Source organism: Papaver somniferum, chromosome 3 (assembly GCF_003573695.1).
Source record: "Papaver somniferum cultivar HN1 chromosome 3, ASM357369v1, whole genome shotgun sequence".
Taxonomy (NCBI): domain Eukaryota; kingdom Viridiplantae; phylum Streptophyta; class Magnoliopsida; order Ranunculales; family Papaveraceae; genus Papaver; species Papaver somniferum.
In genome coordinates, this window is record NC_039360.1 from 172390175 (window position 1) to 172462263 (window position 72089).

The following is a 72089-nucleotide window of genomic DNA, read 5'->3' on the forward strand; positions in this document are numbered from 1 at the left end:
ATTAATCCCTTAATAGAACATCTCCTCATGCTGGATGTTCTTACAAGAAATTGGCAAAGTAGGTGAGCTGCACATCATGGAGAAAGGATCAGGACGATGAAACAAATCCCAATTGAGTACCGCAGTTATTTGATGAAAATCATGTGTTAAAAAGATGTAAAAGATGTGATCAAAACTTACAAAGGATATGGTAATACTCATAGATCCTAAAGGATCTCCATAAGAGCTGAGAAACTTCCTTACTGCTTCAACCGTTTCGACATGATTTTATTAGCAACCAATTCAATAAGAACTGCGAAACAGGAGTTGTATATTAAGACGCATGAGATTGAAGAACAAACTACTGAAATGTGATACTGAAAGACATGCATAACTGAATTCAAGTTATAAAAGAAGCAAACCTATATTGTTGTTGGTAATCACCAAATCATAATCTTCAAATTAAACCCTAGATAGTTCTCTATCTAGACAACTCATTTTACCAAGTTAGTTTTCAAAAATGGGTAATTTTCTTTCTAAAGAAACAAATTTCTTCAGAATTAATTATAAAGGATAAACCCTGAAAAGTCTTAATGGCAACAAACAAACAAAAACCCAATAAACTAAAAGAAATTTGGAGATCCAAACCTGTTCCGGTTTTATGATTTCATCCGATGAATTTTGAGGGATCGAACAAATTTCTTAACCAATTTTTTCAAGAACCCCATAAGTAAAGTTGAATATACGAATGATATTACCTTCAACAGCATTAGTAGTAATCTGATTAGTGTGAACCCTATATTCCACGACACCAGGTCTCATCTTCTTCAGGATTGCATTACTATGAAAGAGAGGGAGAGAAAAACAAATGTGTTGAAAAACTGAATAGTTTTCTCAGAGAGCGGGGAATACATAACATCTCGACCGGACTTTGATGGACCCTAACATTTCAAGTGGGTGTAAGATTCTGTAAAATTGTGACCGTGGATTTATCTTTTCTCTAGACAAATCTGGACCGCCACTTACACAGGCTAACTTAGCCAAACTTTGCTTTATACTCTTGATAAGCAAGCGAGTAAGTCAACAACCTTGATTGTGAGAGTCAGTTCCTCCCTCACGTGTAGGACATATGAGTTCTTTCATACCTTCCTTGTGGGGGTTCGGACACCTACAAGTGAGCATAAAAGTGTTCAGTGATTTAGAAATTAAGGCGTAATAGTATGGATAAGCATAAATGCAAGCGCTAAGCCAAGCATGTTAGAGATTCTTTCGGGGCAAGCCGAAAGACGAGCGATCCTTTGCATTTCATTTGTGTATAACAAGCTAAGATTTGATCTAACGGTTGAAGATATTAGCTTGAATCTAATCAGGTTTTCATCTAACTGTGAATATTGAATGTTTTGTTACCAAGGTAGCGTTGATTGCAAACCCTGATTGGAAGACTATATAAAGAAGAACTCGAGCAACTGGGAAACCTAATCCCCACACCTCCTGTGTGATACTAGTTGTATAATCTAGAGTCGATTATCCTTTAACGTTAGGATTCTATCGAGACCATGTAGGTTAACGACTTGAAGACTTTATGGGGATTGTGAAGCCAGACCCAACTATTTTCTCTGTAGTTGCGTGATCTGATCTTGATGCTTCTATTATATTGAGCACAATTGTAAAATTGGCTCGAGATTAATTTCTCTGATAGGCAAGATAGAAAAGTAGTCACAAACATCTTCGTCTCATCGTTTGTGATTCCGTAATATCTTGTTTCGCTAGTCGATTAAGATTATTGTGAGGTGATTGATAATTCTAGGTTGTTCTTCGAGAATATAAGTCCGGGTTATCGATTGGTTCCTGTTCACCTTGATTTATCAAAAGACGGAACAAAACTCGTAGGTATTTCTGTGGGAGACAGATTTATCTATTCATGTAGACTTTTCTGTGTGATACATATTTGTTTATTAAAGTGTTCGACTTTGGGTCGTAGCAACTCTTAATTTTGGGTGAGATCAACTAAGGGAATCAAGTACGCAGTATCCTGCTGGGATCAGAGACGTAAGGAGCGCAACTGTACCTTGGATCATTGTAAGATTGATTGGGGTTTAACTACAGTCCAGACCGAAGTTAGTTTGTAGTAGGCTAGTGTCTGTAGCAGATTAATACAGTGTGTGTTCAATCTGGACTAGCTCCCGGGGTTTTTCTGCTTTTTCGGTTTCCTCGTTAACAAAACTTTTGGTGTCTGTGTTATTTCTTTTTCGCATTATATTTTGTTATATAATTGAAATATCACAGGTTGTGCGCTGAATCAATCAATTGGTAAATCCAACCATTAGTTGTTGATTGAAATTGATTGATACTTGAACATTGGTCTTTGGTACCGTTCAAGTTAATTTCTCATTTATTCAATTAGACTCGCAGATTTCTATTTGCTTGAGTAAGTATTGAATCGAGAAACTGAGATATAACTCCTTGATATACTTTTTATTAAGATTGAGTCTGACTGTCTTGTTGATTCTCTTAAAATTATATTGGAGTTATTCCATACAGATTGCTAAGCGAAATATTGGGTGAAGTTGTTAGACCTCCACTTTTTCAATTGGTATCAGAGCGGGAAAACACGTTTAAAGACCTTATAAGTCTGTGTTTGTAGAGATCTGAATCTATGTACAGTAATCTCTCTGATAAACCATCACCAGAAACAAAAGGTCTATTTCAACAATTTCTATTAAAGAGAATGATTCTTCAATCTCAAATATAGACGAACCTAATGTTCTAGCGAAACAGACTAACAATGACATGTGTTATCCCGATTACCCTTCAACAGAGTCTGACTCCGACAAAAGGGAAGCAGCTGAAGAGTGTAAACTGATTCTTAACCTAGTTAGAATCCAAGCTGATATATTTGATCGGTTGAAAAACAATGTCAATGTTCTTCTCGGTATAGTAAGAGACGATGATTCCAAAAATGCTGAAGTTCAGTCTTCACATATCTTACTTGAGGAAAGCCTCAAAAAGGATGCTTTGGAAATTGAACGTCGCTTAAGTAAACTCTCGATTCAAGGATGTTCCAAAAAGTCCTCTATACCATCTACTTCTGTTGCAACTGAGAGAGTTCCAGTTCCAGAAGTAAAATCGGAATCCTTTCCTATCGAAAAAGATGTGCCTATAACCTCCTCTAACCAAGGATGTTCCACATCACAAGGAAGGAAGAAATCTTCAAACGATGATGTTAAGTTTATACTATCTAATCACCCTCGTGATCAGAAAGTATGTCTCTTTTGTGATTCAAAAGGGCATGTTAAGTAAAAGAGAAACTCAAGGTTGAATAACAATTCTTGTGTTCGACTTCAACAAACTTTAGACTTAATCCTCAAAGGTGTAACTGACATTCATATGTATAAACCAATTGGTTTCAGTACTCTCCCTGTGTATTCTACCAGAAAAGTCAGTTCAATGAGTTCCGCAAATTCTCAGAAGCATAACAGACGACTCAACAAAAATCGTCTAAGAAGAGATCCGGAATTCACTTCTGTTAAGAAGGGAGATATGGCTACTTTTGATGTGAACAAGGTTTCAGAATAAGGGAGCAAAAATGATGGTATGAGAAATAACATAAAGGTGATAATTGAAGGTTATAAAGAAATCGTCAACAGGCTGTCAATTTCCTCTAGTCAAAATTCTTCTGGTAAGAACTCAAACTTTGTCTCTTATTATGATGACGGTAAGTTTTATGATAATTTCTCACATCAAAAAGAATTTTTTCCTAGATTCGAAAGGAAAAAGAGACCCAACCGTAAACACAGTTCATTTAATGAGCTTAGAGCTCATACTTGTGTCAATTAATCACAAGGATTGAAAACTTACTCATAAAAATCTTGTGGAGTAAGATGTGTTAATAATCAGGTATACTGTTGGAAAAATTGATTTCTGTTCAGTTGAGTTATTTTCTTAACGTCCATAGCTAAACTATTGTCTGCAGACAACTTTGCTTAAGTATTAGTTGTGCCTGATGTTGCTCTTCTTTTTTTTTCGTTGCAACTATGTTGCCTGCTACTTGTGTGCTCTAAATTGGTTCTCTATGGAGATATAAAATTTATTGAGCCAAAATCTTGTGAAAATTTTCACATAGCAGAAATTCTGTCATGTCGTAAAAATGCGACTGGCTGCGTACCTTTATTTTTAGGTCAAGTTGTGTTCGTACGGATGCTCGTGTTACTGTCACGAATCAATTTTGGAAACCCTAAAAGTTACCTTCCCTAAGAAACCATTTAAATACCAATTCCTTGTCTCACGTACGCATACTCTGGGTTGTTTTGTGATTTGTCAAGAATGTCTTCATCTTCTCACTCTGGTGATTTTGCAAGAGGATTTCTTGATAAAGGTATTGGTTTCGAGTCCAAAGGGAGGAAGAAAATAACCCTTGTAGAAGATGATAATCCTAATGCCTCATGTTACTATGCATATACACTTCAGGATATTGAGAATGAGGATATGGTCTCTGCTGAAGTGGTTCATGATTTTCTTAAATACTTTGAGGATGCGAAACTGCAACTCGTTGATATTTTGAAGAGTCTTGATATGTTAAGAACTGAGTTGAAAAAGGTTACTTCTGACATTGGTCTCATAAAGAAACATGTTAAAGATGTTTTCAATGAGGATATCTTCTCTGAAGAAGCAGTAGATGCTATCAATCACAAGCTCAAAGACCTCAAGCTCGTGAGGATTCCGAAACGTCTATTTGATTTCAGTTCGTGTTCGGTTTGATGGCTTAGGAGTCTGTCTTTTTTCTTTAGCTTGTTGACTTTACTTTGTCTAGGAAATCTTCTTATGAGAATTTATTCTTGTGTTTTTAGGAAGAATAACTAGAGTTTGGAATAGCCATTATTGTGATTACACATAGCTATGTCCAACGATTTTCATCTTCAATGTTTTTAGATTTATTTGTTTAAATTCTAAAGTTGGTTTGGAAGATGATTTTTGCAGTATTAATCTTTATGGTTTTATATATTGCGATTTTTTATGGGATATGTGTGTTTGCGTCCGTGAACTATGAGTGTCCCATACTTGGTCAAAATTTAAGCCTATCATATGTCAATATGCAAATATTGATAAAAGATTGAATGAACTTTTGACGAACAATAGTTAAGCCTTTTATGTCATTATGCAAATATTGATGGAAGAAATGATGAACTTTTGTTTACAAAGATTAAGTCTATTGTATATCATTATGCAAATAGTGATGAAAGATAGAATGAATCTTTGTTTATTCCACAGTATTGATCTTCCCTGATCCATATTTTTATGAATATACTGTGTGGTTCCGTAAGTTTTTTTTATGTTGAGCATTTCCGATAGAATTAATCATGGGTTCTCTTGTGGTTAATTTAATTGAGTATTTTGGATACAAATTCATATTCTTATGAGATTTGTTGTTGTCCAGAGAAATCCTTCTTTTCTTGTGAAAGTAAGGTCGCTCTTGTTGTTCTTTCGGGAATGACATTTTATGGGGGAGAGTTCTTAATTGAACTTGTGCTTAATTTCCAAATATTTGTGGGGAGTGCGGCTGTGGAGTATTGTAGGGGTTATCTTGTATCTTTATAAACTCCTTGATGAATGCATTTAGTTTCGGCTATATGATTGCATCTAAAAGTTGATATGTGCTTTCTTTTGGTCTTGAAATGTCTCTATGGAAATTTCATTAGGATCCCACTAGTTTTCGTACCTTTGCCAATTTTATTGACAAAAGGGGGAGAATTAATGTGTAGTTCACACTACAAATATATATGTTTTCTGGATCATTATGTAAGGGGGAGTGGTTTCCATGTGAGATGGAGTATTGACTAAGGGGGAGTGATACATATCACCATCGTATTGTTGTCAAAGTTGTGATACAATTGAATTTTGATGCTGTGTAATGATACTATGACACTGTGTAACAATGATTGAGAGATTTTGTTTTCTCATTGTTATGGTTACGGATCTTCAACAACGATGATGCTACATTTAATATCTTTGGAATCATTGGAGTACTTGGAAGTGACGAAGATTTCGAGTAATGTTGAAGAACCAAGGAGATCATGCATGTGGAAGAGAAGTTGCAAAGTTTATTTATTTTGTATTCCATATGTATTGACAGTTTTGTCACTAAAATTGACAAAGGGGGAGATTGTTAGAGCACTGCTCGGTCGAACTCGCAAGCGGTGCTATCTCAAGCTTGTTTGTCAAGTTTAGTTGCCAAAACTATAAGTCTTGATTTCTAGTCTACTTATATCTAAGCCTCGGACTAGGATAGAAAGTGTAGTTGAGATCTAGACTCAATGGCGTTCATCATACAAAGACGAAGAACTACTCAAGGAACTGGTGGAACTTTATCGACTAAAAGGTATGTGGAGACTTGAACTTATCTATCACTCAAAATCCTATCTACTCTATCTCCTACCTTGAGACAAAAGTCGTATTGCTATATAAACTTCGATTATACACATTTGCTATTTCGAGCCGAGTTTATCTCGCTTATCTATTTCTCGAAATATGTGTTGGTAAGATTTCGCTTTGGCCAAGTTCATCTTTACAAATGACGAAAGTCATGTTGATTGTTTCAATCTCTTGAAAATTTCTTTGATGAAAAATGGAGTGTGAATAACCTCTATATAACATCCTCTAAGAATGTTTCAATGATTGGAATATAGAGTTTAGAATATGTAACCATCTTTGGATATAAGCATATAGCGTGTTCACACATTAGTGTATAACTCCAAAACTGGGAACCAAATGTATGCATACTTATGCGTATACTAAATGGTTGATGGAGACTGGGTAAGTATACGTACCCGTACGCATACTGGCGGAAGCGACCGTGAATTTCTGCTGAGTTTGGAAATCAAAACCAACTCAATCTGGTTACCTAGGTATGCGTACCCGTATGCATACTGGCGGAAAGTTCACATCCGTGAATTTTGTTATGTACTGAGGTGTACAATAACAAGATTGGATCGAGACTTACTCTGATAAACAAATTGATACAAAACCTTAACAATAATTCAAAACCCGTCTCACCCTTGCTAGAACAGTCATTGTCTCACCCTGTGAGAACAACCTCTCTTTTCTTATCTATTTTCGTTCATAAGTTTCTCAATACAGAACATTCACCTTATAAAGCCATTCCTCCCTAACCTAGCATATAACGACTAATAAAGCTCCGGGTGGTTACATCACAACCCACCATAATAACTACTAATTAAACTAACTAATCTATAATTAATTACCGCTAACAGCTATTTCGCCCTAAAGGCTAACTATGACAATACCTTTACCTCTTAAACATCCTTGTCCTCAAGGATGAAGAATTGAGATGCAAGGCCTTGCCAAGAACTCCAGTAAGAACTGATGTCCAACTCAGCTTCACAATAGATACTTCAGTTAAGACACTAGTGGTAACCCCCTCGCCCTCCTTGTAGTAAAGTCCCACAACCAATGAACCCAACTCTCTTATGTTTACATTCTCAAGTAAAACAGGTTCAATAAAAATGTAATCCTTGACTCGGTTTATGTTCATATCCGTACGTATTGCCACATCAGTCTTGATCTTAAGTTGAATGGGATGATAAAGCTTCTCGACCATTACTTGAACTCTCACAAACTAGCAGGGAAGGAAACACTTGGCTATAAACCACACGTCAACCTTAAGCTGCTCAAACGCTTTTACATAACCACAATTGTGGATACTGTGACAAAAATAACATGGGTATACTATCGAGAGAAACAATGTTGCAGTAGACTCAAGATTTTTTCCTCTATCGAACAGAAAACGACGACTTCTCATGTAACCAGGTACTCCAGGTAGCTCAATGCCAAGCCATACAGTACCACTAATCTTTTCCCTGCCCCAGAAGCTTGCTGAGAACAGGATGCTGAACACCATAGAACCCTCTCTATTGGTTTTCTGAACTACTATAGCACCCGAAGAATTCATATCTCTCATATTAGGTATACCAGATAGTTGATTTCCCCTTGGCTGAACTACTTCAGTCTTTCCAATCAACATATTCTCTTTCAGATGCATAATGACTATCCTGGGTACCCTGAACTGAATATTAATGATCAAGTATAAGATTAAGATTATCGAAGTCCCTGCCAACATCCTTGTTACTCTCGTTCCAACTGTGAGTTTTCGGGGCACATATAAGCCATCTATTTTCTTTAGAATACTTTTATCCCCTTTCTTGGTAGCTGGCTTAATGTGAAATGCAGCTTTCTTATCCCTCTCTGGTGGCACTAGCCTCTCATTTCCTACACCCCTCCGACCTGTAGGAAATAAATTGAATTTCCACTTTAAATAATCCACCCACCTAATTGCAATTGGGAAGTGGGCTATAACAGTTTCGACATGAATTCTCATTATCCCTACAGGGAATTCTGACGAGCTAAAAATCTTCTCGAGTTCATATACGAACTCCCGCATCTGGTGGCAATAAGAAGGAGAATATCGAGTATGACTAAAGAAGTAAAACCCAATCCAATCAAAATTCAGAGTTTCCTTCGCAATCATCTCACCCGCATAAGCTGAATATCCATTAAAAAATCCAATCTGACTAGGAATTACCACCAATACATGGATGAGCTTAGCATAACAACTTGCTGTGACTTCCCACTCGAAGGAAACCGCCAACGGAGATGCAATTCGAAATTTATTCTCCTCAGTTTGATATGCCAACCCCCATATAAAATTATGACACATATGACAGTACCAAGTGGAAGTATACTTCTATATACCCATCAGTTGGTTGCAGAAAGATTGAAAATACCAGCTACAGTGCAAGGTGTGCAAACATTTGTAAAGCGTATCTGCCATTAGAACTATGTCAGAGTGCAAGATCCCAGATTCTAAGAGATAAGAATGAACCTTCATATATGTGGAAACAGAAAAAAGAAGTTTCGGAAGATACTTCAATTCTTGAAAGGATACTGGCAGCACATTCCCCTGTCTACGTTCTTTTGCATTAACTTCCAACAATTCACCCAATATGACCCTTGTAGCATTAAGTAAACCATGCTTAAGTTGCCATAGCGTATCATTTTCATCACCATTCAAACTCCACAGTTGAATACAATAAAAAGATTCACATTGAGCATAATACAAGGAGTTTGCAAAAATCTTGACAAGATTGAGGTACGCCTTCCTTTCTTCTTCTCGCATGGCCGGGATTTCATTATTCCCAGAAGTAGGTAATTTAAATTTCCACCTTGAGTAATCCACCAACATTAGAACATCCTTAATTTGAATCACCAGGCGCAAGACCTGAGTTTCCATTATCCTTACAAAGACATTCACACATTTTGAATTTAAAACTTTAGTCATTTGTAAAGATATCTCCCAAGCTGGTGTGTAATAGGCTCTAATAACTCGGCCAAACCAAAGACCATGATTCACATAGAATAACACACGATGAAAGAGAACATGCCGCTGTAATTCAAATACCCCTTGAAAAATTATTATAGCTAAAGAAGCAATTGAAATAGACTCATGGACAACTTCAAAACTTGCCGACTGAACCCTCGGAACTCTCAATGAGTTAATTCGAAGTATGACAATATTGAGCAACTCAAAATGCAGTTGTACCCTAAAAGAATCTTCTCCCAATGTACCAGGCCCTTGATCAAACACCTACACATATGAATTCAGAAAGAACAATTTGAGAACCTTAAGTTGATTCCTATTTATAAGAGCTAGCTGTTCAACAATCACTTGACTATACCCCCATCTCATACACCCACAAAAATCATACTCAAATTTCGAAACACATTTAGCAAAACAAGAATTCCAGATTATAAGGTCGACATCTTTTCCTCGATCAAAAGACCAACAAGCAGCAGTAACGATAAGGAACATATTTTCATTGGAAATTAAGTTGTAACTCGCCTTACCCAGCTGAAGTTGTAAGATAAACTCACCCTCAACATCATCAGGACAACCCTTAATAATTTCCATCCCTTTACTACTCCCATTGAGCCACAAAGGTCCTTCACAATCACTTATACCAAGTAAGAAAATCATAAAACCTTCATTAACACGAAAATTATGTATACCAGGATCAAATAACTTGCAAGTGTCACGACCCTTCCCCTCCCTTCCCGTCAGCTCAATATCTTTCCCACGATCAAATACTCCACCAGTTAAGTTGAAACAAGGGTAAGAAGACTTCTCACTAGCCAATTGGTGACTGCTAACACCTTTGTTCTTGAAATACATAATATCCCATAGAAGCATTTTAACAAACAGATTGCCTGTATCTGCAATATCCCCATTCTTAACTAATACAAATGTGATTGAATCCATAAAAAACCAATTGAATCGATACCCATCCTTTAAACTTAACTCATAAACAAAATCCCCTTTGTAATCGTTATTCAAAACAGACCCATCAAACCATTTTCCACGATCGAATATGGAACGGGTAAAATCAAGATGGAGATAAGGATTGTTCTTACAATTCAGTTTAAGGTGAGTAATCAGATCCTTCGAGTGCTCGTAATACCCTTCAAACGATGTATCAGGATTCAAGTTGTCGAAGCTCCTTACCCTCTTGCTGGCAACAATTTCAAATTGGGAACCCATATTATCCATCAAATGACTGAAATAAGGGATGGGTTTTCCTTCTTCTAAGTCTACATCTACTGAATCCTCATTTCCATCAAAGAAAACCGACTGAATGAACTCTAAGTTAAGAGAATCATCCTCTTCTTCTTCCAATGGTATTGACAAATTACGGCTGAAATCAGTGACCAACTCTGAGTTAGTTGAGTCTTCTTCCACCAATTCTTCGTTGTCCGTTTCCTCCTCCATCTCCGTTGTTTCTATAACCTCAGTAACTATGAAATTGGAGTAATAAGCAGACTCCAATTTCTTATCTGCTTCATTGATGAGCTCCAACAACTTCAGGAAATTTTGGTCCCAGTATGGAGAACTACCAAGTTCTTCAATATTGTACTTCAATCGAAGACTACTTAATTCCTCACGGGCATAAAATAGTTCCCAATCCACCGAACCGTCCATGGATCGTGGCTACTCTGATACCAATTGTTATGTACTGAGGTGTACAATAATAAGATTGGATTGAGACTTACGTTGATAAACAAATTGATACAAAACCTTAAAAATAATTCAAAACATGTCTCACCCCTGCGAGAACAGTCACTGTCTCACCCCTGTGAGAACAACCTCTCTTTTCTTATATATTTTCATTCATAAGTTTCTCAATATAACATTTACCTTATAAAGTCATTCCTCCCTAACCTAGTATCTAACGGCTAATAAAACTCCAGGTGGTTACATCACAACCCACCATAATAACTACTAATTAAACTAACTAATCTATAATTAATTACTACTAACAACTATTTCGCCCAGAAGGCTAACTACATCCCGAGCTCTGATATGGGGTACCTCTCATAAGGCTAGTGTTTGAGGGTAAAAACTGATTCTGCCATTTTTGGTAAATTTGGTTGTGTTGATGATAAAAACGAATGTAAACCCTAAACAAATGCACTGCACGGGAGTACTTTAGATTCGAGAGATCAATCTATACAATTCTGGCCTAAACCAAGAAATGGCCGTTCCAGACTTGCTTCGGTCACAAAGTGAATGAGAAGGGTTGATCTTAGGGAGGGAAGCGAAGAAGGTGTTGAGATAAAAAAATATTGAATTTTGAAGGTGTGGCTATCTATGACTTGTATCAGAATGTGGAACTGGCTTGCATAATGTAAGCTATCAGTTTTGCGTGTTTTCTGGATACTGTGTTAACAACACTTATGTTCCCCCTTTTTTGTCGAAATAGGTTGAAAACCTATTTATACAATTCATTTGAGCGCAACCCTGATCTCGTAGGAAGTGGAGGAGGTTAAGTAGTGGAGTAATGAAGTTGTGTAAGAGGTGGCGATCATTGCGTGGTCACACCTTCACTCACTACTCCATCATCGTTAACCATCCATCCTGTAATGACCCGTCCCTCCACCGATACTGTCCCCACTTAGCCACTGTGGTCATCCGGCAGTGTGGGGTTTTCAACGGGCATCTCTGCGGTAATCCAACAACAACTTCTCGTGAGGTCACCCATCCCTGGATTGCTTCCGCCCGAGCACGCTTAACTGCAGAGTTTTCTGCCAACTCTGGAACCAATTGTGCTGAAAAGGCCTCGATATAGTGTATACGTTCCTTGTCTCCTGTGAGAGCAGTATCTGGCATAATCCCCCGGCATACTCCCCCACCCGAGCACAAGCGAACGACCCCTAGTTGTATCCCAACTAACACCGATATTGTTCGAGGTCACCCATCCTGTGACTACTCCCCGCCGAGCACGCTTAACTGCGAAGTTTTTCCCACAACTCAGTTAAGTGAACCCATCAGGCCTCGGTGTTAGGAAAGGACAAACCATTACTTATATTCCATTCGGCCAACCACTGCCAAATATCGGGGTATTACAATACCACCACCTTAAATTGGAGCCGTCCTCGGCTTCGGAATATATACACAAGCCCAGATCTCCGACGTTCCCTGCCCCTCATGAGAAGCACCTGGACCAACCCCGTCGAGCGTACCTTCTCACCCTCGGCAGGTGACCGTCGTCGGCTCTGATACCATTTGTAATGACTCGTCCCTCCACGTCCCCACTTAGCCACTGCGGTTATCCGACATTGTGGGGTTTTCAACGGGCATCGCTGCGGTCATCCAACAGAAACTTCCCGAGAGGTCACCCATCCCAGGATTGCTCCCTCCCGAGCACGCTTAACTGCATAGTTTTTGCAAACTGTGGAGCCAATTGTGCTGAAAAGACCTCGGTGTTAGGAAAGGACAAATCATTACTTATATTCCATTAGGTCAACCACTGCAAAATATCGGGGTATTACAATACCACCACCTTAAATTGGAGTCGTCCTCGGCTCCGGAATACATACACAAGCCCAGATCTCCGACGTTCCCTACCCCTCATGAGAAGCACCTGGACCAACCCCGTCCAGCATACCTTCCCACCCTCGGCAGGTGAACCGTCGTCAACTCTCTTACCATTTGTAATGACCCGTCCTTCCATCGATACTGTCCCCACTTAGCCACTGCGGATATCCGGCAGTGTGGGGTTTTCAACGGGCATCGCTGCGGTTACCCAGCACAAACTTCCCGGATGGTCACCCATCCCTGGATTGTTCCCGCCCGAGCACGCTTAACTTCAGAGTTTTCTGCCAACTCTGGAGCCAATTATGCTGATAAGGCCTCGGTATAATGTAGACGTTCATTGTCTCCTTTGCGGGCAGTATCTGGCATAATCACCCAACATACTCCCCCACCCGAGCACAAGCGAACGACCCCTAGTTGTATCCCAACTAACACCGATATTGTTCCCACTTACCCACTGCGGTTATCCAGCAGTGTGGGATTTTTAACGACACTACTGCGGATATCCAGCAACAACTTCCCGAGAGGTCACCCATCCTGTGACTACTCCCGGCCGAGCACGCTTAACTGAGAAGTTTTTTTCCACAACTCAATCAAGTTACCCATCAGGCCCCGGTGTTAGGAAAGGACAAACCATTACTTATATTCCATTCGGCCAACCACTGCCAAATATCGGGGTATTACACGTCCTTTCGTGACACGTTCTCGTAATGGCGCGTTGCACGCCGCACACTGTAAACCGCCAGACCAATACCCCAGTAAGTATCCCCCATTTTGTGACATGTTTGATATCTCGAGTAGGTGGGTCAAGTCGTGGGACTTGCCGCAAAGAATAACGCATGGCGTTATTAGGTTAAATAAGTAAGTTATTTATGAAACCGATATTTATAAAATATCGTATGTATTCGATGCATGTGAAGCATCGCTTTTAAGCAAGCAACTCAAAATAATCGATGTGCACGATGCATCGTTGTTTTAGAGCTTGATTGATTAAGTCGCGGATTGGGCGTCTTAAAAAAGGTAGCATGACCAGTCATCTTCGAGTGATCATTTGAAGGCCGCATGGGTGAGCCATCACATGGTCGATCGCTCCCCATGAAAGAGAGATGACCGATGATTACCATGCTGGTTTGTTGGTTTGATGGAAATAAATCTACATCGTCCAACTGGGCTGGCAAAGTTGAATGGACGAGATAATTTACGGCAGTTACATATTGTCGTTGATGCAATTAAGGGTTTGAAAGCCGTATGGCCCACCCCTCTTTGGGCGTGCGTTTCGAGGCATTGAGTCCTGGTTTGCATAGGCCGGTCGGTCACGTGTAAAGGTGAGTCGACAATGATCATATTAACACCTTTGGGACCACTTGAATCTAGATCTATACCGCCCGTTTAGGCTGGCGAAGATGGATGGTTGTGATCAATTTGTGATTGAAGTGTGTTGCCATAAATCCCAATTAGGGTTTTGATACATCTACATCCATCCTAGTTCGATCAAACGTTTTGGCATGTCATTGACTTCCCTTTGGCAAGTCGATCAAGTGAGGATAAAATTGGGCTGGTGGTGAACTCGTGTCCACCCCTTCGACCGTGCTAAACGAGACCTAAGTCGTCTAATTAGGCTGGCGAGTTTGGACGGACACGATCGATTTGCGACAGTCGTAAATTGTCGTGACCCAAATTAGGGTTTCGAATGCAGCGTGTCTGCTTGAGTTTGGGCAAACGGTTGAGCACCCTATAGGCTTGCCGCAGGCAAGTCGATTGTCCAAGGGGAAATTGGGCCACCACTGATCATGCCGGCACTTCTTTAATCGTTTGTAGGAAGATCTAAGCCGTCCAACTAGGCTGGTGAAGTTGGACGGTCGTGATGCTTCTGAGACCGTTTTGGACGGTCTAGCTCATTCGAGCTCTCCTTCAACAGCGCAACCACCCACACTTGGGTTTGGCGTTCAATGACGTTGAAGTATGTTAGGTGAAGTCCGACCGGTCGGGGTATTGGTGGGCCCACCAACGATCATCATGATGATTGCCTATTTCCGCCAGGGATTGGCTAGGCTTGTTGAATTACGCGACCAAATTGTGTGGCCGTGATCATTTTGAGACTGATATGGACAGTCTAGGTCTCCCTTAAGGAATTTAAACATGTTCGATCGAGCTATCTTTAATTAAAAGTGCGTCGATACGAGATTCTCTTTGTCAGAGAATGAGGTAGCCTGGGTATTTTCATGCAGATCTCAATACTGGCACTTCGGGAGATTCATGCTGCTCCGCTGAGAGTGAACACTTAATCGTCATGTCATGTCAATGATGAGAGTTCGGCTGAGAACATAGCATGGAAAAATACTAGGCAAATCATGCATTAATTAATAATGCTGGTATAAATAGAAATCACAGAATATTTGGGATTGCTACTACGCGCACCATTCTGAGTGAATTTCATATATATTGAATTGCTCAGTGAGCGAGGAGGTTTTTTGCACTCGTCACTTTTAAAAATGGCTTTACCCCTTGCAGGGTGATATCACATTAAATACAGGTTTTACAATTTTAGCTTTGAACTAAAACCCACCATCAACATTAATTCCCCTGCTTAGTACGTAATGATAATGCCGTTGCAGTGTAAGCACTAGATGGTGACAAATAAAGATAAAACTTCTGAGACAAAGTTAGATGTTACCAGGAGAGATGGGTCGGCATGTCCTTGGAACATGTCACGTTCAGGAGGCATCCAGGTGAGCGTTCCCCTAGCATGATGTCGTTTGGCCCCAGGTAGATTAGGCATACGGTTGGTTGGGATCTCAAACTATTCATGACGACGTCATAATCCTCGACTCTGATGTGGACGAGCCCTATCATGAGGAATATCCTTAAAAGGCTGCTGAAGCAATTTCTGAAAATATGTTGAAGCAGCTCCCAAAGAGAACGTTGACGTAGTTTCCGAAAAGCGTGTTGAAGCGGCTTTGGAGGATGTTGAAGCGACTTCGGGAGAGGATGTTGAAGCAGCTCCTGGAGAGGACTTTAGTGAAGGCGCCCTTGGCCCTGGCATTGATGACACTTCTTTGAAGTCTTTGTTTCATGCAGCTGGAGCCAGGGCTTGATCGAATAATAATCCCTCATTCATGTTGCTCTTATCACTGGGTACTGCGCCACCGTCTCAATGTTGAAGCAGGCTGCTTTTTGGGATATCTTCAAGGACTTAGTTCCAAGCGACATCTTTTGAACCATCTTCTAAATCTTGGATGGTTGTATGGAATGGGATGCGATGAGCAGTCCCTAGTTACACCTCATATTCGATGGCGTGGCTGGACATGTGAAAACATATCTGATTTGTACTTTGGAGTCTTTGATGCACATGTACGTCTTTATGTTGAGAATTTTCTGCGGCTCGTAAAGCTTCAATAGTGATGATTGCCGATATTAGAAATAAACCGGTTAAGGGACGTGAAGGCATCCTTTGCTGGCAGTCCCCAGGTGTAATTATCCCGGGCTTATTTTCTCTTGAAAGACGTACTTCCATTGAATTAACTTGCATTTACTGTTGAAGCGGATTCGACCTCTGAAGAGAGCGCTGAAGTGGCTTCGGGAGAGAGTGCTGATGCGTCTTCGGGAGAGAGAGTGCGTTGAAGCGGCTTCTTCTGGAGAGAGTGTTGAAGCGTCTTCTCCTTCAGTTTGATTTTCCCTTGCAAATTACATGCTTCTTGATTGACCATCTCTGTTGTGTTGAAGAAGTCCTTGATTGACGGTGAAGGAATTTCATGCTGAGTCTCAGTCCCCAAGTATGAGTTACATGTCTCTATCTTGTATGGTCGGTGGGTTTACCATCATAAATATGAAAACAAAAATAGCTATGTATAGTCACAATCATCGCTATTGAAAGCACTAGTTATTATTCCAACTAATCCAAAAGGAAGACATACTAGGCAACAAACTAGACCCAAGATCAGACGAAAAACTAAATCATGTCTGCACCCAGGGATTGAACAAGAACGATTTCCTCAGTTTCCTTCATTGGTTCGTCTTTTAGGTAGTCTAGATTCCGTGTTGCGATACCAAGTTGTTCGCGTACGACCTTAAAGTCTTTAAAAAGATTTCCTACCAGTTGTGAAGAAATCTGAACTGGCAGTTTGTCTTCGTTTTCATGATCAAGAGCATGAAAGCATGAGATATCAATAGGACATAGCTCAACATCATCAACCTTGTTGCTTCCCTCCATTGTGCACCAAAAATATTTTTAGAGAATCTTTTTGCACCTCTGGAACATATTATATATATATAAGGAATTCCATCAGACCCTAGGAAACATGACGTTCGTGAGGGTTGGTGCGTGTACTAGAGAAACGGGCCTATGAAAGACTAGGAAGCCCAAAGAAAAGTAAAATAAATAGATGTTGAGGAGAAAACGGAATAAAGTAACATCGAATGCAGTACAATCCTGACAACTTTCTCAAGACGAAAAATCCTGAGAATCAAGAGCATCCCTTTTTAATAGGAAAAATTAAAAAGAGATGCAACATGAACATGTCAGGGTGTAATAAGATGAGCATCTTGCTCATCATTGTTTACTTCTTCTTTTTCCTTTTCATCGGTATTTAACAAACTTCCTGGTTTAATTGAATAAGTATTATCAAGAGACGATTTAGAAGTACCTGGGTTAACAACATTCCATGTTTTCTTGATATTCCATCTTAGTATGTTTATGTGAACCTTCAGATCAGAGACTCGATTGTTGACATGTAAGAAGTCTGAGTTGGATTCACAGTCCTTTTTGAGAAAATTAGAGGAACTTAACTCGTTTTTCTTTCTTATGTTCCTTTTTCTCCTTCCAGGCTGATTCACATCATCTGTCATACTTTTGTTGTTTATCCTTCCACCATAATAGGCATCCTTCGGTTTGAAGACATAACTAGGAAAAACCTTATCACAGTATATCCCTTGAGGTCGAACAAGGTTGATTCCAATCTTTGATATAGGTTTAACAACTTATTTATGCATCCAATTAAGAATGTTTTGAAGTTTTTCATTCCTTATCCGAAGAAGACACCTTCGCTCAGAGTGTCCTTTGTTTCCGCAGTAATAGCAGTTGAAGAACTTACGTTCAGTAGTTCTCTTTTGAGCAGATTTAGAAGAAGTAGAATCCTCGTTTTTGCAAGCTGACACAGGTTCTTCACATGGAGAAATATTAACAGCTTTAACAAACTTAGTCTTACCACTGTTAGGAGCGTCTGTTCCTTTATATCCCAGACCACGTTTGTCATGATGTTCTTTATAGGCTCCCAGCATAGAAGACAGTTTTGTAGAGCTAGAACCGAACCTATTTAGATTCTCTTCCAGTGATTTTACCTTATTATGAGCAGCAGTGAGTTTGGTTTCCAATGATTTCTCTTTGATAAGAAGACTGCGTTTTTTGTCATTGAAACTCTTCTATTGAGATTCACATATTGCTTCAGTTTCGGCAAGCCTCTCTTTTAATATACAAAGGTTACGAAGAAGATTATCACATTCAGATTTTTCTGAGCGAACCTCTTCTTCATGATCTTTAACGGTAGACTGTAACAGTTTGTATACACCATCATAACCTTTGAAGAGTTTTCTCAACTTTCTGTTTTCTTGACAGAGAGGACCCATATACTTTCTCAAGCAAGCAGTTGTCCTTGTTTTCCTCAATGGTTTCAGATCGTTAAAACTTATCTGAGTAGTCATGTACTGATGTTGCGTTGTCAGAGATAATACTCTTGTCCATAGAGTCAGATCGCTACAAACACGGACTTATTAGGTCTTAAACGTGTTTGCCTGCTCTGGTACCAATTGAAAAAACGGGGGTCTAACAACACCACCCAATATTTCACTTAGCAATCTGTATGGACTAACTCCGAAATACTTTGCTAGAGAATCAACTAGACAGTTAGACTCAATCTAGATAAAAGTATCTCAAGGAGTTAATATCTCTCTCTTGATTTGATTTTTACTCAAGCTAAACTCAATAGCGAATCTTTATCAAATAAAAGGAATAACTTGGACGGTACCAAAGACCAATGTCCAAGGATCAATCAATATCAATCAACAACCAAAGGTTGGATTTCCAATTGATGATCACGAACGCACAACCTGTATTATTTCAATTATATAAAATATAATGCGGAAAAGAAATAACACAGACACCAGAAAGTTTGTTAACGAGGAAACCGTAAATGCAGAAAAACCCCGGGACCTAGTCCAGATTGAATACACACTGTATTAAGCCGCTACAGACACTAGCCTACTCTAAGCTAACTTCGGACTGGACTATAGTTGAACCCCAATCAGTCTCCCACCGATCCAAGGTACAGTTGTACTCCTACGCCTTTGATCCCAGCAGGATACTGCGCACTTGATTCCCTTAGCTGATCTCACCCACAACCAGGAGTTGCTGCAACCCAAAATCGCAGACTTGATAACAAACAAATCTGTCTCACACAGAAAAGTCTATCAAAGGATAAATATTTCTCCCACAGATAAACCCTAGGTTTTGTTCCGTCTTAAGATGTGAAATCAAGGTGATCAGGAACCAATTGATAATCCGGTCTCATATTCCCGAAGAACATCCTAGATTAATCAATCACCTCTCTACAATCTACACAAGCGGTTTGTCGAGGAATCACAAACAGTGAGACGAAGATGTTTGTGACTTCTTTATCTTTCCTATCAGAGAACTCTCACGATCTCAAGCCAATCAAAGATTGTACTCGTACGATAGAAGATGCAAAATCAGATCACACAACTACGATAAAAGTAGTATCGGTCTGGCTTCACAATCCCAATTAAGTATTTTAACCTGGTTTTAGAGAAGAAAACCAAAGGTTAAAGGAGAATCGACTCTAGCGAGCGCACTAGTATCACACAGACGTGTGGGGATTAGTTTTGCACAATGTAGATGTCTCCTTTATATAGTGTTCAAATCAGGGTTTTGCCTTAGTTACAAAGCAATCCACATTCACCGTTAGATGAAAACCTGATTTAGATTCAAGCTAATATTTCTCAACCGTTAGATCGAAAACTTAGCTTGTCACACACACTTGGGTAGACGTTTACTGGGTTTGTGAAAACCATGCCCAAACGTGTACGTGTATGTTGGTTCAACATAGTAACCCAAAAGGTTAACCATATGAGCATTTCATATTAACCTTGTTCTTCTTCACCATAACTAGTTCAATTGACTCAAATGAACTAGTTAAAGAGTTGTTCAATTGCTACGAGATCTTATGTAACTATACAAGACACAATTGAAACAAAGATGATTCGATTGAATCGTCTCATGAATTTTATAGCCACGGTTTGCATAAAGCATTCCTTAGTAATTTAAGTTTCATGTTCAGAGCACATCTTTAGATCATAACCTCTTAAGCTCACAAACAAGTTCGCAGACTTAAGACAACCGGTGGAGTTTTCCAAACTCAACAGAAAATCTCGGCAAAGAGACTTTTTCCAGTTCGCGGACTAAACATGCAAACGAGTTTTTGGAAAATCCCATCAGAAATTCTCGGCAATAGAACTTCCGTCAGTTCGCGGACTTGGCAAAGCCAATTCCTCCGATTTCTCTCAATCAACAAAGTTCGAAAACTTCGGATTAAGGAATACATGGTTATGTAATATAAACTCTCATTTCAATCATTGAGACATTCTCAGAGGACGTTATATAGCCGTTATTCACAGACCGTTTCGCGTCAGAGCAATTCTCAAAGTAATTCAAACTTTTCATGACTTTCGTCACTAGGTGAAGATAAACTTGATCAAAGCGAAACGCTTTACCAACACATGATTTCGAGATATAGATAGGCGAGATATACTCGGCTGGAAATATCAAATGTGTATGATCCAGTCTATATAGCATACGACTTTTGTCTCATAAGAAGTAGGAGATACAAGAGATAGAATTTTGAGTGATAGATAAGTTCAAGTCTCCACATACCTTTTTGTTGATGAAGTTCCACGGTTCCTTGAGTTGATCTTCGTCGTTGTATGATGAATCGCCATGAAGTCCTTGAGCTCATCTACACTTTTCTATCCTAGTCCGAGACTTAGCTATGTAGGCTAGAAATCAAGACTTATACTTTTGATCACTAACATTGACAAACATGCTTGAGATAGCAACACATGCGAGGTCGACCGAGCTATGCTCTAACAATAGCGTGCTTGCGTCTCTCTAAATTCAACATCTTTGAGATGGATAGTGCTGAGCAGTCCCCAGTTACACTCATTTGTCTTTATCATCTTTGGATCGTGACTTTGAGGATTAGGGAAGTTCCCTCATGCGAATGACTTAACTAACCTGTTGTTCAAATATGATGAAGCTCTTGACATGGAGAGTCTATATGTACCTCTTAAGTCTCAGGTGCGACCTTCTTCGGTAATGCAACTACTCCTTCTACGGGAGACGAAATCCTGAAAGCGTCTCTGATGTTGTTGCCGACAAGCCAAATATGGTATGTCTTGGACGTTGTTTCATAATTGTGACAGTCGTGCATGTGGTACTGGAATTAGAGTTGGGGGTTTTGGACGCGCATGAGATGTTGTATCTCGGTGGTTTTCCTCTTGCTGCTTCAATGGAATTTATTACAGAAAGCTGAAGGTTGTATTGCCTATTGGTGGTATGTATGCTTCTACAAATATCATGAAGCTCTTCATTCCTGACAGGCTTTTTTCTTTCTAGCAGGGCAGGTGTCGTTGTAGCCGAGTGCTTAACAGCTTCACGAAGTTCAGAGGATGCCAGGAATTGCAGATTCTTCAGCATAGCACGATAGATGGGTACCATCCTATTAATGCATAATTTCACCAATCGTTGTTCAATCATATTTGGATCGTGACAATCCAGTGCATAGATTTTGAATCTCTTGACATAAGCATTTGGATGCTCATTGTTTCGTTGGAACATTCTCCCCAAATATGAAAAGGTGATTTGCTAAGATACGAAGAAATACTTCTTGTTGAAAGCGGTTACCATCTCACACCAGTTGGATACGCTATTTGGTACAATGTTGTTGTACCCGGTGTACGCTCTCCCAGTAAGTGACTTTGAGAACTCTTTCAGGCGGAGGACATGATTGTATTCATGCTCTCCTAATGACTCCAGAAAACGAGAGATGTGTTCACGAGCATTACCAGTTCCGTCATAAAGGGAAAATTGAGGAGAAGAGTATCCCCTCGGAAGAGGAACTCTTTGCACATCAGGAGGATAAGGAGGCTGTTGCTGGTGCAGGTTTACCGGATTTTCCTTGTCTCGATGCTAGAGAAGTCGTTCTAGATCCTCACGCGTGATGAAATTGGACGGCTGATTCCTTTCCCTTGAGCTCTCAGGAGCAGCACGAATTTCTTTATCTATGAATGCACACCCTCTTTATGAGTTGTATACATGTCCGTCTGATCCTTAGCGAGAACTTCTCGTCTTTCCATTAAATCAACAATGGTGATAGGGGGTTGGCCTCCTCTGACTCCTCCGGTCTATCGTCCTGATGGGAAAGTGGCAGTAGCTTTAGTAACGACCGGGGGCGTTATGTTCGAAGAAATATTGATGGTGGCAGCGGCTCTGGATCTGGTGATCGGAGGTGTCACACCTAAGGGAGTGTCTCATTGTTGTCCGGGTTGACGTAATAGGCGAACCATTTATGATGGTTTGAAGATAGGTTAAGCCTCCTTTGTTGTTGTATATGTATGAATTCTCGGAATTATACCATGTTCTGTATCAACATATCTTGTTGATGAAGTGGTAGCAGATATTCCTGACTTTAAATTGGTAGCAGTGGTGGAATAGAGATAGACCTTTTCTTTTGTGATCTCTGCAGGTGTCTCCCTAGGACACCAATGGTGTTGAGATTTGTTGTAGACTATCTCCATACTGGAACAACAGCTACGCGAATCTTCACTTTGTCTTTCTGGGTGTGGACCCTTTGAGGCATTTCTGGTTTGCTCCATACAATACTTGTGGTGTTTTCAGAAAAGGCGGTTGCTCCATCCGGATCTCCAGAGAAGCCGTTGCGTTCTTTTAAGAAGTAGTCACGTTTTCTTGTATCTCCACACGGCTTTCTGGTCCTTTCATCTGGGAGATTTACTGGTGCTCAGCTATCCAAGGCATTTCCAGTAGCATTGCTTGAAAAAGCAAATTTTTATGAAGCTTCTTAGCGAATGGAATACCGTAATTGAAATTGGTTGTTGAACCTAAATTGAATTTAATGATTGAATTGGATCTAAGATCCACCCTCTTGAAATTGAGAAAACTGGAATGAATATTGAAATATTGATTTTGCAACCGAGAGATCAATCTCCCACTGTGGTCGCCAATTGTTTGAGGGTAAAAACTGATTCTGCCATTTTTGGTAAATTTGGGTATGTTGATGAGAAACAAATCTAAACCCTAAACAAATGCACTGCATGGGAGTACTTTAGATTCGAGAGATCAATCTGTACAATTCTGGACTAAACCAAGAAATGGTCGTTCCAGACTTGCTTCGGTCACAAAGTGAAGGAGAAGGGTTGATCTTAGGGAGGGAAGCGAAGAAGGTATTGAGATCAAAAATATTGAATTTTGAAGGTGTGGCTATTTATGAGTTGTATCAGAATGTGGAACTGGCTTGCATAATGTAAGCTATCAGTTCTGGGTGTTTTCTGGATACTATGTTAACAACACTTGTGTTCCCCCTTTTTTGTCCAAATAGGTTGAAAACCTATTTATACAAGTCATTTGAGCGCAATCCTGATCTCGTAGGGAGTGGAGGAGGTTAAGTAGTGGATTAATGAAGTTGTGTAAGAGGTGGTGATCATTGCGTGGTCACACCTTCACCCACACTCCATCATCGATAACCGTTCGTCCTTTCCTGACACGTTCTCGTAATGGGCGCGTTGCACGCCGCATGCTGTAAACCGCCAGACCAATACCTCAGTAAGTATCCCCTAGTTTGTGACATGTTTGATATCTCGAGTAGGTGGGTCAAGTCGTGGGACTTGCCGCAAAGAATAACGCATGGCGTTATTAGGTTAAATAACTAAGTTATTTATGAAGCGATATTTATAAAATATCGTATGTATTCGATGCATGTGAAGCATCGCTTTTAAGCAAGCAACTAAAAATAATCGATGTGCATGATGCATCGTTGTTTTAGAGCTTGATTGAATAAGTCGAGGATTGGGCGTCTTAAAAAGGTAGCATGACCGGTCATCTTCGGGTGATCGTTTGAAGGCTGCATGGGCGAGCCATCACTTGGTCGACCGCTCCCCATGAAAGAGAGATGGCCGGTGATTACCATGCTGGTTTGTTGGCTTGCTGGAAATAAATCTACATCGTCCAACTGGGTTGGCAAAGTTGGATGGACGAGATGATTTACGGCAGTTACATATTGTCGTTGATGCAATTCAGGGTTTGAAAGACGTGTGGCCCACCCCTCTTTGGGCGTGCGTTTCGAGGCATTGAGCCCTGGTTTGCATAGGTCGGTCGGTCACGTATAGAGGTGGGTCGACAATGATCACATTAACACCTTTGGGACCACTTGAATCTTGATCTATACCGCCCGTTTAGGCTGGCGAAGATGGATGGTTGTGATCAATTTGCGACAAAAGTGTGTTGCCATAAACCCCAATTAGGGTTTTGAGACAGCTACATCCATCCTAGTTCGATCAAATGTTTTGGCATGTCATTGACTTCCCTTGGGAAAGTCGATCAAGTGAGGATAAAATCAAGCCGGTGGTGAACTCGTGTGCACCCCCTCGACCGTGTGAAACGCGATCTAAGCCGTCTAATTAGGCTGGCGAGTTTGGACGAACACGATTGATTTGCGACAGTCGTAAACTGCCGTGACCCAAATTAGGGTTTCAAATACAGCATGTTTGCTCGAGTTTGGGAAAACGGTTAAGCACCCTATAGGCTTACCGCAGGCAAGTCGATTGTCCAAGGGGAAAATTGGGCCGCCGCTGATCATGCCGACATTTCTTTAATCGTTTGTAGGAAGATCTAAGCCGTCCAACTAGGCTGGCGAAGTTGGACGGTCGTGATGCTTCTGAGACCGTTTTGTACGGTCTAGCTCGTTCGATCTCTCCTTCAACTGCACAACCACCAACACTTGGGTTTGGCGTTCAATGGCGTTGAAGTATGTTAGGTGAAGTCTGACCGGTCGGGGTTTTGGTGGGCCCACCAACAGTCATCGCGATGATTGCCTATTTCCGCAGGGCTTGTTGAATTGCGCGGCCAAATTGTATGGCCGTGATCATTTTGAGACTGATATGGACAGTCGATCGAGCTATCTTTGTCAGAGAATGATGTAGTATGGGTATTTTCATGCAGATCTCAATACTGGCACTTCGGGAGATTCATGCTACTCTGCTGAGAGTGAACACTTAATCGTCATGTCATGTCAATAATGAGAGTTCGGCTAAGAACATAGCACGAAAAAATACTAGGCAAATGATGCATTAATTAATAATGCTGGTATAAATAGAAATCACAGAATATTTGGGATTGCTACTACGCGCACCATTCTGACCGAATTTCATATATATTGAATTGCTTAGTGGGCGAGGAGGTTTTTTGCACTCGTCACTTTTAAAAATGACTTTACCCCTTGCAGGATGATAGCGCATTAAATACATGTTTTACAATTTTAGCTTTGAACTAAAACCCACCATCAACAGCTAGGTACATGACAAATTTCTGCTGAGTTTGAAAACCAAAACAAACTCAAATCCGGTTACTTAAGTACGCATACCTGTACGCATACTTAAGTGTGTTACTTCCTAAAATTGGTTTGTTTATGAACTAAAATATTTATATAATAAGGAATGCAATTTGCAAACCGTGGCTATAATGTTCATGAATCGATTCGAGTGAATCAAAACCGATTTTGCTTCTATTGTGTCTTGTATACTTCTATAAGATCCAAACAATTGAAAAACTCTTGAACTAGTTCATTTGAGTCATTTGGACTAGTTATGGTGAAGATGAATAAGGTTGATATGAAAGTGCTCATATGGCTAACCATTTAGTTAACTACTGTTGAACCAACTAGGTGTACACGTTTGGGTACGGTTACACAAACCTAAATGAACGTGCATTTCATTTGTGTATAACAAGCTAAGATTCGATCTAACAATTGAAAGATATTAGCTTGAATCTAATCAGGTTTTCATCTAACGGTGAATATTGAATGCTTTGTTACCAAGGTAGCATTGATTGCAAACCCTGATTTGAAGACTATATAAAGGAGAACTCTAGCAACTGGGAAACCTAATCCCCACACCTTCTGTGTGATACTACTTGTATAAGGTTGACGAGTTGAAAACTTCATTGGGATTGTGAAGACAAACCCAACTATTTTCTATGTAGTTGCGTGATCTGATCTTGTTGTTTCTATCGTATTGAGTACAATTCTAAAATTGGCTCGAGATTGATTTCTCCGATAAGCAAGATAAAAAAAGTAGTCAAAAACATCTTCGTCTCATCGTTTGTGATTCCGTAATATCTTGTTTCGCTAGTCAATTAAGATTATTACGAGGTGATTGATAATTCTAGGATGTTCTTCGGGAATATAAGTCGGGTTATCGATGGGTTCATGTTCACCTTGATTTATCAAAAGACGGAACAATACTCGTAGGTATTTCTGTGGGAGACAAATTTATCTATTCATGTAGACTTTTCTGTGTGATACAAATTTGTTTATTAACGTCTTCGACTTTGGGTCGTAGCAACTCTTAGTTGTGGGTGAGATCAGCTAAGGGAATCAAATACGTAGTATCCTGCTGGGATCAGAGACGTAAGGAGCGCAACTGTACCTTGGATCAGGGTGAGATTGATTGGGGTTCAACTACAGTGCAGACCGAAGTTAGTTTGTAGTAGGCTAGTGTCTGTAGCGGCTTAATACAATGTGTGTTCAATCTGGACTAGGTCCCGAGATTTTTCTGCATCTGCGGTTTCCTCGTTAACAAAACTTCTAGTGTCTCTGTTGTTTCTTTTTCGTATTATATTTTGTTATATAATTAAAATATCACAGGTTGTGCGTTGAATTGATCAATTGGTAAATCCAACCTTTGGTTGTTGATTGAAATTGATTGATACTTGAACATTGGTCTTTGGTACCGTTCAAGTTAATTTCTCTTGTATTCAATTAAACTCGCAGATTTCTATTTGCTTATTGAATCGAGAAATTGAGATATAACTCCTTGATATACTTTTTATTAAGATTGAGTCTAACTGTCTAGTTGATTATCTTAAAAGTATATTGGAGTTAGTCCATACAGATTGCTAAGCGAAATATTGGGTGAAGTTGTTAGACCACCACTTTTTCAGAAAGCATAAACAATATAACATAAATAAGGTATTTTTACACATATCAAAATCCGAGTCTTTATCTTATTTTGGCCAGTCACTGCCCTTACTAGAAATTAAAACCGTTTTCAGACCTCAACATATATGCATTATAAAGGCGTCTAGTAAACCCTCTGACAGGGGATTCACGAGTGGTTAGAATCTTACCTCTTATTCCAGACGGTGAATGAACTGCTGAAGCCGACTCAGGCCACGAATTTCTACGTCAGTGTGCAAACCCGAGGGGCCGAGATAGTATCGTAACTATCGTCCTTCCCTGTCGTAGTTTATATTTAAACTTTACCCTTAGGGTTTAAAGAATAATAAAGTCCAATGTCCAAAAACAAAGTTTCCCTAATACAATTTCTAAAATGAAAATCTAAAAAAATTAAAAAAATTCTAATTAAAAAGAAATTTCTTTGCCAAAAATTGACCCAATTTTTATAGTGGTAAGAAAGTTCGTTCAAGACTTGTGAAGATTTTTGATTTTAGACCTAATTTTTTAAAGCTAAAAATAAAGAAATACTGAAATCAAAATTTATTTCAAGATTTAAAAACAACCAAGACACTAGATACCACTATTACACATGATTTAATGATGTTACAAATATTTCAAAACCCTAACTACCTTTTTAAGTCCTTTTATTTCTTAAGATATCAATTTATATAACATCTCTTTGAGAACGATATTGTCAAAATTGAGTTTGTGCCTTCTGAACGAAAATTGGCTGATATTCTTACCAAACCTTTAGATATGCGGAAGTTTCAAGACCTTCAGAAAGCTATTCGTGTAGTTGTAGTTCATACTTGGTCCAAGTTGATATCTTTGCCCCTGATTGTATTCATATCTTTTGGGAAACGAAGCTTGTGTTTCAATAAAGAGATTGATGTTATTCTTATCTTCCTCTCTATGGTCATTCCATTATGTAATAGCCTTTCTAAAGATTCACAATTACCTTAGGCCGATCGGAAAAACTCTTCTTCATAAGAATTTTTTTCAACAAGAATTTTAGAATATCTGAATGTGTAATCCATGATTGTGTACCTCGTTATGCTAATGTCTTCTATGAAACATGTAATTCAGATGATCTTCCATCTAGTATTCTTGCTTAATATACCAGTGTTTGGTTAAGGTCAAGAAACAAATCCTTCTCTTGTGATTAGAGTGAGGTCGCCCATGTTGTTATTTCGGGAATAACATCAAATGAGGGAGAGTTCTTTTGAACTTTTGCTTAATTGTCATATCTTTACGGGAAGAGTGGATGTTGAATAGTTTTGTCACTAAAATTGAAAAAAACGGAGATTGTTAGAGCACTGCTCGGTTGAACCCACAATTTTTTTTTATATCTCAAGCTTCTAATCAATGGGAATTGATCAAAATTATATCTTAATTTCTAGTCTAATAAGTGAAGTCTCAAACTAGGTATATAAGTTGGTAGTTGAGTATTAGAAATCCCCCTTGAAGACTGGCGATCGGAAAGTATATTTGGATAACTTCATCAACAAGATATGTGAAGACTGGACCATTCTATTTACTCACATACATCACCATTTTATATTTTTGAGATTATGTCGTATGACTTCTAGTAAATTTATTGCAGAAAAGATATTTCGAGTCAATCTTGCTTGTTAAACATCTCGAAATATGATTCAACCATTAGATGTTCAAAGGTTCTTAACAATATTAGTTCGAAACAATTTACTGATCAAGAATTAATTTTGCGGTTCAATTGAAAATTTCCCAAGTAATGATTTTTATTATTTGGGAATGTTTCAAACATCAAAAGAGAGAAACTTAGAACTTCTATTATTTCAACTCAGGGTAGGTTGGCGAATCATCTCGCAAACCATATATATCTAAGTTTATGGAATAAAGGAAGGTTGGCAAAGCAGTTCGCAAACCGCAAGTTCAGAATGGGATAGTTCACGAACTGTGGTGATCTGAATTTTCTATATTGGTGAAAAAGGCTAACAGTTGGAGATCCCAGTTAACGAACTGTGTCCATATGAGTTCATGAGCCGAGTAAGGTTGGCGAACCCGGTTCACGAACTGTTGCATCCTGATTTTTGAACTATGCGTTACGGTTCACGAACCATTTCACCAATTGTCCCAGTAAAACTTTAGCCTATGCTCAAAGTGAAAAGATGAGGGTACCCAAATACACCACAATCTTTTATTTATCAACCTATAAGTCCTCTACCGATTGTGATCGTCTATGGACAAAGTCGAGACAATACAACAAAAAGATAACTTGTGTGATTGACTTTGGATACAAGATCGAGGCGATACGACAACAAAGTGTGTACTTGATAATAGGTTCGGAAAACCGAAACTCTATAGGATCAATATCAAGTATTACGGAGTTAACGTACTTGTGTATTTTACGTAATTATAATAACAATTATAATGTGGAAAACAAAGTAAAAGACACAACAAGATTTTGTTAACGAGGAAACCGCAAATGCAGAAAAACCCCAGGACCTAGTCCAGCTTTGAATACTCTCAGAGTTAATCCGATATAAAAAATCTAATACCAACTTCGTATAGTTGAGACCAAACAGACTACCCCTAGCTATTTAGTTTCCCCAGTATCCCTTCGCCTTCGACTTCTAGATTCACGCACGTGAATAACAAGTCCTTTGGATCGTATTTCAAACAACAAAGGAAGAATCTGTTTGGTAACCACTCTAATCAATCCTGCTATAGATAAGATGAGTCATTGATAAAGGCTCTTATGTTTAATCTAATAAACTCCTTTGTCTGGTTAGATCAATCTATCCAATAACTATCAAAATAGTCAAGTCTAGATTTGCACTCAATCGATATAGATCTCAAAGAGAAATATAAAGAATGTCGATCTCATGCAACTAATCAATTAGATCTATCAAAGATAAACTGATTCTAGTTGGATTCCAGCCGATCAAGGTTTGTGCACTAAATCCACAAGATATGAAAACTAATAAGAATTCTTCTTCGTCTTCACATCTTATATTGCCTTCAAATACCTGCACAACAACACTTGAATCTTCTTGTGGTCAATCACACACAGAACGGATTCTGTTAATAATGGATTATCACAAAATGTCTTTAAATCTAAAAACAATTCTAAAGATCTCGTCGATACTTGGTGTGATGACATGTATATTTTTCGTTGGGCTTTGAACCCTAGCCCAACCCATGAGAAAATTTGTTTAGCTAAGTAGTCATCCCTTAACAGCAATTGGTGAGCATGATTAGTAAATACCTTCTAGAATTATTTATTTTTCGCATGATTGCCACATGATCGACATGAGCAGCAAGCTAGGGAAATTATTGTATTTTTTATTGTTCTTCTCATAAGCTTCTCTAATTTGCAAAACAAACCTCCTTCATCCTGTTTCCAGTTTTTCCACCGTATTTTTCTTCTGCTCTCATTCAACTTATACACTGATTTAATTTGAAAACTATCTCAAGCAAAGGAAGAATTTGTGGCCTTTAAATCCAAATTCGAGCTTATCACCTCTTTGCTACTCGGGTAAATTTATCTTACACAAAGGTAGGGCTTGTTTCCATTTTATTTATTTTTGAAGTCAATTCTTTTGCAATTGATATCTACTTTAATCTATATCTACTGATTTGAATGTTCTGAACTTGCATCGCACTTGCATAACTATTTCGTTTTAATAATTTTACCATTTTGGCTGTTTTCTTAACCGGGAGTTTGATAGCTCATCCACCTCCTTCAAAGTACCCATGTTCTCGTGTTTAAATATCAATTGCATGTCCTTTTGAAATGGCAGAAATGATTTTCGGAAGATTAAAGACGTTTTGGCGACATGCATTCAAGTTATGTTTTTCTCTCACCCTAAATTAAGTCATGTGTTGGTTTAAATTCCCTTCATTTCTATATATTATCCCTTACTTTTGAACTGCGTATCATTTTGGATGTTACAAATGATTTTGATGAAAACTAAGGATCTATGCAGCCATTTACTTCCTTGTTGAATTGAGTTTCTAAAATAGCCAACACCTGTTTGTGAAAATGACTCAGTGAACTTTGTATTTGGAACTGCCAAAAACTGAAATTCCTTTCCATGGATTTTGTAATTTAATCTCCTTCCGACCTTGCAACTCAAAGATTTCAATCCACCAATTCTTCGTTTTTTTTTCTTATAAAATAGACCCATTTTTTTACTGTCTTGTGCTCTCTATTTTACTCATATTTGATTGGTTCTATGTATCTTCACTGTATTAGCTTTGTCTCTTCTCGGAAATTAGGACTTACTTCATTGTTTTACAAGATTTATGTTTTAACCCCAATTTAAAGGGTGATGCTTTATATATGAAATTCTTTCCATCTTCTGTTATGTTTCAAATGACCTTTGTCTTGCTGTTAAGTGTTTGTGCATTTGGCAAGACCCCATGAGATGAACTTTTGTGTACACAGTAACTTAGCCTTACATTTTTATCTTGTAATGTCGTATTTGCTGAAAAGTTTATGGTGAATGTTTCCATTATGAACTGATTTGATTTGGAAACTTGAGGGCTCTACTTTAGGAACGTCGGGCCTAAGTGGGACCCCTCCATTTCGGTGGCAACCCGGAAGATCGTTGCGGCAACGATGGCTGGTAACCAGAACTACCCTGACGGTGGCACTGGCCATGAAAATAATAGAGTATCTTTAATTGCGGCTCTGGATATTCTTATGATCTATATTTGTTTAAGATTTACATTTCTACATTTTTATGTAGCTGCTGCTCGTGTCTATCTATCCCCGTTTAGTGCTGGCATTATATTTCGTTGTTATACCCCCTACTGGACATTCGCTCACCCGGTTTTGTTTTGTTTTCCCCCCACAGAGTACGGAGAGAAGTCGCAATAGTAAGCCAGGCGGAGCTTACGGCAGGCTTTATCCCTTGGAAAGTTAGTATTTTGTAAGCTTATATGATATTGTATATCACAGGGCTATACGGGGAAGTTTTCTTGTTTTATTTCATGTCAATTTGATTACATTTTGCTGTTTTAAATACATGGGATCTTGTACAGACTCTATGTGTTTTGTAAATGAAACTTGGTGGTGAAATGAAGGGAAGGTCTGACCTTTAGGTGTCTAAAGAACCGGAGACATGACTCATTTTGCACATGTTCTGTTTATATATTACTACCACTTCAGTTTTTCTATCTTAAGTTATTGCTAGGTCAGTTTAATGTAAAACAAGTAGGTGACGCTAAGTGCTGAATTTGTATTGTTTAAAACTATAGAACTCTCATTTTGCTGTGCAAGACTTATGATACATAGGATGTACATATATTTCATTTCTCCACTACTTTAATATCTTTTTTTTTTTTTTTTTGGGGATTTTGATTTATCTGCCTCTTAATAACTATGCTCTCAACTGTTAGATTTTGAGGAGTACCTGAACCACTTTCCCAAGCTTACTACTTGCTGGTCAGTTTTATTGCTAGTATGTTCTTGATCTTCTTCAGCGAGAGGGATCTGGTTATACCCTTTTTACCCATCTAAAGATGATACCCTATCGATGATACTCTATCATTTCCCGCTGCAGATTCCACCATTTGAGGAATATCTGGTAGCGGAAAACTATTTTTGGGGCAAGCTTTGTTTAAATCAGTGAAATCTATGCAAATCTTGATTCCTTTGTTTTTCTTTGGGACAATGACCATATTCGCTATCCATTCTGGATATTTAGCTTCTCTTATGATTCCCGCCTCAAGCATTTTCTGTAATTCTTCTTCTATTTGGGAATGATAAGTTGTTGCAATTTTTCTTATTCTCTGTTTAAATGGTCTCACATTTTTGTTAATCTCCAACTTGTGGCATGCAATTGATGGATCTATTCCCGGTATCTCATCCGTGTTTCCTGCGAAAACATCTTTATATTCTCGAAACAAGTTAATAGTTCTTTCTTCTTCTTCCATATCCATTTTTGGTCCCAATTCTCAATATTAGAGGTTCTTCTATAGTCCCAACGTTTATTTCTTTTGTTGGTTCTCCGGCAGCGTAAGTGAGTTTAGGTTCTCCCATTGGTGTTGGTTCTTTTATTATTTTCATAGGTCCTTCTCCTTCTTCCGAAATTTCGCTGGGTATTCCTTTGCCTTCTTTTGCCCTTATCATATATACTCTAAATTCTTCTTCTTTCTTTGCTTCCTTTGCCAACTTTCTGCGAAATTGTTTCTTTTTTGCTTGTCCTTCATAATGCTTTACTTCAATCTGATGACATAATTTCGCATTGTCAACATCTCCTATGATTTTACCTATTCCATTTGGTGTGGGGAATTCAATACATTGATGCAACGTTGATACCACAACTTTTATCGCATGTATCCATGGTCTTCTTAATAACATATTATATGGTGATTCCATATTCACCACGCACAACGTTACATGTGTTTCGATTTCTCCAAGTGGAATTCGTACCACTATCTCTCCTTTAGATTTTGGTATGGATTTTCCAAAACCGTGAACAAAATATGTTGAACTGGACATTTCTTTATCTTTAAATTCCATTCCCCGTAATGCGTGATAAAATATTATATCCACTGAACTTCCTGTATCGATTAAAGTTCTGTTCAATATCCATTCTCCTGTGGATTTTGTCGTTGTCTCCCTCTTTTTTCGCGTAATAGGTACTGTTACAACCAATGGAGATGTGTGGTTTAAATTTTCTTTTGGTATTTCTGCCGCCATGAATGTAATTTTTTGCTTTTCCCAATCTTTCAAGGGTGATGTCTTTTCTACCGCCGTAACTTTTCTTCCTTCAAAATTTCGTTTATGTATTCTTCCTTTGATGTTTTCGTGGAATTCATTAATCATCGTTTTTGTTATCATATTACACTCCAATCTTTTGTCATCTACATTAATTTTATTCATCTTTCTTCTAATCGATTCACTGATTTATTTAATCACTTTCTTGATTTGAATATTCTCAACAACAATCTTCAACTTTCGATCTCCGCTTCCCTGTTTCTAGCGCCATTATGTAGTTGCAGGAAATCCTACACTACACCCCTCATATGATTTCATTATTAATCAACTCATTTTTAGGTTTACACTCTTAATTTTATTGATTAATCTTTGAATGTTCTTACAAGAAAAGATAAAGAAATCAAGCATAATCTCTGCTCTGAACTTTCTCTCTCCTATTTACTTGTTTCTTACTCAAAAAAGATCTCTCCCATTCTTTACAACTCGAACGACTATTTATAAGGAAATACATAGTGGATGACAGCTAATCTGTCCTTTATTTTCGGGTATGATCTGCGACATTCTCGCAACCTTACAAATGCTTTTTTCGCAAACTCTCTAATTTTCGCAGGACTATCATATCTTTCTTGTGATCTTAGTTGACGTCATTTATTTTATCATTTCTGAAATTGTTCTGCGACGCTGTTGTGCTGTGTCATTGATAATTTCGCTGAAACATTGTCATTGCGAGATTCTGATCCTACAGGTTTTATAGGGTTGGTACTATTTTTGTCCATGCAACTACCTTTTCATTTTTCTCTGTTGCTACCATTACATACTTTGGTTTTTATTGATTTTATACTAGTCAAAGTGTGTAGAAATATTTTTGGGTCTGATCTGACGATGATTTCTTAGTTCGACTCTTTGACTCATGATTTGTCTACTTCAGTACAATTTTTGCTAAACTTTATTGGTTCCCTGTCCTAATAGCTGGCAGAGGTTAAAGGGGAAGCTAAAAGTGCCGTAATCATGGGTAACTTTCTAATTTATCATTGTCGCGCTAAAATTTTGTTTCGCGCCGAAGCTAGTTGAAGGTAATCTTCATAGCTCTTCATTGTAATTTGAATTGCGGGACGCAATTCTTTTTTTAGGGTGTAATGGTGGACGACATGTATATTTTTCGTTGGACTTTGAACCCTAGCCCAACTCATGAGAAAGTTTGTTTAGCTAAGTAGTCATCCTTTAATAGCAATTGGTGAGTAGGGGTGTACAAAATGCCCGGAAGCCTGCTACCTGCCATATACCGTCTGGGTCCGAAGGATCCCATGGGCGCTCGATATCCTGTCATGGGCTAGCCCAGCCTGCCCGATAATTTTAAGTGGGCGGACTCGGGTTTTTGTTCAAAAATTAGAGCCCAGCCTGTTCACCTGTCTGGTAGCCTGTTTAGTTACCCGGCCTGTCTGCTTACCCGATAGCCTGTTTAAGTACCCGGCGTGCGGAATAACCCTTTAAATATTATATTCTTAAAAATAAAATTATAATATACGTATATTATTTTTTCATTATTCTTTCCCTTTTTCTCATAATTTTTCATTCTTTCTTCATTTCTTGTTATCTCCTCCGAACTCTAGGTTAGAGAGATCAAAATTTTCTGCCAAAATTAGTATCCTTTTGTTCTTAATCAGAGATTTTACTTTCCTTTCTATCATATTCTCTCGTCATCTCCTTTTTTTATCTCGTTATTTCCTTTCTCTCGTATTCTCTAGAGAGATTTCAGCCAAATATTGTGTCTCCTGTTGGTACAAATTCAGAATGGAATCAATGGATTATTATACGATTTGCAAAATTGAAATCCTTTTTAATCATAATGCAACCGCCTTCTTTATTTATAGGGTTGAATCCATTCAGTATCTACTGTAAATTTATTTTGGAGAAGAAGGGGCTGATAAAACTGTAAGTTTTTTGTTCTAATCTACTGCAATTGATAATGATATTTAATACATTCAATTATGTTCTATGCTTTTATTTTGGATGGTGTTGAAAGCATGATACTATAGGTATTGGTTGATTTGGAAAAAAAATTTATTGTCATGATAGATTTAAATTTACAATTAAAAGTCAGTTTTATAGCTAAGATTTGTTAGTTGTCTGGTTCTTTATCAATGTAATCAAAAAGTTAGTTTTAATTGATGTTTTTTGATAGTTTTGTGACACTTACTGAACATAAGTTTACTAATTTTTCTTTAGTTGACCAGGTTTGTGATTTTTCTCTAATTTGAAGCATGGGTGTTTCTGATTTGGTTGAAACAACACCCACTTCAAATGTTACAGACTCACAATTACCATCCCCTGCTACCGGTGGAACTAAAAAAAGAAAACTAACGTCTATAGTATGGAAAGGTTTTGAACAAATTGAAGAAGTGGATCCAGATGATCCACAAAAGATAAAGAGGTTGAAGCTTGCACAGTGCAAGATATGTGACCGAAAGTTTTCGGGGGATCCGAAAGCAGGCACTTCTCATCTCAAAAGGCACATGGACAGCTGTTTGAAAAAGAACCAATCTGCTGATGAAACACAGACATTAATAGCTCCAATTGGGTCAGGTACTTTTAATGCATTTCGATTCTATCAAGCAAGAGCTAGAAAGAACATTATAAAGTTGATTATTTTGAGGGAGTTGCCATTTCAGTTCGTAGAAGATCCATTTTTCCAATGGTTTATAAACGACAGTTTTCACCCTCGATTTGTGAAATTTTCTCGAGCCACTGTTAGGCGTGATATTTTAAATTTTTTTGAAATGGAAAAACAAGTTTTAAAGAGAACTTTATTAGAGGCACCTGGAAAAATATCTTTGACATCAGATTTGTGGTTGTCGTGTCAGAAGCTAAGTTACATGTCTATCACTGCTCACTTTTTAGACAAAAATTGGGTCTTGCATAAAAGGATAATTTCTTTTACTTTAGTTGACAAGTCCCACACTGGAGATCATATTTGTGAGTTTCTTATTCAGAAACTTGCCAATGATTGGGGGATTTCTATGAAGATTTTCTCATTATCCTTGGATAACGCTAGTGCAAATACTGTTTCGGTTCAACGGATAAAAGTGATGCTGCCTGACTTGCCATCTAAAGGAGATCTATTTCACGTAAGATGTTGTTGTCATATCTTGCATTTATTCATAGATGATAGCAGGAAGAAAGTTAAGGATTTTCAAGAAATGATTTCTCATGTTAAATCTAGTATAGAATTCATTTTTGCTTCATCTGTAAGATATGACCAGTTTCGAGCATTATGCACATCAATGGGTTTGAAACCAAAAAAGCTTCAGCTAGATGTCAAGCACAGGTGGAACACTACTTATTTCATGCTAAAAGATGCACTTCCTTATCGTTCTGCAATTTCAAGCTTTCTTGCTGATAGGACATGTTCTGATTTAACTGATTATGATTGGGATATTGCTGAATTATTATGCAAGTTCTTGAAGCCTTTCTATGATGCAACCAAACATTTTTCTGGTGTCGATTATGTGACAAGTAACTCTGTTCTTAATTACTTATTTAGAATTGGGAGGGTCTTACAGAAAAACAGGCATATGAATCATCTCAAGGACATTATTGTTGTTATGGAAAAGAAGTTTGTCAAATATTGGGATGAGATTCCTATTTTATTCGGCATTGGATGTATTCTTGATCCCCGTCTTAATCTCAGAGGATTGGAAACTACATTAGCTGATATTCAGAGTTGTTTTAGTACTTCTGCACATGTCATTCGTTGTCATGCAGAGCAAAAATCTTTGATAGTAGCTAAACTTAAAAGTGTATTTGAAGAGTATGCTATTATGTTAAATGAGCAAATGCAGAATGGTTCTAGTATTAACTCAATTTCTAATGGTAATCAACCACCTTTACAGAGTGTTCTGCAGATGCAAGAAGAGACAATCTCCGACGACGAAGATGACTCCTTTTGGCAATCCCGAAGTCAGAATAGGAGGGATCCCCTTTCTTCAGCATCAGAAGAACCGACGAGATACTTCGCAGAGCCAGAACCAGCAACTTTTGAAGATATGAAGAATTTTGACATATTGGGTTGGTGGAAAGCTAATGAAAAACGATATCCAGTTCTTTCTTGTATTGCACGAGATGTACTAGCAGTCCCTGTCTCCACAGTTGCTTCTGAATCTGCGCTTTCTCTCGGAAAGCGTGTGTTGAGTGATTATCGCAGTAGCTTAACACCGCAAATGTTGGAATGCTGTGTGATTCTAAAAGATTGGTGGAAAGATGAACTGAAAAATCGTACGATGACACTAGATCCACTAAACGACGATATTACTCCAGTTGATGATGAGAATGATGTCTCTGAATCATCATGTGTCTCTTTAAGGTAAAATTAATGCAATTTTTTCATTTTATTTTCATGTCTATGTCTGTCTGTTCTATTTTCTTATAAACTCTTTAGATACAAGCAGACTATAACTTGATGTGCACTGAATTTACTTCTTATCATCTCTTTAGATACAAGTAGGCTATAACTTGATGTGCACTGAATTTACAATTTGTTCATCGATATTATTGTTTGTGTTAATTAATATTACTTGAATTGTTGATTAAATTTTTACTTTTCTTGATTTATGTAGGTAGACGGTAGAGAATCTGAAGTCATGTGGTGTAAGTGGTGATTCTGATGAAGAGCTAGACAAAGAGGAATAAAGTTTTTATTCATTTCATTGTTTTGATTAGTAAGATGAAATAAGTTTTGGAGTAGTAGTGTTATGAATTTGTTTGATAGTTGCCTAGTAGTGGTGTTATGAATTTTTTGTTGAAGTTTGATTTGAACAATCTACAATTTTATGCAATTTATCTTCTCATTTACTGTTGTTACTTGTCAAGGCCTGATACCCGCCCGGCCTGGTCTGGCCCGTCTTGTTTGACAGGCTTGGACAGGCCATGGGTGGTAAATTTCTGATGCTGCCCGGCCCGGTCTGGCCTGTGAAACTTAATGGGTAGTTAGGTTGCTAAGTCTGTCCAGCCCGGCCTGTGATATATTCGGACTAGGGCCGGCCTGCCCGGCCCGATGTACACCCCTATAATGGTGAGCATGATTAGTAAATACCTTCTAAAATTATTTATTTTTCGCATGATTGCCACGTGATCGACATGAGCAGCAAGCTAGGGAAATTATTGTATTTTTTATTGTTCTTCTCAGAAGCTTCTCTAATTTGCAAAACAAACCCCCTTCATCCCGTTTCCAGTTCTTCCACCGTGTTTTTCTTCTGCTCTCATTCAACTTATACACTGATTTAATTTGAAAACTATCTCAAGCAAAGGAAGAATTTGTGGCCTTTAAATCCAAATTCGAGCTTATCACCTCTTTGCTACTCGGGTAAATTTATCTTACACAAAGGTAGGGCTTGTTTCCATTTTATTTATTTTTGAAGTCAATTCTTTTGCAATTGATATCTACTTTAATCTATATCTACTGATTTGAATGTTCTGAACTTGCATCGCACTTGCATAACTATTTCGTTTTAATAATTTTACCATTTTGGCTGTTTTCTTAACCGGGAGTTTGATAGCTCATCCACCTCCTTCAAAGTACCCATGTTCTCGTGTTTAAATATCAATTGCATGTCCTTTTGAAATGGCAGAAATGATTTTCGGAAGATTAAAGACGTTTTGGCGACATGCATTCAAGTTATGTTTTTCTCTCACCCTAAATTAAGTCATGTGTTGGTTTAAATTCCCTTCATTTCTATATATTATCCCTTACTTTTGAACTGCGTATCATTTTGGATGTTACAAATGATTTTGATGAAAACTAAGGATCTGTGCAGCCATTTACTTCCTTGTTGAATTGAGTTTCTAAAATAGCCAACACCTGTTTGTGAAAATGACTCAGTGAACTTTGTATTTGGAACTGCCAAAAACTGAAATTCCTTTCCATGGATTTTGTAATTTAATCTCCTTCCGACCTTGCAACTCAAAGATTTCAATCCACCGATTCTTCGTTTTTTTTTTCTTATAAAATAGACCCATTTTTTTTTTACTGTCTTGTGCTCTCTATTTTACTCATATTTGATTGGTTCTATGTATCTTCACTGTATTAGCTTTGTCTCTTCTCGGAAATTAGGACTTACTTCATTGTTTTACAAGATTTATGTTTTAACCCCAATTTAAAGGGTGATGCTTTATATATGAAATTCTTTCCATCTTCTGTTATGTTTCAAATGACCTTTGTCTTGCTGTTAAGTGTTTGTGCATTTGGCAAGACCCCATGAGATGAACTTTTGTGTACACAGTAACTTAAAAGCCTTACATTTTTATCTTGTAATATCGTATTTGCTGAAAAGTTTATGGTGAATGTTTCCATTATGAACTGATTTGATTTGGAAACTTGAGGGCTCTACTTTAGGAACGTCGGGCCTAAGTGGCACCCCTCCATCTCGGTGGCAACCCGGAAGATCGTTGCGGCAACGATGGCTGGTAACCAGAACTACCCTGACGGTGGCACTGGCCATGAAAATAGTAGAGTATCTTTAATTGCGGATCTGGATATTCTTATGATCTATATTTGTTTAAGATTTACATTTCTGCATTTTTATGTAGCTGCTGCTCGTGTCTATTTATCCCCGTTTAGTGCTGGCATTATATTTCGTTGTTATACCCCCTACTGGACATTCGCTCACCCGGTTTTGTTTTGTTTTCCCCCCACAGAGTACGGAGAGAAGTCGCAATAGTAAGCCAGGCGGAGCTTACGGCAGGCTTTATCCCTTGGAAAGTTAGTATTTTGTAAGCTTATATGATATTGTATATCACAGGGCTATACGGGGAAGTTTTCTTGTTTTATTTCATGTCAATTTGATTACATTTTGCTGTTTTAAATACATGGGATCTTGTACAGACTCTATGTGTTTTGTAAATGAAACTTGGTGGTGAAATGAAGGGAAGGTCTGACCTTTAGGTGTCTAAAGAACCGGAGACATGACTCATTTTGCACATGTTCTGTTTATATATTACTACCACTTCAGTTTTTCTATCTTAAGTTATTGCTAGGTCAGTTTAATGTAAAACAAGTAGGTGACGCTAAGTGCTGAATTTGTATTGTTTAAAACTATAGAACTCTCATTTTGATACATAGGATGTACATATATTTCATTTCTCCACTACTTTAATATCTTCTTTTTTTTTTTTTTTTGGGGATTTTGATTTATCTGCCTCTTAATAACTATGCTCTCAACTGTTAGATTTTGAGGAGTACCTGAACCACTTTCCCAAGCTTACTACTTGCTGGTCAGTTTTGTTTGTTGTAAATATGTGATGGCTAAACTGACTTTTGTATCCTTTTAGCTTTAAATCTCCTTGTGGGCATCTTGTTAGATCAACTGAAAATGATAGACTGTTTTTATCCCATGATTCGTATCGGAAGCTTAATTTAAATCCAATATCTTGAACTCTTAACTTGCATTTTCGTGTGTGTAAGAAAAATGATGATTTTATTGCATCTTTTTATTTGTTTATTTGTTTTTTTCACTACTCCAAAATAACAAGAAATTGGGTTCTGTTCTGTTGAGATACATTTTTGTGTCTTATAAATTTCGAGTCTCACTTTTCCTTGTTGCTAGATTTCTGAAGTAGAGGTATATTTCATTTTTTCTATTTATTTTTCCGAGTGACGCGATGGGAGGTTTGTGCTTGCCAGTTGGGTCGGATGTTGATTCGGCGGGAGTCCAAATCCCCTGTCCGTTACACATTGATCTAGTCTTAGTCCGTTACACTTTGATTTAGTCTGAGTGAATCTGATTTAGTCTGAGTGAATCTTATATCAGAAGAGAAGATTCTCAAGAATAAACAAACTAGGTACAATCAAAGTTTCAACAACCATTAGTCAATCAAATCAAATCGGAAACTAATAACACTGCAATTATCTAGTTTCGCATCAACGGTACTCATAAAGCTTCTTGATCCCATAGAAGTATTCAGACGAGGGGTCGTAAGAGATTTCACCTAATTAGAGTACTTTCCTCTCCAAATAGACGGATCCACCAGAAACAACAAGAAATGAAGTTTGCCCGGTTCTTAAGATAGTTTGCTAGAAATGCAAACCTAGGTATTTATAGACCAAGGAAGTTTGGACACCAAGAAATTTCCAAAACCGAAAATATTATAAAGATATGCAATGAATGCCCAAATTCGATTTTCCTAATTCCAATAAATATCGGTCCAATATTCTCTGAAATCTCTCATAGAAAATCTCCAATTAGTAAATGCATGTTACTAATTTTTATTCTCTAGAGCTAGCATTAATTGATGATAATTAAAGCATATAAACCAAAAACCTTAATTAAAAGATTCTTAATTTATTTCGGCATAGGATCACCTTGAGTACCAAGGAATATCTTTGAACAATAAATGATAAGAGTTATTGCACATGTTCTAAGTATGTTGACATTTTTTCACTACAAATCCTTATTCCGTATCTACATGGATTTGCATTTTGAAATCGGTTCTACCACACTTCCAAACAAGTTTAGAATTGGTTCTACCAGACTTCCAAGACTACTATGTGATCAGTCAAACAAAGTCACAATGGTTAGTTGTGATCGGTCCTACCAAGTCACATACATGGGTTCGGATCGATTATACCAATCACTAGGATCGGTTCTACCTATACATGGTATCTACTTGTGATCGGTCACACCAGTCACTAGGATCGGTTACCAATTACAAGTATCTGTCACACAACCTATTATGATCGACTACGCCAATTACCAGAATCGGTCACACCAATTACAAGTATCGATCATACCATCTCATGGTGATTACTTAGAACCGGCTATACCAATTACCATGACCGGTCATACCAAATCATAAGTCTAGGTATTGTGATCGATTATACCAAGATACATAACCGGAGTTAAGATTGGTTCTACCAACTCACACATATTGGTCATCAAAGAATATGCAATGAATAGCCAGACCAATAAACCTATTGATTTCCCTTTTGATTCATGAAACAAGTTCATGAATGTACTTTCTTTAAACAAATATAAAACATTGTTTCTAGGATGAAATCTTCACCATACACCCATACACATAATCAAAAACCTATATACAAGATTATGTCGATGTCATATCTACGAAGTTCAAAAGATAAGCGTTATACTTCGCAGTCTAATTCCTTAATACCATTGTTTGACAGGTAAAAACTGTTTCTGCTGGTTTTGGTAAATTTGAGTGTGTGGATGAGAAACAAATCTAAACCTAAAACAAATGCACTGCACGGGAGTACTTTAGATTCGAGAGATCAATCTGTACAATCCTGGCCTAAACCAAGAAATGGTCGTTTCAGTCTTGCTTCGGTCACAAAGTGAAGGAGAAGGGTTGGTCTTAGGGAGGGAAGCGAAGAAGGTGTTGAGACCAGAATGGTTAATTATGAAGGTGTGGTTATTTTATGACTTGTATCAGAATTTGGAAATGGCTTGCGGAATGAAAGCTATCAGTTCTTTGGTATTTTCTGGATATTGTGTTGTTGTCTTAACCCAAACTTGTTGCTTGGTCGAAAATAGGTGAAACCTATTTATACAAGTCATAACTGAACGCACCCTGGTCTCGTAGGAAATGTGAGTCGTTGAGTGATGGAGAAGTGGGGTAATGTGTAAATGCCAGAAGCCATGTTCCCACTATGAAGGAAACGGGTTTGTTTACACTCACTACTTCTTGCCGCCACTAACTGCCCTGTTTTCCTGACACTTTCTTATGATGGACGTGTTGCACGCCGCACGCTGTAAACCGCCAGACCAATACCCTGATGAGAATCCCCCAGTTTGTGACATGTTTGATGTTTCGAGTATGGAAAAGTGTAGCATATTGCTGAGTGGGTCTTGTGTACAAGACCTGGCTACTCTGATTAATTGTACGCCAACTAAGTAACAGATATCCATGTGTGGCGAGTCAAAGTCAGGAGACTTGCTGCAAGAGAATAGTGTGTGATGCTATTAGGCTTGCTGGTCGCCTAAAACTTTCCATGGGCATGTCAATTTTGTGGCTAATTTGGATTCTGAGATTGTAATTCATGTGAGAGGGTGTCCATTGATTATGGTCACATTCTGTTGGCATCTTTTAATAGCATAGTAGAGCCATTGGCAAATGCCAGTGACATGGTAGCATGGCCAAAGCTAGGATTTGGCGCTGTGGCCAAAATTAGGGCTTGGCGGCATGGCCAAGGATAGAATTTGGAATATTGGCGTTAGACCCAAATATGGCTTCGGCAACATTGACTCCAGTTGCCATATCAAACTTAATGCCTTAGTGAGCATTACTAGGCTTGGTTGGCGTGACAACCTTGGCTAAATTAGGGTTCGGCATATCGAAACCCTAATTAGCGCGTGTGGAATGTGGCCGTGGCACAATGTCGTTTTTTTGTGCAAACGGAGCCATGGCCATGCCAAAGGAATCATGGCAGAGCCATAACACGAGGATGGCCAGAGGAGCAAGGGTGGCTATGAGTGGCCATAACATGGAGCCACTTTTAGGGTTTCCTGGGTTCCACATGGCTCGTGGCATGTTGTGGGGTCGCTTTGGGCCACAACTGGAAATTAGGGTTTTGGTTAATGAGACTAAAGCAAAGTCGTGCTTCTGACAAGAAAACACTAATTTAAGCATGTCATGGCGTTGGCCACGAACATGAGGTAGGTTAGCACGTAGGCGTGCTATTTACGGCATGTTGGCCTATTTTGCATGCTGCCACAAAGTGGCATGTTTGGCGTGGCGGAGTGGCATGCAAAATCATTCATCAACTCCTCAGGCCGTGATGGATTTCACCACTCTGGCCAACCGCGATGTCCGGTCGTAATGGATGAACGCTTCCTGAGCCAGGTCCTGTGAAGGGTCGTGATGGTTGTACTTCCGGCTTTGGCCCATAGACCACTCCAATGTCCATCCATAACGGTTGTACCTCTCTAAGGCTATCTTACTTGGTGCATGGTCCTTATATGCACCTTCAACCAAGTACCCCTCCCTATATATGCCTCAATGAATTTTCTATAAGTATGGAAAGGGGACCAAATTGGCATGCTTGCTTCACTGTTACTTCGCAATGATTGCGTTACTTCGCAATGATTGTGTTCATCCGCAATGATTGTGTTCATACGCAATGATTTTGTTCATCCGAAATGATTGCGTATAATGATTGAGCAACACTCGTTCGGCCAGCCTTCTCTGGCCTGATGCACAATGATTGTGCAATATTAGCTCTAGGACAATAACCTCCATAATACGCAATGATTACGCTGCAATCTCGAGGCCACCAACCCAACTGGCCTAATGCATCATGATGATGTAACATTGGACTCTTGCCAATATGCCTACGCAATGTGCCTTCCTTACACCAAATATGGCCCCGGGCCAAATGCATCTCACTATGCAAAGGAAGCTTTGGATGAAGCTTCATCTCAGGGTGTCACAATATTCACCCCTTTAAATAATTTCGTCCCCGAAATTCAAAACAAAACTATTGTGGACAATCTCTTCGGTTTGGATTTCCTGAGCAAAAGTCTCATACCAGATGTGCTTAGAAATCACAGGTTTCTTCAACTTGTCATCAACATCAGTTTAGACCTTCGGAGCAAACGTCCCACACCACATACTTAGGAATCCAAAAAGAGTCCACAACTCCACCAAAAATCTCAATTGGCCAGTGTCAAAAGGATATCTCAACAAGGTATCCTAAATGTGCATCCCATACTAGACACTCATGAATCCCTAAAGTTCACATGGTTGGTGCCATCAACATGTAGTATTGTGTGAAACATGATCCAGTTGTCCACCGTCCCTGACGGTCATCCAGGTTGCCACTCGTAAGTGGGATGCTAGCCGGGCCTGACAACGCACACACTTGGCCAGTTGCCAACGTGTGGGGATGATCAGTCCCATTGTCTACCCACCATCCCAGACGCTCTTCTGGATATCCACTCGTAAGTGGGGTGCCACTTAGGCCAATCAAACTCACAGTACTTAAACAAGCTCAACTCGATTCGCAGGTAACTGGCATAGCAGTTACAAATCTTTCCGCGCAAAAGTTGGCCTTCTCTCCAACTTTATTTCTCTTGGAAGGAAAATACTCGCTTGACGAGTCCACTCAGCACAGTCCCTAGTGTTTTCACGTAACTTGCTCTGATACCAACTGTGACGGACCGGAAAATTATGCCTTTGGCGCGTTGCCCCGCAGGCCGTAACTTCCCCGATGTGCCATGATGAAGCTACGATCCGGGCCGTAACTTCCCCATGCCATGCCGTTCAACTCATTGGTGCAACATGGCACGTTTGGCATGCCAATTAGCGTATTGGCGCGATATGGCATGTTTGGCATGCCACTAGCACGCCGGAGCGGAGTGGTACGTTTGGCATGCCATTAGCATGTTGGCGCGGTTTTTGGAAAGCCAATTGGCTTTGTGAACATCTGGCGCCATTTGCCTTTTTTAACACTGTGGCAGGTTTGGAGCGACCTGGTTGGTCAATGGAAAAGAGGGGTCGGCCAAGCATGGGCGTGGACACACTTCTACCGCGCGTGGCGGATTTAAAGCGACCTGATTGGTCGATGGGAAATAGGGCCGGAAAGTATGGGCCCAGCCATAACTCATGTGTGTGTGGCGGGTTTAAGGTGACCTGATTGGTCGACAGGAAACAACCGGGCAACATTGGGTGTGGCCACTTGCAAATGGCGCCGGCTGGCCTATGTCCACACCTCCCTTTGTTGCTGCTCTTATTTCACGACTCCTTATATTCCTTGTTTTTTGATTTTGGGTAGGATTTTGCACCTACTAATCCACAACGAATTAATTGCCTAGTTCTCTTAGGCTTAATTTCGACCGACGAGGTCTAATATACTGCGCAGGGTGCAAGACCCCAATTTTTGCAAATTAGTCAGGGTAATATCTGAATCTTGTGAATTATCACAAAATTGATTGAATTTTATGTGTTGACACAGAGTTCTTTAAGTTTATTTCCAGAAAGCAATATGCTTTTCGATTGAGTACTTTTATGCAAGGACCTTAACCTTGATACTTGGAAATTCGTGCTACTATACTGCGAGTGAACACAAATTGTCATGTCATATCAATGTTGAGGGTTCATCCAGGGAACATAGCACAGAAAAGTATTCAATGAGTCTTATACTAATGAATAATATAAGCAGGGCGCCGAAATTTACAGAACATCTGGGATTGTTGCTACATGCACCATGCTGGGTAAATTTCATGTGAATATATTGAATTGCTCAATAAATGCGCCAGTGAAGAGATTGAACACTCATCACTATTACATGGCTCTGTCTCTTTGCAGAGTGACAACATATAAAATGCGGGAAATTTACAACTTTAACCCTGAACTAAAAACTACCATCAACATTAAGTCCCCTACTTAACACGTAACAGTGGAATTGTTGCGGGGTAAGCATGAGATGGTGACAGACAAGGATAAAAATCGAAAGGGAAAGATATGAGAAGATTACCAGGAAAATTCGATTGACCTTTGGCAAGAGGCATGAGCAGTCTGCAATCTTTGTGCTGGCGTGCTTCTGTCTTGGCCACGGAGTACTGGTGCCATGTAGTGTTGAGGTGGTGGAGCCGTCCGACACTATAATGTATTGAGGCAGTATGCATGACAACACAGTAGTGAGTGTTGAGGAATTTGTACGTCTCAACACTAAAATGAGGATGTGTTGAGGCAGTATGCCTGAAAACAGAGTTGTGAGTGTTGAGGAATTTGCACGTCTCAACACTAAGAGGAAGGATATGTTAAGGCAATATGTATTGCAACACAGTGGTGAGTGTTGAGGAATTTGAACGTCTCAAACACCAAGAGAAAAAAAATGTGTTGAGGCAGTTTGCCTGGCAACACAGTGGTAAGTGTTGAGGAATTTGAATGTCTCAACACTAAGAGAAAAAAAGTGTTGAGTCATCCAACACAGTGGTGAGTGTTGAGGAATTTTCACGTCTCAACACTAAGAGGACGTATGTGTTGAGGCAGTTTTCCTGGCAACAAAGTGGTGAGTGTTGATGAATTTTCACGTCTCAACACTAAGAGGAAAAATGTGTTGAGGTAGTTTGCCTGGAAACACAGTGGTGAGTGTTGAGGAATTTTCACGTCTCAACACTAAGAGGAAGTATGTGTTGAGGCAGTTTTCCTGTCAACACAGTGGTGAGTGTTGAGGAGTTTTCACGTCTCAACACTAAGAAGAAAAATGTGTTGAGGCAGTTTGCCTGGCAACACAGTGGTGAGTGTTGAGGAATTTTCACGTCTCAACACTAAGAAATTTAAAATTTATTTGATATGCCTAATAGATATAAAACATTTAGTTTAAGGATAGTTACTTAGCTCTGTCTCCGCTAGGCATGTCCTTCGCGCATGATTGGGATTTGGGTGTATCAGGCTCTCTCGTGAGTAAGCAGCGTGACAAAAGTCCCCATGTGTAATTATCCTGAGCTTATTTTCTCGTGGAAGATGCGCTTCCATTGCATTCGCTGGTAAGGCGGTGACTGCGTTTAGACTTCTAAACCTGAAGGAGGCTTCAGTCCCCAAGTGTAGCTTACTTTGGTTGTACCACCTTGAATCCACGTCTCTTTGATTTGATACAAGCTTATTGTACTCTCTTGGATGAGATTTTTGGAACATCGCATTGACGAAATATTCTTTGTAGTGGTTGTTGTTATGATGAAGCTTTGGCTGGTATCAGCGAAAGAGCAGCAGCTTGGCAGCAGCTGTGATCATAAGAGACTTGGTTGGCTGCGATCACAATCCTTGACAGGGAGGAGTGGCGGCTACGGGAACAAACCTTGGCAGGAAGGAGTGGCGGCTTCTGGAGAGAACGTTGAAGCGGAGCGACTTTTGGAGCGAAAATTTGAAGCAGAGGCTTCTGGAGCGAAACGTTGAAGCGACTCCTGGAGGGAAACGTTGAAGCAGAGCGGCTTCTGGAGAGAACGTTGAAGCGGCTCCTGGAGCGAAACGTTGAAGCGGAAAGGCTTCTGGAGCGAAACGTTGAAGCGGAGCGGCTTCTGGAGGCGAAACGTTGAAGCGGAGAAGCTTCAGGAGCGAAAAGTTGAAGCGGAGCGGCTTCTGGAGAGAACGTTGAAGCGGCTCCTGGAGCAAAGGTCAAAGCGCCAACGCAACACAGTTTAGGGATGAAAATATATCTCGGAGTTGCACCTTGGAGAAATAGATAATTTCACACAGATGCTCCATTATAGATTACATAGTTTTGTGAACAGAGTCCCCAGAACGCATTAATGCACAACTCCACCAATTGATGTTCATTCACATTTGGTTTATGATAATCTAACGCCCGAATTCTGAATCCCTTGACTAATCATTTGGATGTTCATTGTTTCGCTCCTTTTGAGTTGTAGCCATGTCCGTCTGAGCCTTAGCAAGAACTTATTTTCTTTCCATCAAATCAGCAATGGTAATAAGGGGTTGGCTTCCTCTGGCCCCTCCGGTCTCTCGTCCTAATGGTGGAGTGGCAGCATCTCTGGTGACAACTGGGAGCGTCACACTTGAAGAAACAATGGGGGTGGTGGAAGCGAATCTGGCTCTGGTGATCGGAGGTGTAACTCCTGAGGGAACATTTCCTACACCGCTGGTGTTGGTGGTAGAGTCTGCGGCGGCGCGGGTGTTGATCATGCTGACAGGTGGTACATTAATGTCACATACCATTCTCTTCGTATGGATGTTCTCTGGAACATATCAAAATTTCATAACAATCGGATGAATGAGCAAGGAGATGTGGCCAAAACATTGGACAACATACAATCTGAAAAATTTCTGAAAGTCTCCTAGAAGTTTACTGTTTCGCCTTTTTCAGGCCCTAAACATGCTCAAAACTCAAAAAGATTCTCTTTATAATCTTGGAAATTTTATTGGCTTGAAGATACATATGCAGATCGCGAAAATCCGACTTCGAACGAAGATTCTATGGTGTTTTTATTAAAAGGCTGAAGTCTGAAAATTTCTGGTGACGTATTTCAGCAAAATTACTCGTATACTCACATGGATTCTCATTCATTCATTCACAAATCAACAATATTATACTTCTATAAATAAATTACATGAGATATACTTACTAGAGGAGTCTCTAAATCATTGAAGGCTCGGCAATGCCGGAATCTCCATTGGCAACCCCGCCATCTTCATTCGGTTCGGGATTTCGGGGATTCCCCATATTCTCATGTCCCAAAGAAGAGTGTGCTTCATCAACATGCTGCTTATCTACAATAATTTCCTCCTGTAAGCATCAACAACAATCATCATTAATTCATTTCAAGGCATATTACGATGACCGACACAAAGAAAGATACGTACGTTGACTTCCTCGTCAACACTGGATCCATGAATTGTTCGACCAGGAGCAAAACGAAGAGCGTCAATAACCTATGGAGAAAAATTCTGAAACGAATTAACAATATTCTTTTAAGATCCTAATCGCTTGGACGAGAAAGCCGCAAAAATAAGGAAAAGCGATAACAATTCACCAACGAAGCAGCAGGGGACTGCACATCATTCGGTATCATCCTATGAGATGTCTTGCTCCTACCTTCTCCGCCTTGGGGAATTTCTTCTTGGAGTTCTAAGAAGTCTACACGGATTCGAGACCTCACAGCACGACCATCCTACACAGAATTAACAAATGATTAAAGTGCAACTATCACATTCTTTGCCAAAATCATGAGAAAGCTTACCTGTACGCATTCTGGAGATGTCTTCCTCTTATCACCACGGGAAAAGTATTTCAACCTTGGTCGAGCATAAATCAAGTCAAGGGAAGGAAAATCTTGTGCTGGAGATTTAACATCCATCACAAAAGCATACAAACGCTCAAGCTGTTGACGCCAGAAGTCTATGTAACCCGGATTCACAAAATTAGCACGATCAGAGCATGGGAATAAATACTCATTTCCCTCCACACGAGTGCACTCTAAATTAGCCTTCAGATACTCAACTGATGGTTTGTTTATTCGGTGACCTGGGACACACTGGTTGACGCCCATTTGTCGAGCTGCCCTGTCGGTGTTATATTCTTCTACTCGAAATTCTCCATGCATGATTGATACTAGGTGGCCAGGAGTTTAACTCAATATGAAATATCTCTCTCCATAATTCAAATCAGTACCAGTCTTCAACGTGACATTTTCCTCAGCAGTATTAAAAGTGATCAATTGCGAGAAGAGATCAGGGACCAACACCCAGGGGCGAAAGTTGAACTCAGATTCAATGTCCAAAATGTCGGTAATGCATATCTTGTATTGAGGTTTCTTTGTGGACCACCGCATGATCCTGGCGTTGTCTTTCTCAAGGAAAGCATGGCGAGTGCCGACATTGGGTCCTTGCAAGACACTACGAGGAATTGGAGCATATTTCTCAAGATGCTCCCACATTAATGCTTGGAGGAACATAGTATTAACATATGTTTCTATTTTCATGAAGCCATTGGAGGCGCTGGAGTCTATAACGAAAGAGTCTAAATTGGCAAACAGTGAACCAAATGGGCGGTTCTCCGTAAGATTGAGAGCATTAACACCTTCAGATTGAGAGCATTAACACCTTCTATGTAGAATAACATAATTGCGCGGTTCTCCGTAAGATTGAGAGCATTAACACCTTCAGGACGTCGGTGATACTCATTGTTCCCTTACTACATGAGAGAGACCCCCCTCTACATAGAAGAACGATTGGGCGGTTCTCCGTAAGATTGAGAACAATAACGCCTTCAGGACGTCGATGACACTCACTGTTCCCTGACTATGTAGAGAGACCGTGTATAGATCCAGGAGGTTCTCCGTAAGATTGAGAGCAATAACTCCTTCAGGACTTCGGAAACACTCGCTGTCTCCTGACTATGCACCTTTCAGAACGGGTATGACGCTTTAACTGGCTAATATCCGTTCTGTAATAGATTAATTCTACCTTGACATTCACCACTGAATTCCTAGAAGATAATATATTTTATCTCATTGCTCCGATCTCATGATCGAATCCACGGCTGATCTCATGGAATGGTTATAATCTTATTACTCTGATTCTATGGTCGAATCCACGATCCCATGGAATGGTAATGCTCGTTTTATTATTCCGAATTCATGGTCGAATCCACGGCTAATCCTATGGATTGATAATAAACAACAACTCACTTTTATTACTCAGTTTCATGAATTATTCTATAAACTAATAATAAATACTCAACAACCGGGCATCTGAACCATCACTGAGTAAGCCTCATAAAAATGGTGAAAGTGTACTCGACAATGATGCACGACTGAGCACCCGGATGCACAAACGAGCATTCAAAAAATACGGACAGATAAGGAATCCTACGCAAAACAGGAGAAAACAACAAATAATAATAAAATAATAAGAGGCGCCATGGGCCGGGCCCACTGGATGGCCGGCCGTGCCCTAGCCGTGGCCGGTCCCAAGCCTCTTCCATTATTTTTCCTTATTTTTTTTATTTTCATAAACTCATGAAAACTCATTGATTTTAGCAACTTTCCTTGTTTGAGAAAAACTCATGAATTCTCTGTAACTTCACGGATTCATGAAAAATAATATTATAAAATAGGCAAAGGTGTACGGGATTGGGCAACCTAGTCGGCCGGCCATGCCCAAGCCGTGGACGGTCCCACACTTTACAATCCCTAGCTTTTTATAATTATTATTTCCCAATTTCATGAAACTCCTCCGTTTCAACAAAACTCATGGATTCTCCATAATGTCACGGTTTCATGAAAATAATAATATAAAATTAGGGAAAGTGTTATGGGACCGGGAAACATAGCCGACCGGCCATCACCTAGCCGTGGCCGGTCCCACTCCTTGCAATCCTTAGTCTTTTATAATTATTATTTTCCTCAATTCATGAAACTCCTTGGTTTGAGCAAAAATCATGATTTCGTCGTAATTTCTCAAATCTTGCTCGAATCATGAAAAACCAAAAGCCAACATGGTCACACGACCGGCTAGCCTCTCACGAAAATTTTAAATGTTAAAATACTCTTATTTTAATATTTACAAAATATTGATCAATTGAGAATACATGCTCATTTCAACAAAAATCAAGAATTTCAGTCAAGATGAAACTCTGCTGAAAATTCACAATGTTGCTCGAACACACATCAGAAAATACTGAAACTCTCAGTACGAAAACATGGACACCATGGTAACACGTGCATGCCTTCTTGACCGACCAGGGTCATCCCTAGGACTTGCACAAAGCCGGTCCCATATGTTTTCATAATTCTAACCTAATTTGCTCAATTGCTCACACTGGGCCCAATTTCTCTCCAACCAACCTGGGGATTGCTCAAACGACCAACAGCTGGTCCCGTGACCACGAATATCCGGTCTCATGCTCTCTTGGTCGGTCCCACACTCTTTTCATAACTGGGTTTTATCACTTAATGCCGAATCCATCAATATTTTAATAAATGATGAAACTGGCATTTAATCATCATTCTTTCACCAACTCTCCAACTGAGGACTCTGGTGCACGAGCAATTGAGCATCACATGGACGTACGTAGTCCCATGTGGTCGGTCCCTCCTTCACTCACGACCTATTTTCAGCAATTCGTCAATTAATGAGCAATTGATCAAAAATTAGGGTTTCGAACAAACGCTTAACAAATCATCATTCTGAGCAAGTTCAAACACTAAATAAATTTATGTTGACCCAGCAAACAACACACAGATTAATTATATAATATTCGGTAATCTACCAATATTTTATTGCGTCACGTCACCAATAAATCAGTAATTCGTCGAATTGAGCAAATCTTGCTCAATTGCTCGAATATTGATCCAACTATCAATATTCAGTAATTTATCAGTAATTCGTCGAATTGAGCAATACTTGCTCAATTTCTCGAATATTGATCCAACTATCAATATTCAGTAATTCATCAATAATTCGTCAAATTGAGAAATACTTGCTCAATTGCTCGAATATTGATCCAACTATCAATATTCAGTAATTTATCACTAATTCGTCGAATTGAGCAATACTTGCTCAATTGCTCGAATATTGATCCAACTATCAATATTCAGTAATTTTTCGAATTGAGCAATACTTGCTCAATCGTCCAACTATCAATATTCAGTAATTCGTAATACTTGTTAAATTGCTCGAATATTGATCCAAACCATCGATATCCAGTAATTCGTCGAGCAATACATGCTCAATTACTCGAATGTTCTACTGAGAAATTCGTCATTCATGCTCAATTCAACAAAACCTAGACTCATTGTCTAATCAGTCAACGTGACTAATCAAATACACGTCTGTCATACAGACTCCACGATTCGTGAGACATTAATCACGTCACATGGGGGATATCAATTAGGATTTTGGTCTGGCGGCCTACGGCACGTGGATTCATCCACGATGAGAATGTGAGTAAGTTGTGCAAACGGTTGAAGGAGTTATCAAAGTAGTGGGGGGACGGTTAACCACTTCTCTGCACGACCTGGAACTGGTTTCACCACAATTTCCCATTTCCCCACTCTTTCACTCAAGAAACCGTCACACTTACAGGGATCAAGGTGTTTGATATTCTGAAAATATAAATAAGTCTATGAATTCATGATTGAGGACAATATTCGAACACTCGAACATTCGTCTATACAGAATTTCTCGAGCGATTACTCTCAAGAATTCGTCAATCTCCCAGAACTTATTCGAACTCAACATTCAGCAGTTCATTAATTTTGCAGAGACCTTCAACACATCCACAATCCTTGATCATCATTGGTCCCACACAATTCTCAGCTTCCCTCCTACAGATCAACCCATTTGCCTCTTTGTGGCCGAATTGACTCTGGAACGACCATTGACTTGGTTTAGGCTGGAGTCCTACAGATTGATCTCTCGAATCTAAGCACTCCTTTTGCAGTGCATTGTGTGAGGTTGAACAGTTTTCTCGGTTGAGGAGTCTCGACAACACGCTCGTCTTTTCAATTCCCTGAAAAACCCGCGAATCGTTTTACCCCATCCTCAGGAAGTAAGTTCATAAACTTGTCTGTGAACCGAAAAGGAAATTGCCATGTGTTATTGGTTTTGGTATTCATTGCATATATTATGAACAACCAATATATGTGATTGAGTATAACCGCTCACCACTTGTTTGTGTTCTTGGTAGAACTATTCACAAAGGCCTGACTTATGTATTGGTATGACTTTTATTAGTGAAACCAATCTTAAGTAATCACCTGAGATGGTATGATCAGGTTTGTGTTTTGTCTGACCAAATATGGGAAAGGGGAACCGATCCTAGTAAGAGGTGCAGTACATCACAAAGGGGAACCGATCCTTGTATAGGGTGCAACAAGGTTTATAGCAGAAAGGGGAACCGATCCTATGGACATGTGCAACACCTTTTTAGGAAAAGGGGAACCAATCCTATGGATATGTGAAACACATATATGTTAGATACCATATATATGTGGGGAACCGATCCTAGTACCTAGTCAACTGAATTTTGGAAAGCTAGTGTGACTATGCACAGTACTCACATGGAGGAGAACCAGAACTTGTTTTGGTAGAACCGTTAAACCCATGATTGTGATTGAATGTTGGTTTGATCAATCACATAGTTCTTGAAAGTCAGATGAACCAATTCTAAACTTGTTTGGAAGTGTGGCAAATCAGTTTCAAGGTTGTAAGTGTGAAAGAGAACTTACAAAGTAAGGATGTCGACATACTTTGAACATGTGATGTGAATGTTTATTTCTTTAATTGTTCAAAGATATTCCTTAACGGCTAAGGGAAGAGAATCCCATGATCGAAACATAAGTAAGTTAAGAATCTTTTAATTAAGGTTATTAATTTCATTTTGTAGGGAAATTCCAGAATTAGTAATGTGCATTTACTAATTATATTTTCCGAGAGATTTCGATCATTATTTTTGGACAGAGCATTTCCAGGAATTATGAAAACCGAATTTGTGCTTTAATGAATATCTTGAGAATATTTTCGGTTTTGGAAATTCCTTGGTGTCCAAACTTCCTTGTCTATAAATACTTGAACTTTGCCTTTCTAGCAAACTAATCCTTCGTAACAACAAACTTCCTCTTTTGTTGTTGTTATTGGTGTAGCTGCCTATTCGGAGAGGAGAGTAACCTAATTAGGCGAAATCTCTTACAGCCGCTCAGTTTAAAGTCTTCTTTGGATTGAGACGCTCTAGCGTGTACTGTTGGTGGGAAACTAGATAATTTCGGTTTATCTTTTGTTTTCGATTGATTTGATTGACTAACGATGGTTGAAATATGATTGCACCTAGTTTGTTTATTCTTGAGAATCTTCTCTTCTGATATAAGATTCACTCAAACTAGTTCAGAGTTTCGACATGGATCTTTAGACTGTTGTGAGTTCTAAAGACGATCTTGTGATAATCCATTGTTAACATACTCCGTTCTGTGCGTGATTGATCACAAGAGATTCAAGTGATTGTGTGCAGGTTTTTATTGAAGATTTAAGAAGATTTGAAGACAAAGAAGATATTGAAGATCTGACTTGGGTTTTATAATCTTTGGTGTGCACAATACTTGTTTTGGTAAAAGAGGATCCAATTAATAATCGGTTTATCCTTGTGGTAGATTGGATTGATTAATTGAGTAGATCGACATCAACACAATTCTTTGGATTAAGAGTGTTGTTGGATTAATGTAAAACGATTACTTCGGTAATTGAACACAAGATAAATCTATGGACCTGATGAAGGATTTTATGTTAAGATAAACGGAAGAGCCTTTGTCCGACTCATATCACTTGGTTGAATAGAGTTGATACCAAACAGATTTGTTGTTCCTTTACTGTTTGGAATACGAACCAAAGGAATTGTTCCAAGTACGTGACTTATTTATAAGTTGGAGGCGTGGGAATACAGACGGAACTAGGTGAACTATAGGTTTAGTTGCTTGGTCTCAACTATACGAAGTTGGTGTAATTTTGTGTAACGGATTAATCCTGAGAGTATTCAATTCTGGACAAGGACCTAGGGTTTTTCTGCATTTGCGGTTTCCTCGTTAACAAAATCTTGCTGTGTCATTTACTTTTATTTTCCGCATTATAATTGTTTTATTATAATTAAAGTTAATTACAAAAACGTTAATTCCTATTTACTTGATAAGCAATCCTATTGTGTTTGGTTAAGTCTGAACCTTTGTATCAAGTAAACATACTTCGTTGTTGTATTGTCTCGATCTCATATCCATAGACGACCACACGAAGTGTGAACCGATTAGTTGTATTTTCCCGACTCTGTCCATAGATAATCACTTTCTGATAAAGGACTTATAGGTAGGAAAAGTTTTAGCTTGAGGTATATTTGGGTGCCCTCGCCTTTTCAAAGACAATGGTCGTTCTAGAGTCAATTCGCTCACAAAGAGGGAAGAGGGTTGATCTGTAGGAGGGAAGCTGAGAAGTGTGCGAGATTAATGATGATCAAGGATTGTGAATGTGTGTAAGGTTTCTGCAAATTTTCTGTGAACTGTTGAGTTCGAATAAGTTTTGGTTGATTGATTGAATTCTTGAGGGTGATTGCTCGGATCAGAATTCTTCTGTTGTTCAATCGTGGATTCAGAGACTTATTTGTATTGCCATAATAGTAGACACATTGATCTCTAGTAAGTGTGACGGTTGCTCGAGTGAAAGAGTGGGAAAGTGGAAAATCGTGGTTTAACCAGTTCCAGGTCGTGCAGAGACTTGGTTGATTGTCTGTCCACTACTTTGCTAACTCCCTCAACTGCTCGCATGACTTACTCACATTTCTCATCGTGGATGAACACACGTACCGTAGGCCGCCAGACCAAAATCCTAATTAATATCCCCATGTGACGTGATTGATGTCTGACGAACGTGGAGTCTGCAAAGCAGACGTGTATTTAATTAGTCATCCGTTGACTTGATTAGACGATGAGTCTAAGTATTGTTCAGTCGAGCATGATTGCTGAATGCTTTAGGATTCATGAATTGAACATGTCCGCTGGGATGTATAGTTCTCGAATGGATGATGTTGATAGTCGAGTCAATATAATGAATATTGATATTCTGAGCAAATACTGCTCGTATGATGAATTGTTGAATATTGGTAGTTGGATCAATATTCGAAGATCTGAGCAAGTATTGCTCATTCGATAAATTACTGGATATTGATAGTTGAATCAATGTCCGAGCATCTGACCAAGTATTGCTCATTCGATAAATTACTGAATATTGATAGTTGAATCAATATTCGAGCATCTGAGCAAGTATTGTTCATCCGATGAATTACTGAATATTGATAGTTGAATCAATATTCGAGCATCTGAGCAAGTATTTCTCATTTCGATGAATTATTGGTAGCATGACCAAATAAAATATTAATTAAAATATTGTTAGCTGAACTGAATATTATATAATTAATCTGGATATTGATTGCTGGATCAGCATAAAATTATTAGTGTCTGAACTCACTCAGAATTATGATTTGCAGAGCATTCGTTCGAAACCCTAATTTTGATCAATTGATGATTTACTGAAAATAAGTCACTGAGTGAAGGAGGGACCGGCTGCATGGGATGATGGTCGACCATGTAGCGCCCAAGTGCTCGAGTGAGCATGCACCAAAGTCCTTTGTCAACCAGTTGGTGAAAGGATGATCAAATGTTGGTTCAATCATTTATTGAAATAGTGCTCGTATGAGCGTTAGGTGGTACAACCTAGTTATGGAGAGATGGGGGACCAACCAAGGGGTCATGGGACCGGCCTTTGGTGGTCGTGGGACCAGCTGATGGCCGATTAACCGAGTCCCAAGTTGGTTGGAGAGAGTTTGGACCCAATATGAACAATTGAGAGATAATTAGGTCAAAATTATGAAAGAGTGTGGGACCGGCTCCTTGCAAGCCTAAGGGCCGACCTTGGTCGGTCAAGGTAGCATGCCCGTGTCACCATACTTCTCGTGTCTCATTCCTAAGAGTTTTGGTATTTTCTGGTGCGCGTTTGAGCAATATTTTGGATTTTCAGAAGAGTTTGATCTTGACTGAAACTCTCAATTTTGCTTGAATGAGCATGTAGAACTTTGCTCAAGCGGCTGATATTTTGAGAATATTAAAATAATAATCTTTTTAATTTTGACGTGAGAAGCCTAGTCGGTCATGTGACCATTTTACTTTTTGGCTTTTTCATGGTTTGAGCAATATTTGAGAAAATATTGAAAAACTAGGGTTTTCGCTCAAACCATGGAGTTCCATGAGATGAAGGAAATAATAATATGAGAAAATAAGGGATTGTAAGGTGTGGGACCATCCACGGCTAGGGCATGGCCAAACCTTTCCCTATTTTTGTTTGATGAAAGTATGGAGAAACTAAGAGTTTCTCTCAAACGAGAGAGTTTGCTCAAATGAAGGAGTCTTCATAAGATGAGGGAAATAATAAATTAAATTAAAACAAAATAGCGGAAGAGGGGGACCTGCCACAACGGCATGACCGGCCGGCCGGTGGGCCCGGTTGCACGCCTCTTATTTATTTTAGTTAATATTATTTTCCTTCATAAGTTCCTCGCTCGTCCATATTTTTAAATGCTTTTTCGTGCGTTCGGGTGCTCGTTCGTGCATTATTGTCAAGTACACTTGCACCATTTTCTCGGGGCTTACTCGGTGATGGCCCAAACGCCCAATTGTTGAATATTTATTACTAATTCATGAAATTCAGCTGAGAATAATTCATGAAACGGAGTAGTAAAATGAGTTGAATATCTATTACTAATTCATGAAATTCAGTTGATAAATGATTCATGAAAAAGAGTAATGAGATAAAATGGTTACTTATTACTAATCCATGGAATCCAGCTGAGGATCAGCCATGAAACGGAGTAATGAGATAGAATAAATTATTTTCTAGGAATTCAATTGATGAATGACACGTTAGAATTAATCTATTTGCATAATCGAGGTATGAGATAATTGAAGCATCATACTAGGTTATGAGGTATGTACAGTCAGGGAACAACGGACGGCGTGACGTCCTGAAGGCATTAAGCTCTCTAACAAACATTATGTCTAGGAACTTCCCAATCATTAAGAGATTCTATACACGGTCTCTCTATATAGTCAAGGAACAACGAGCACCGTGACGTCCTGAAGGCGTTAAGCTCTCTAACAAACATTGTGTCTAGGAGCCGCCCAATCATTTTGGTTCTATGCAGAGGTGATGATGAAATGTGTGAAGCATCGAACGCTCAGCCGGGAGGCCTTTCGAGAAACATATTCATCATAACTCTGAGAGGAATGTTCGCTCAGTCATAGATCGTGAAATGGTTCACGGATCATAAAATATGAATCGTCACATACATTCCTGAAGCCGGGTCAGAAACATGCAGTATCATGATTTTACGATTTTATCCTTGCCAAAAATCCACCATCAACAAACACATAGAGAGTTCATGACCCGTAAAAGTACAATAAGAACAGGTCAATGTGGAGGACGGTTCAGACACCATAGTTGAGCATGCTGCTAAATAGAAAGAGGTACCTGAAACATGTGAACTAGAATTTTCAGTAGACATGGAAAAATCCATTTTATCCTCCATAGTGTTTGATGAAGTTTCTCCAGGAAGAATATCAAGATTGATGTACGTATTACTACAATTATCTCTGATGAACCGTTTACTTCTCTTCAAAAGAAGATCCATAAAATGTCTTGTGATCAGTGAAACTGAATTGCCAAGATCTCCATCTGATGAATCAGTCTCAATAGGATCAACAACAGAGTTGCCACCACTTTTACTTTTGTCAAGCAATTTAGTGTTCTTTTGTCCTTTGAAAGCAATATCCTTCCCAGATTTGGATGTATGCTCATGATAAAAGATCTTTAACTTCCCAACAAGAGTATTTCTGGATAAAGTATTAAGGTTATTTCCTTCAACGATGGTATGCTTCTTAGAGTCGTATTTGGCTGGCAACGATCTGGGAATTTTCATCACAATGTCCTTTTCAGGATTAATCTTACCCAATGCAAAAGATGCATTAACAATTTAAGACACTTTGTGATTAAACTCATCAAATGAATTTTCATCCCAATCATAATTTAGGTTTTAAAGCCAGCTTCTTTCTCAGAGGAATTTTCTTCGAATACAGTTTCTAAGATATCACAGACTTCTTTAGACTTAGTGCACGTAGTCACATGGTGCTGAAGATTTGGGGTAATGGCATGGATGATAGGATCATATGCACCAATATCCTTTGGAACAGTTACATCGCCTTCTGTAACAATCGGAGGATCATAGCCATTAACTACACGAACCCATGATTGAAAATCACGCGCTTGAAGAAAGGCACGCATATCAATTTTCCACCACATATAGTTCGATCCATCGAGGACTGGTGGTACGTTTATAGAGATAGTGTTTTTGTCCATAGAGTCAGATTGCTACAAACAGATACTTATGAGGTCTTAAACGTGTTTTTCTGCTATGATACCAATTGAAAAAGCGAGGGGGTTTAACAACCACACCCAATATTTCATTTAGGCAATCTATATGGACTAACTCCAATATATATCCAAGAGAATCAACTAGACAGTCAGACTCAATCAAGAAAAATACATCTAAGAGTTATATCTCAATTTCTCACAATATGCAATCGAACAGATAGAAATCTGTGAGCCGGATTAATATGAGAAATAACTTGGATGGTACCAAAGACCAATATCCAAGCGTCAATCAATTTCAATCAACAACCAAAGGTTGGATTCACCAATTGATTAAACTATGCACAACCTGTGATATTTCAATTATATAAAAATATAATACGGAAAAGAAATAACACAAACACCAGAAATTTTGTTAACGAGGAAACAACAAATGCAAAAAAGCCCCGGGACCTAGTCTAGATTTGAACACCACATTGTATTAAGCCGCTACAGACTCTAGCCTACTACAATTTAACTTTGGACTGGAATGTAGTTGATCCCTATCCAATCTCGCACTGATTAAGGTACAGTCGCGTTCCTTACGCCTCTTGAACCACGCCGGATTCGGTACACTTGATTCCCTTAGCTGATCTCCCCCACAACTAAGAGTTGTTACTGTTGGAATTTCAACTTTATAATCACCATATTTAAGCTTAAACAAGATTGTAAGAACCCTTATGCTGAAAACAAACCATAACCCTAGTATGATCATACTCAAGAACATCTTTATAAGTACACAAAACATACAGATAGTTACTTATATTAGATGAATATAGTCAACATTCTACTTCTATTTCCCCTAGTTGTTTCATATTCTTGAACTAGGGTACATAGGAAACCTTGTTTTTGGTTAGGTATTACATGAAACTATTCTCATGTAGTTTTTCTGTATTATTTCCTTTATGCTCATCTTTAAGAATGATAGCATGATCTGAAATCTGTAAACATGAAAGGTTTTGCCATGGTTAATGTTTCCTTTATGAAATCAGTATATACATGGGCTTATTATAGCTTTCAAACTTAGAACTCTACTATTTTGAAACCTATTAAATGCTTAATATCGTGATGAGTGAAACATTCTGATCATGTTTGCGTTGCATGCATACTGTTGTTAAGGTATGATTGGATGGCTGAACGAGTTTCTGTTGTGAAAGGAATGTCTACTGGTTTTGTTTTGAGACTTTAATGTCCTTTGAGAAGTAATTTAGTTTATATCAGTGATACATAAAACATAAACTCACAAGTTGCAAACCTGTTATGGTTAACATTCACAATAATATAGTTGGTGGTATGACCTTTCATATCTCAGTATTGTTGTGCCAAGTTTTCTGTTCATATCATATGGTGTTTGTTAGTCTCTAAACATGATTTGATATGCCATCATTCAGTGAAGTTTCTGTTTTGAGGTGACAACAGATTATGGGATATTTTCATCAGTAGGATCAGTTGTCGTCGTTTCTACAAGATAGTGTGTAATTTGTTTGGATAATGATACTGATGCAAGTGTTGGACAACCAGCGTTTTTCCTGTGATGATGACGTTGAATATCACAAGGAGAAACTTGTTAGACCCTACCACCACTTGAGTCCGTGTTGAATCTCTTATAGTTGGTACTTTCATGAAGGTTTCCACTGCTGCGGACCTGTGGTTATCTTGAGAAAAGTTGTACATGGTGCTCATCAAATAAAAGCCAGTGGTTGCTACTGTAGTAGTGGATGTTTTGCTTTGGAGTGATTGAGCAGTGGGAGACATGTTGACTGCGCAATGGTATTCCTCCATGTGCTACACAATAAGGACTTGAAAAGTTCCGAGGTACCTGGAGCGGAAGGGTGTTACTTTGAAAAGCTTGTAAAGGCATTTAATACGGTGTTTGAAAGGAGGCCAGACCTAAGGCAAGAAGGAATAATTAACAAGGCTCCGCAGTGTTATATGTACAAAATGGAAGGTTGTTTTTGCTGCGGATGCAGACGTCATCTTCCTTGAGTGCTGAGATTAGTTTTCTGGGTGATGGCTTAGATGACTGACTATCTTGCAAGTTCAGTCAAATTTTGAGGTTTATGGTTAGTAAAAGGTGCTTCTGATTGTATAAGACTGTTTTTTCTCGAATTTTATCTTCCATTAAACTCACAGGTGAAGTGGTTTATTACGACAACAATCAAGTACAAGGTATGTTTTCCTTAGTACAGAGTTGGACTTTAAGGTATGTTTTTGATTTCCAGTTTTCTGAAAGGTTTAACTTTTTAGGAATTCTGTACCTACCATTACTCACTAAGTGTCTCCAAAGTGATACTTTGAAAGTATGAAGGGATTATTTGATGAGAATGCAGTCTTTCTATGTTTTTTAGTTGGTTGGGAAGTTAATGCAGAAACTGAATGTCAAAAATGTTGCAGTAAAAGTTCAAACTTTATGAAAGTCATGAAAGTCTGGGTTATAGTAAAATTCTTACGGTGGTTGAAGTTTCCTCATAAAGATTTTTTCTCAGCTGACATGGAAAATAAAGCTTAAACTGCCGTAGGAATAGGAAATTATTCCTGATGGTTGAACACTAAGGAGCGAAAGTATTTGTCAGTACAACAAATGCAGAGCTGTCTGCAAGAATTTGGAGATTGAGCATTCACAAAGGGCAAGTTAACTACTTTGTCGTTTAACTTTTCCATTATGCCTAAAGGTTTAGTAGTCAAGTTTTAAGGTATGTATTTTCTTAAAAGTACAGACTTGGAATTCTAAGTGCACTAGTGCTTTGCAACTGATTTTTTTCAATCTTTGAAAGTTGTGATTATATTTAATTTCTGTGCTTTTCACTACTCGACTAAGTATTTCCAAAATGATACTTAATGAAAGTGTTTTAATGAAAATGAAGTTTGTAGTTCAGTATTTTCTGGAGAATTGCCACAGAGAATCAATGCTTCAAGTGCTGCAATATAAGACTCAGTATATGTGTGGCTAGGTTGACAAAGAGATGAAAATGCTTGTGGTTTGGACCACGAAAACCAGAGTGACAAATTCTTCGTCATTTTCTCTTAAAGCAAGGTTTGCGTGTGATTTATTTTGGATGTTGCAAGTTTGAACCTACCCGAAGGTGATTCACACTAGTAATATCTGGAATGAATCATGTTTTGTACTTTGTTTAGTTTTTCCTCTGTTTATTAAACCCAAAAGTTTGATAGTCAAGTTTAAGGTGTTCATTTTCCTTAGGATACATATTGAACTAAAAGTATATACAATACCTTCTTATATTTCTCCACTAAGTGTTTCCAAAGCGATACTTTGAAAGTGTGAAAGGGTTAGAATGAAATATTTGTGGTCTAGCTGTTTTGGAAGGGATATTACAGAAATGCAATACCGAAAGTTTTGTGCTACAAGGCACTGGTTGCATGTGGCAAGGACCAAGATGTAAAGTGATGAAGGGGCTGGTGGTACATACCATGGAAACCATAAAGTGGCAAACAAGCTCTTTACCATTTTTCGGTAAAAGAAAGGTTTGTTTATGATTTTCCCAGATGTTACGAGTATGAGTTTTGCCCAAAGGTAATTCATATTTGTGATAGTTGGAATGAATCATGTTTCCTACTTATTGAATATGGTGCTCTATTGAACCCAAAGGTTTATAGAGTAGTTATTTCTATGCATGAAATGTTGATCTTAAACTTATTAGGTTTGACTCATGTATGTCGTAATTCTGCCCAAAGGTGTTTGCGCTGATACCGAGTTTTGTATTTTAAGTTTAAGATGTTTATGCATGATTATTAATATGCTATCAGTTTTCGTTTGCATGCATAGATATTTAAAGTGATGATAAGCATGTATGTTCTGAAATAAAGCTTTGAAACTTGGAAGTAAAGATTCTTGTACATCATGGTTTACCTAAAGGTGCACCTGATGGTAATGAATATATTCTAATGTTTTGTTTGTGTGCAGATTAAAGTAACGACAACATTCTATGGTGGCAAAGTTCTGGAAAACAGTGAGAGTATGATAACATTAGTTTTTAGTTATCATCATAACTGTTTAACTTGTTTTGTTGTCTGTATTGTTTAAGGAATGGAAAATTAGTGGGAGATCAATACAGAAAGTCTCTCTGGAAACATAGATCATAATAAGCACAGGACACGTCTATAGTGAGACACATATGATCTTTTCGGATATTAATCCAATAAAGAGATGAATAAAGGTCTCGACGGAGATACGTTTTCATTTTAAGACAAAGGTTTTCTCTTCGGAGATATATCTCTTATTGGTCCAGGTCTCTTCGGAGATGGATAATGTCTCGATGGAGACATATCTCATATTGAGAACAGATGAGATCTCTACAGATATTAAGAGTCTCGAGTGAGACACATAAATGCTTTGTCGGACATACTTCAATTGATCCAGTTATTCTCTTCGGAGATGTTAAATGTCTTGTACGACATATCTCGATTGAGCCATATGTATACTTGTTATATGTTTCTACGGGAACATGCCTCTTAACTGAGCCAAATGTATACTTGTCTCGACAGAGATGTATCTAGAAATCATATTGATTGTAGTAAGCGCATATAAAGTTGCATTGAGAGCTTATGAAGAAATGATACAAGTTTTCGTTTTATGGATTGACAAAAGAAAGTTTAAAGTACAGTTTGTATGGCATGAGGTTAAGCCATTTAAAGTGTCTTTACTTGAGCATAAAACGGCCCGTCTAGTTTTCTGATTATGGAAATGGCGTATGCATCTTCTAAACGGTGTATAGGTCTCTATGGTCGAATCCTAGCGTACTTTTTAGACTCGAGATAGCTGTTTTCCGTAATGTTTTGTTGCTAACCAAAGTGGGAGAATGTTAGACTTAATGTTGGTTTAGCAACAAATGTTGGTTTGTTTAAGGTAATCCTATTTTTCTTAAGCTAATCCTGTTTTGTTTAATCTTGATTAGTGCTAACTAGGATTACGCTCAGCTGCTTAGCTGTCCTATGACTCACCTAGTGAGGTGTCAACCAACTAATGATGGACAGGTTGGTTGACACATAGGTTGTGACTAAGCTCTCTTCTGTCCTCTTATACATATGCTTTTTTCTGATAATCCATCATTGAAAAATGAGAGGAAATAAAAGTAGAAGCTAAGTCATGTTCATGTTTTCTTCTTGATATGCTTCTAATTCTTGCTTCTTGACTTGTAATATTGTGTATCATGTTATTGATATGTTTCATGTTGTTGTGTTGTTATGTAGACTATATCAGCTAATAGAAGTAACTATATGTCTGTTCTGTGTACCCATAAAGATGTTCTTGAGTATGATCAGACTAGGGTTATGGTTTGTTTTCAGCATAAGGTTTCTTATAATCTTGTGTAAGCTTAAATATGGTGATTATAAAGCTGAAATTCCAACAGCCTCGACCCAAAGTCGAATACTTGATAAACAAATCTGTCTCACACAGAACAGTCTATTGAATAGTTAAATCTGTCTCCCACAGAAATAGATACGAGTTTTTGTTCCGTCTTTTTATAAATCAAGGTGAACATGAACCAATTGATACACCAGTCTTATATTCCCGAAGAACAACCTAGTAATATCAATTACCTCACAATAATCTTAATCATATGGAAGCGAAACAAGATATTGTGGAATCACAAACGATGAGACGAAGATGTTTGTGACTACTTTTTATCTTACCTATATAAAATTAAATCTCGAGCAAATCTTAGAGAAGATAGTACTCAATACGATAGAACAAAGTAAGATCAGAACACACAACTACAGAGAAAATAGTTGGTTCTGGATTCAGAATCCCAATGAAGTCTTTAAGTCGTTAACCTATAATGGTTTTAGGAAAAACCTAGGTTAAAGGAGAATCGACTCTAGTCGCAACTAGTATCACACATGAGGTGCTGGGATTAGGTTTCCCAGTTGCTAGAGTTCTCCCTTATATAGTCTTTAAATCAGGGTTTGCAATCAATGCTACCTTGGTAACAAAGCATTCAATATTCACCATTAGAAAAAAACCTGATTAGAGTCAAGATAATATCTTTCAACCGTTAGATCGAACTTAGCTTGTTATACACAAATGAAATGTGACTTCATTTAGATATGAGTAACCGTACCTAAACGCGTGCACATAGTCGGCTCAACAGTAGTTAACTGCAATTACCCATATGAACACTTTCATATCAACCTTGTTCATCTTAATCACAACTAGTTCAAATGACTCAAATGAAACTAGTTCTAGAATTGTTAAATTGTTTATATTCTCATAGAAGTATACAAGACACAATTGAAGCAAAATTGATTTTGATTCACTCGAATCAATTCATGAACATTATAGCCACGGTTTGTAAAAGATTGCATTACTTATTATATAAATGTATTTGTTCATGACAAACCGATTTTAGAACTTAACCCACTCAAGTATGCAAACGGGTACACATACTTTCGTACATGACCAAACTCAGTTGAATTCTCGGACTTGAACTTTTAAGCTGGTATGCATATGGGTATGCATACTAAGTTCCCGGACTTCAACTTTCAAACCAGTACGCATACTCGTATGCATACTATGGTTCCCGGACTTGGAATAACTTGCAACAGTTAGCATACAAGTACGCATACTGTGTTATATCCAATCAATGGTTAATCGTTCTAAACTCCATATTAATCATTGAAACATTCTTGGAAGACGGGAATAGCTGTGTCACAAAAACTATTAGCTTCAAAACAATTTTCAAGTGATCAATAGATCAATAGGAAACATTCCGAGTCTACATCAAATGATTGTCTCACACAAATCATGTAAGATGTTACCAGGCGATTTTCACATGATCATCTTTTGACTTTCGTCAAGAATAAAGATGAACTTGGTTAAAGCGAAAGCTTACCAACACATATTTCGAGAAATATGTAAGCGAGTTAAACTCAGCTCGAAATATCAAATGTGTATAATATAAATTCTATATAGCTATACGACTTTTGTCTCAATAGGAGATAGAATAGAAATAAACTTCTGAGTGATAGATGAGTTCAAGTCTCCACATACCTTTTGTTGATGAAGTTGCACAAGCTCCCCTTAGTAGTTCTTCGTCTTCAATCGCTGAACGCCGTGAAGTCTAAATCTCAACTACACATTCTATCCTAATCTGAGACATAGCTATAAGTAGACTAGAAATCAAGACTTATAATTTTGGTAACTAAACTTGAGAAACACGCTTGAGATAGCAATGCTTGCGAGTTCGACCGACCAGTGTCTAACAATTTGTAATGACCCGACATTTCAGATGCCTCTTTGTTGATGAAGTTCTCGCAAATGTTTTTGTTTGTTCTTTAGTTTCTAATATTCAAGGGTTATTCATTGATATACCATACTCTAATCCTAGTCCGAGACTTGACTTTAGTAGGCCATAAATCAAGATATAGTGACAACAAGCTTGAGATAGCAAAATTAACGAGTTCAACCGAACGATGCTCTAAAAACTTTACATAAATTTGATTGCTTATAAAATTATAATGAAAGTGATAGATTATTATAACTTTTATTGAGCGGGTATGGTCAACCATCGGTGCAGTAGCATTGAAAAATTGATAAAAACGTGCTTAATAGAATGTCCCTAAAAATGAAATATAATGGAACGAGACTTCAAATCTCATGCGAAGTGGCAAAATGAAGAAAAAAAATGATCTGATTGTCTTACGAATGTCATGTTGAAGCAAGCTAGTTCATTCCATACTAAACAAAGAATGGTAAACCAAAAATGGGAGAAAAGGTCTGACTATGTGAAGGTTACTAATGGGCAAGTGCCTATCCAAAGATAAACATACAAGAAAAACAACGATAATTAAGTGGTGTTAAGCTTCAACCAATCCGGATAGGAAAAATATATTCATCAACAATTTTCCATGTATGGAAAAACGAGGTTAGAAGATATTAAGAAATAAAAAGAAGTTTCTGAAAGGAAACATAATATAACATCCTCAACCAGCGAGAATGATAGATGCAAGACTCACGGACAACATTGGTGAAACCATGATTCGCCTTCACCATAATCTTCTCAACGTCAGCATACCCAGGCTTCTCACCAAGCACAAAAAGCGGATCACGGCCACAAGTCTCCTCAAAGCATCTGCAATAGGATGAAGCTTTTCCTAGACATCAAGTTCTCATATGAGTGCACAATTATATGCCTCCTCAAAATAAAAAATAAAAAAATCCTCTTCATCTTCCTCAAAACTCAGGCCTCGCACGAGTATCAACCGCAAGACGATCAACAAGCGCCTACAGAAACCATATAGTAAGAAAGAATCCAAAGAAAAATTAACAATAAAAAACCGGTAAAATACAACAAAAGAAACACAACCAGAACATGAGCACACAAGCTAATTACCAAGATTCTCGGAAGGATAAGGATATCACAATCAACGCATCAAGAGTATCAATGACGAGAATCAACGTCCCCGACAAGAGCCTCATCATGAACAACAACTATGGTGGATCGAGCCCGATCAGAACAGAAACCTCTTGAAAAAAACCATCACCAAATAAGTTACCATACCTCCGATGATCCCCTAAATAAAAATGGAAGTACGGTATACACTAGAAACCTGAAACAAAAAACACCAAGAAAGACGATAAAAGATATAATACTTGTGAGCTTCTACCATGACGACTCAAGAAGTAGTACTGGTACGACTAACAACCATTTTGGAAATACTCGAAAGAAATAAAATAAGAAGAAAAACGAGTAGGATCACTACAGATGAAAGAGCACCAATGACATGTCTATCCCCCAACGTTTGAACAGACCCTACGCTTCATCGATATCGTACGCTCTGCAGAAATGACATCAACATCCAAACAGACTCTACGCTTTCTGAAAATCCGAATGTTCAACAGAAACAATCTCAGCATCTGAACAGACGCAATGCTCTGAAGGTTTACATACAACAAACAACTCTCTGAGGACCACAAATAAAATATAAACCGACTACATCGGCACAGACGCGCGCCAGACCCGAGCAAGACAAAAGATCCTCTGCCAAAGAAGCCACTGAAGATTGTTGATACATGAAAATAGATACCCCTTAACAGGGCTAGGGGTCCCTAGAGAAGAGATAGACGCAATAGCTAACATGGGGACTAGGGCCCATGCCCAAAAAAGCACATCCATGGAATAAGAAGGATAAGGAAGGAATTAGTAGGGAAGTAGAAGGTTATGTTGGGAGGAATGACAATAGTGGTAAATAAAGAGGGACTTATGACATGTGGCATAATGTCATGAGAAGAAGATTTTGGGGGAAACCTATAAAAGGAAGGACATAGTATAATGGAAAGTAAGATCTCTCTCGTACCGTATCCACATTCTGCAAAAAAAAATCGTTTACCATAAAGGAGGTGGTGATCTTTGTTGATAGGTAAACCTTCATGTTTTCGTGTCTATTTCTCATGTGCTGCAGTGTAACAACATCACTTCTATATCCAATCATGTGGGGGGATTTTTCACTTTTTTTTCCTAGCTACCTGGACTTGTAGGTAGTAAACCTCTTTAAGGTTTAAACTTTAATATAACCTTTGGACTTTAAAAAAAAGGAAAGAAAGAAAATCCAATCATGTGTTTCACACTGTGTTTGACAGTCACATACAACACATGGCCGTTGATTTTTATTTTACAAGTTCACTACACTTACACTCCGGAGTCCTGACCAAGTGGCTAACATACTCACTAAAAAGTTTGGGAAGCCCACAATTTGGATTTCTTCAGAGACAAAAATGTTCTTACCCTAGTGTCACACACTTCGCTACACCTATTTACACTGTCTCATAGCTCGACGGTCCATATGACCTACACATGCTTCTCTTTCATTGGTTGTGTATGGTTCTTACCGTTAAAGAGTCCTTCTCCTCTTATCTATTCGCTATAAATGACAGAAGAGAGACAGTCTGTGTAAATCAAAGGCAATCAACACGAAACAAGTACGATTGATCGATCTCATACCGTCGTTTTCATACCCAATAATCAGGTTTAATGTTGCAAGGAACTCTATCATACATTATCTTGGTACTGTATTACTTAATACTACATTAATTAATTTGCAACTACTCGCTAGTGGGTATTTATCTTCTCCACGTGAGTTAGTTGGCCTTTAAAAGAACAATTAAAAACTTGATTAGCTAAGTTCAAAGTGAGTAATTCCTTTCAACCAACCATATAATGAGTGAGAATTGGCCCACTACTGTACGAGATGAACTTAATTAGCTAAGTTGAAAGCTAGCCATTAATGGTCCTGTCAGCAGCACTATTTTGGTAGCAGACGCAGCTTTAAGTCTTGACTAAAGGCAGTACTTTTGACTACTCCTTTCCAACCACATTGAATTGACGGATTTCAAAAGGTACCCCCAAGTATAGGTTTCCTCTACACGAACAGGTCACTAGTTTGAACTTAGAATTTCCTCGAAGGTGTGAGCTTTTATGATTTTACCTGTCTCACGACAAAATGTAAAAAAGGCTACTTACTCTGTGGTTAACTTTTCTCTAGGAAAATCTAAACATTTTGAACATTTTTTTATGGTGAATGGAGGAGATCTCAAAGTAGACATAAAACACCATGCTTTTTGATAATATGTCCTCATAATTACACTGAACGTAAGAGATAATGGTAATTCTTGAGATTGTTTCTTTAATACTCACTAACTACTTTTTTAATAGGGTTGTTGGGGCTG

General features: G+C 38.6%; 1 protein-coding gene and 2 long non-coding RNA genes across 4 annotated transcripts; 2 read left to right on the plus strand and 1 right to left on the minus strand.

Annotated features, from left to right (window-relative positions):
- Positions 1-7031: 7031 nt before the first annotated feature.
- Positions 7032-11046, minus strand: LOC113358038. Its single transcript, XM_026601543.1, has 2 exons — positions 9898-11046; positions 7032-9637 (listed from the first exon to the last, which is right to left on the minus strand). Exons 1-2 carry the CDS (start codon positions 11024-11026, stop codon positions 9630-9632), a joined length of 1137 nt encoding a protein of 378 aa, XP_026457328.1. The 5' UTR covers positions 11027-11046; the 3' UTR covers positions 7032-9629.
- A 19478-nt stretch (positions 11047-30524) lies between these two features.
- Positions 30525-32339, plus strand: LOC113358039. Its single transcript, XR_003364106.1, has 2 exons — positions 30525-30772; positions 31774-32339. It is a non-coding gene; the product is annotated as an uncharacterized LOC113358039 (long non-coding RNA).
- Positions 32340-39093: 6754 nt separating this feature from the next.
- LOC113358040 lies at positions 39094-40897 on the plus strand. Of its 2 annotated transcripts, XR_003364108.1 has the most exons (3): positions 39094-39323; positions 40332-40444; positions 40634-40897. It is a non-coding gene; the product is annotated as an uncharacterized LOC113358040 (long non-coding RNA). The 2 variants fall into 2 exon arrangements; XR_003364107.1 differs by having other exon boundaries at positions 40332-40897.
- Positions 40898-72089: the final 31192 nt, after the last annotated feature.

What these genes read in the sequence shown, in the direction of transcription:
- LOC113358038 (XM_026601543.1), bottom strand. Translation starts at nt 11,026, where the DNA reads ATGGACGGTTCGGTGGATTGGGAACTATTTTATGCCCGTGAGGAATTA.